The sequence below is a fragment of the Mercenaria mercenaria genome, chromosome 3, assembly GCF_021730395.1.
Source record: "Mercenaria mercenaria strain notata chromosome 3, MADL_Memer_1, whole genome shotgun sequence".
Lineage (NCBI taxonomy): Eukaryota > Metazoa > Mollusca > Bivalvia > Venerida > Veneridae > Mercenaria > Mercenaria mercenaria.
The window spans coordinates 42,166,200-42,225,452 of record NC_069363.1 but is presented as its reverse complement, the minus strand read 5'-3'; the positions used below and the strand labels follow the sequence as shown (position 1 = coordinate 42,225,452).

At 33.9% G+C, this 59,253-nt stretch overlaps 3 protein-coding genes and 1 long non-coding RNA gene across 4 annotated transcripts; 2 read left to right on the top strand and 2 right to left on the bottom strand.

Moving 5' to 3' along the window:
- The first annotated feature begins 1,718 nt into the window (after positions 1 to 1,718).
- LOC128556023 (uncharacterized) lies at positions 1,719 to 5,149 on the top strand. Its single transcript, XR_008370398.1, has 3 exons — positions 1,719 to 1,799; positions 3,409 to 3,695; positions 3,990 to 5,149. It is a non-coding gene; the product is annotated as an uncharacterized LOC128556023 (long non-coding RNA).
- A 9,801-nt stretch (positions 5,150 to 14,950) lies between these two features.
- LOC123523543 (uncharacterized) lies at positions 14,951 to 17,092 on the top strand. The gene is made up of 3 exons (XM_045301207.2): positions 14,951 to 15,095; positions 15,582 to 16,023; positions 16,831 to 17,092. The coding sequence occupies exons 2-3, from the start codon at positions 15,588 to 15,590 to the stop codon at positions 16,842 to 16,844; spliced, it is 450 nt and encodes a 149-aa protein (XP_045157142.2). The 5' UTR covers positions 14,951 to 15,095; positions 15,582 to 15,587; the 3' UTR covers positions 16,845 to 17,092.
- Positions 17,093 to 37,557: 20,465 nt separating this feature from the next.
- On the bottom strand, positions 37,558 to 41,418 carry LOC123523545 (neuropeptide Y receptor type 6-like). The gene has a single exon (XM_045301208.2). It carries the CDS (start codon positions 41,380 to 41,382, stop codon positions 40,138 to 40,140), a length of 1,245 nt encoding a protein of 414 aa, XP_045157143.1. The 5' UTR covers positions 41,383 to 41,418; the 3' UTR covers positions 37,558 to 40,137.
- Positions 41,419 to 44,869: 3,451 nt separating this feature from the next.
- LOC123524976 (cysteinyl leukotriene receptor 2-like) lies at positions 44,870 to 52,364 on the bottom strand. Its single transcript, XM_045303631.2, has one exon. It carries the CDS (start codon positions 52,144 to 52,146, stop codon positions 50,764 to 50,766), a length of 1,383 nt encoding a protein of 460 aa, XP_045159566.2. The 5' UTR covers positions 52,147 to 52,364; the 3' UTR covers positions 44,870 to 50,763.
- Between the last annotated feature and the right edge of the window lie 6,889 nt (positions 52,365 to 59,253).

Genomic DNA, 59,253 nt, shown 5'->3' with positions numbered 1-59,253 from the left:
CGTTGTGGCAGACGTGGTCTTCCTCCACCATCAAAAAACTGAAAAGTCGACATGATTGTTACCTTTTTTGTCTGTGTGCCAAAACCCAAAAAACACATTTGCATAACACTCTCCAGAGTGCTTAACAACAGACAAGAATACAAATCTAAAGATTCAGACATAAAGCCATGCATAACAAATGGGTTTAAATATAATAGACAAGATTAATCGCTCAGTTTGCGTAGCGTTGAATTTAACATGAACATGAAACAAATAGCATATTTGCCACGGAGACACTTTTATATTTAAACATTTGCCGTTTCATTAAGACAAATCTATAGATTACCTTTTAAAAAGATCGTTTTTACACATAAAAGATACAGAATAAAGGGGACGCCAATATGATACAAATTTACATAAACAGAAGCAAAAACACAACTTCACACTGTACGATAAAGAATTTTGAAATATGGACACCGATTTAAATGGGGTGACAGGTTGGGCGAATATACTAGCGATCCAAACACGTTGAATTTCTCTGAATACACCATGAAAGTTTCTTGTTTATGCCAGCATTTCCTGTATGGAGTCATTCTTTCATGAAACATTATTTTTTATCTCATTAATATACGAGACATTAATTACAGAGACATGCACACTTTTCTGCCTGAAATGCAGCTTTTATTTCATAATCGAATACAAAAGAAAAAGTGGACACGCCACAAGTCGCCCTAAAGGACAAAAATGGAAATATTGGGGGCTCGGTTTGATCGAGCCTGTCCATGGACGGAAGTGGAAAAACATGCTAAAATTCCATTTTAGCACTTTGTAGAAGCATATAACCAAGGTGTCCAGTGTGATCTGCAATGATGCATTCGATTCTCGTGCATTTGAAATTATTATTGCATCAGCTTTTTTAAAGATAAAGTACAATTTTATATGTGGCCATACGTCTGACGTTATATGAGATATCAAAACATAAAAAAAAAAAAAAAAAAAAAAAATAACCGACGCCTATCAAATAAATCTGGACAAAAACATCACACAAAACTCTGTCACATAAAAGGCTCAATCAAGTAAAAGTTTTTATTTAAGGTAGCATATAACACGTGATGAAATTGGTTCCTTAATGTATTCAATATCATATCAAAAAGGTGTATAATCTTGTGTATGTTTGGAAAGGGCTGTTTTATGTCTTGAAATTAAACTGAATATAGCCTTTTTGACTACCATAAGAAATAGGCAACTACAGAAAATAAAATGATTTATCAATCAACGGTTGGAGAAGGCTTATGACTAGGGATGACTCCTTGAACCCAACAGTTTTGTTGCATTTTACAAAGTATTCTCTACTTGAGGGAATGGTGTCATAGCTCTTGATGTTTTCTTTAAATTAAGTCAATACCATTCTTTGTGCAGTGACAGAGGCTAATACCCAATTAGAAATACTAAAATGTTACTAAAATTGAAAGACATTATTTTGGTATGGTTCTCTCAAGCAGGAATCATTTCATAAAATATGGGAAACGTTCCTAAAGTACAAGAACTCATCACTGGCAACTGTAAGCTTTGTTCGAACATTGTAGTGAACCCTGAGGCAAAAGGAAGTGAACTGATAAAGATGCAGTTCGTAATTAAAACGTAAATTGTGTTACGTTAATAATAGTACGTCATTCGATAAAACGCTCTGTTTCATTTTTAATTGCTTCACGATTCTCACGTTTTCAAGCCTCCGCTTAGTATATATACAGGTGAAAGTATGAAGATGTTATCCCAGCAAATAGAAATTCGTCTGTTTTTACAAAACGTCGCCTTTACAGGTAAGCAAGCTGTTTTACAATTTCTAAAACTCGCATTTAAATTTATTGTATATAAGTAAATCTTTTCTTTTCCTTAAGATTGAAAAATTCCCCAATGTTATTATTTATCTATAGGTGTATTTGATATAATTGAAACTGTTTTCTCCCTCTCTATATAATGATTTTTATCGCACTCTTTGTATACCTACTTTCAACAGCGCTAATATTGTTTGTACATTTCTGAGAGACCGTAACATATTTCATTGTAATAAAATTATTTCTTTTACAATCTGACATATTTATTGCTAAAATGTATCATTTGTATCAGATTTTAAAATATAACACTGATCTCCAAATCGTATGACAACAAAAAAGAGAAAACATTTAGATACCCGAAAATTACTGCTATATTTTTTAGAAGGTTTAGAACTTAGTTACTGACAGATTATATTTTATTGAAACAAATAAGAATTAGTTGTTTTTACTATTTTTTCCATTCAAAATTGAAAAGCTTTTGTAACTTTTATGAGCTTTACATTTAACGAACATTAAGGACGTATTCCTTCGCGGTGTATTGATCAAAAACGCAGGATTTTTTTATAGCCGCGCGGCCAGGGTTCGATTCCCGACTCGGGTGTGTTTTTGATCCTGATTTGGGATTTTTAAAATACTGTAGTTTAGAATCTAATGTTCATAATGTGACCAAACTTCAATTTTAAAGAAAGATCATTTTAGCCAAAATCTGTTTAAACACGTCAAACGAAATTAATCGTGGATCTTATGACTGCAAGACCTATAAGTCACTAAAGTGAATACATCCTCTACCCAGTCATCAATTTTTGAGTAAAGCAAACAAGAGTAAGACTTACACCTAAAATATTTACTACATTATATACTGTATTCCCTCCTTGAGTAAAAAGTAAACGGTGTCACAATTTCTAAATATGTTCAAATTATATGTGCAGCAACAGGGGGTTTGCCACTTCAATATAAAACTGTCATAAAACTTTTTGGTAAGGTTCCCGTCAGCAAGTAGTAGTGTATAAAATGCAGTAAAATTATTTTGGTACTAGGAGCTGCTCCTAGCAGGGTTACTTAATTACAAGAATTGATGACTTGTAAGGCATTTTATTTCCTTAAATGACTTACATTTTTTTGTAGTCATAAGCTACCATTATCAATTTTGTTGATTTAAAAGACCGTTCCAAAACTGTATAGGTTTATAGGTTAGTGGAACAAGGGCTAGTGGTATGCCAGTGCTTCAGCGTTTCATTTAAATAAAAAATGAGTTTGACAGTCCATCATACATGAACATTATGCCTGTCAGTCTGTAAGCAAGAGATTTACATGTTCCGAAACAAACTACTTCCTGATCTTTTATTTTCTATTAATGCTTTGGAATGAACAGGGTGGTTTATAAATAAAAGTATCAAAACAAAATTCTTGGTAGGCGTAGATTTGTTATAAAGAATCAGTCATCATGAAAATAAATATGCCGAGCACTGGTTCCATTGGTGTAAATTATCTAAATATAAGTATAAAAACACAAACCTTTGCAGACTTCAGTTTTACGCCATCTTGAAAACATTGTTTCTAAACTTGGGAGTTACAAATACTCTCTTCGTTTCAGACTCAACATGAAAACATTCATTGCCTTTGTCGCCCTGTCAGTAGTATGCAGTGTATACTCTCAGACATACAGTGTATCAAGTTATGATCCTTACGAAAGTTATGGCGGGATAGGATTACTTACTGGAGCAAGACGACTTGTAGGCTCTAGACGTTTAACAGGAGGTTCTTTGCTGGGAGGAACTCGTGGGCTGTCCAGACTAAGTCGTAGAAGAGTGTATAGACCAAGCAGCACACGATATATAGATACAAGGCAAAGTTACATTCCAAGAAGGAGACAAGTTTATCGTAAGTTACACGGTTTTCGCTCGACTTACTTCGGCTTTCACAATTAGTTCACAGATTGTTTGAATTGTAATAAACGTTATGTTATATTTGATCATAATTTTATTTTTATCTTTTGATTTAATACACTTAATATTCCCATTATGACCAAACATATTTTTTTAATTAAGAAGCGAATGCATGTGGATGTGACATTCAGTCCATTCAGGCCATAATAAATGGAATGTCAAACTTTTGTGGTGGCACTTCCTTAAATACCGTTCCTAAAATTGTAACAAACCTCTTTTTCTATTTCAGCTACAACATATTAGACGTTATGAAATCCATTACCATGGAAACATTCTTTCCAGAGACAGAATCGTGCCAAAAAAATCTCATGTATACATGTTGACAGATATAACGTATTTAGTTGCTTCTTCATTTCATTTCACTTTTGTGAAGATAGACATTCATTTGATAGAAAAAAATAAATCTTTTATTTTTCATAATTACTTATGAAGTACAGCAAACCTACCTATATGTTAGGAACTCGTAATAGACCAACACTATGTTTTACCAAATATGAAATGAAAAACGTAGCGTAAACACGTGAAAAAATGTATCCTAAGGAAATGAATGATGAAAAAGGTTTAATAAAATGCACTTACACTACTTATATTTGAAAATGAAACAGAGTCGGTAATGCATGCAAAAAGGATCTTCTTAACATACATGCATCAACTGACAAGGCAAATATTTGATAATGTGAAGTGAATAGTGTTGATAATAAAATTTTTTATTGTGAAATAATATAGAAGACAACTATTTTTATTTAGATGATTTTGACAGTTTTTGTTGTTGACTTATGCCCTATGGTTCCAAATTTATAGATCACCATTGATTGTTGACCGAACATTTTTGAAATTCAGAATTTAAACTCACTTTCGATTTTTTAACGCTTTGATTGTAGTGCTACTGTGAAAAGTTCTGGTCCCATAAAAAGTGCAAGCTTACATCAGAATTTTGCTTGCTTACTATGTATTACATGGCGGTACATGAATCGCTATAAATTCTAACCGTTGTAGTAAATTGTTACTTTTGAATATAATCTAATTTAATATTAAAACATCAATTTATCCAAACTAATTAATGTTGTCTGACCTCTACCCTTGGCGTAGCTTCCGTTAGCATTTCTGTAACAAAGAGATGGCAGTACCGGCTGAACTAGCTATTTATTATTTTCCATAAGGTTTCAGATTTCTCTTGTTTGTAATAAATGTATTTTTTTTCTGAGAAAAAATCAAAAAGATTAATGTATATAATAGTTAAATTTTCAAGGGAATGACTGTTTACTAATATTAGGATAACTTGTGGATCGTTCCTACTGCTATTATGGTATTGACCGTTGATATATGTTTGTACTCTAGTTATATAACAGTTACTACATTTATTGTATGCAATAAAATATGTTTAAACTATTTGTTTCGTCCACGTTTTACTTACTCTTTCATTTTCGTGAAAGTTTTGACACAAACTGATACATGTTTGTTTAATATTTTTTTTCATCTATTCTGCACTTGAGTTTTAGAAAATATATTGATACTTCCTTTTCAAGAACTTTATATATTCACATATGCGCATACATATAACCTGTTGTCCATCCGTCTTGTAAAAGACTGAAACGCAATGTATGTTATTGACCTTAGCAAGTCACTGCGGTTTTCAATCCGCAAACAATGTTATCTGCCGAAAAAATTCAACTGGTAACACTTTCTGTACACTGTATAACCTTACCAAGGTATGTAGTCTCTTATATGCAATCTGAATCGTTTTCCTTTATTTTGAAGACCTTTCTATGCTTATCTACAGTACTCCAAAGTTGAACTTCAGTAAATATACTTTAAACTTTTCAAGAAAAGCAAACATAATAAGAACCTTTCGTTAAAGATTCTTTTCGTACAAAAGTTTGTTCAGTTTTAATAGTCATATATTATTGTATACATGCACACATACTAATTGCTTGGGCCAAAAGATATTACAACATTACCTAGGGACCTCCACAGAACGGAGATAATACTCGTATAAATTGCTCAACAGCAATAATGGAATTAAACAGTAACAGAAACAGACTCATGAACAAATGAACCATTGTTTAGTTGCCACAAGAACTGACACCACCATCACCATACCCACGTTTTCGTTAAAGTGACATCATAAATACAGCAACGGAATATTATTTTGATTTAACTATTAATATCTGTTATAGTTCTTGATATAAGTATTGCATCTTTGAATAATATTTCATTTTAAGATGTTATTAAAATATTAAAACGAAATAAGTTTCTTTGCGCAAGTATTTATAAAAACTGTCCGCCTCCGAAGATCTTATCTTTTAGTATTTAACATTTTCAGTCTCGGCTCCACATTGTTAGGAAACGCTCGGCTCAAAATGATCATTACATGAATGCAAATCAGAATTAAGACTGTTGCCTTTTTACTTAGGACAATCTTACGTTGAAAGTATCTGTAGTAAACTCATTTCAACTCATGGATGATAAAATGTTTAACAACTACTTTGAACTTGATAACATTTAGTGTAATTCTAACTGGTATTAATGAGTTGTTACAAATTCGGCATTGTTGAATATTAGTGTTGATTGATTAGAACAATTACGTGCATGTGGCAGGTCATTCACAATAGCTTCAAGAATAACAATGGTATCAATGTTTACTGTTTTTGTTTTATGTTGATATTGACGTTAATATTACGTTTAGAACTACAACAGTCTTAAAAGCCTTCCTTCTAGCATATGTTAAATTCAAATATTATGTCCCAAAGACAATCATGCAGCAATTAAACGTTTATAGCTAGATTCGATTATCAGTTAGTTAGTTAATCAGCTAGCTAGTTTGTTAGTTAGTTCGTCCGATCGTTCTATAATTTGATAATTGTTCGTAAACAAAATGTACCGCAAAACAAGGTACGTCGAATATAAGGGTAAGGTATGTACATTCAAGGTCAAGACCAAGGGCAAGAACACTTATAGTGTTCCGAACTTACAGTCGGTTATTTATGTCTGGTCAGTTGGGATCATAAAATCCATTCAATGTTCAAGTATAAAAGAGGTCCACTTATGTCGGTGCTAGCGCGCGTGAGATTCCATTACTTCTTTCGAACAGATTTATTTAAACAGTATTCTGCATGTATTAGTTTGCTTTGATGTTTTTTAAGCTTCTAATGGACCTTCTTAAATATCATATGTATAGTATTTATTTCTGTCTCAGTTCATTTTTTTGATTTACAAAAATGGACTCCAGTGGAATAATTAATAACACATTGATTAATGTACGACACCCCACAAACTTTATTGATATATTTTCAGATATGCGAGTCCCCTAAAAATGTAAATCTCAAAGCAAAATTTAACAACATCGTCGTAATAATAATCCCTATGTCAGATGCTCCATTTCAGGGAAATGAATGCTTCTCAAATGAATTGTAGTTAAATAAGTAATTCTAAGGAATGTCATCGTTTTTAAACATCATTTGGTGTTAGTGGTTGAAATAAAAAGAAATTATATATTTGGTGAATAACATTTATTTATAAACGTATCAGAGAGTAAGTAGTATTTCGTAAAAAGAATATTGTCTCATTAATCAATAAACCTCACAATAGGTTGTCATCCTCAATTTCACTTTGTATAATTAGTGATAATATTTAAATACATCTAAATAACAGAATTAAATTTATATGAAATTCCAAAACTGAAATTTCATTACTTGGATTTTTTCATCACAGTTTGACGTATTCTTTTAAAAGAATCTTTGCCTGCCACCTGTTTACTTTTCTAAAGAGCTATATTTTAACAAACAAAATGATAGGTCATTTACTTCTTTGACCTGTTGTTCTAAGTTATCTCAAGCTGAAATGTGCTATTGTCTTGTCCAGCCTGTGACACTTGTGTGTATTGATTTGTGTATTGATTCTGTAGATTGTGAAAAAAATGTCTGAAGCTTTCAATGAGGCCTTCCAAGAGGAGTTAAACCGCTAACAAGCCACTATTGAGAACGAGGAGCGAACAAAATGGCATTTGCTGGAAGTTACTAGGGAAATTGCAATGCTGGAATGTTCCCTGGTAAAACGCGGGACAAAAGACAAGAACAGCAGAAGGTGTTTAGTCAAGACATCAGGGTTAGACGTATTCAAGAGTTTGAAAGTATTGAAGAAACATGCTGGTGACAAAACAAATATCACAAAAGAGTAACCTGGTATTCTAACTGCCGCCGTTAACTGCTATTTTGGAGACTGTTTAAATTGTCGGCTTCATTCATACGTCTGTGCACAAGGTGTTACAGGCTCTGGGTGGAACCGTTTAATGTTTCTGGCTAGTCTTAATATCCCCAATTAAACCTTTGTATGACAGAAAATGAAAGACATTTAATACATTTAAATTATCAAAATGAAGCTAAACATCGCAACTGTAAAACAGATGAAACTACGTACCGGCTCCAAATATGTGAAGGTGTTGACTGTTCAATCGGTGTCTCTATGCCAAAGAACGTAAATTTCTCAAGGAATGTACACGGCCTGTTTGCATCAACAATTAGGCGTTTTAACAATAGCATCACAGGTAGAGCTGAAAAGAATATTAAACAATTTAGTGTACACCTGCCAGTCGGTACTCAGCACTCTCTCCGGCAATAGCAGGTGGAGGAAGAATACCAGAAAAAGTACGCAAAGCACAGACTACCTTGCATCATCAAGGGAAGAAACTGATGACCACAGCTATTCAAAGTGATACTTATACTTAGCTCCCTTTGTTATGCAAACTGAGTATTAGCATACAGATTATGTAAGACATGAACTTCATTAATCAACGTTGTCTAATGATGTTGACCTTATTTCCTTCCATCCAAACATTCGCTATTTATACATGTTATGGCCATTATTTATAGTCGTACCACAACTATGACGTAATTTTAAGAACGTAAAAACAGGCTATAACTATAAATGGTTTCTACACTTTAAACGATTGAGCTAAAAATAACTTGTTGCGGACTCCTTGCGAAGTAAGCATGTGCGTTTCATGTAATTTCATTGCTGCACCAACTTAAATCCAAGCAGATAATTTAGAGCGGGAAACAATATCCCTTATTCATAAACGTATCTTATAAACAATCGTAAATAACAGCGTATCTTAAGGGTTCCTTGAAAATTTTCGGAAAGTATAAAAATGGTGCAATCTGACGTAAATTCAAAACAGGTAAGCACGAGCATTTAATACCTTGTCATCTTTTAAATTTCTATCTTTTTAGCCGAAGATTTTGTCTAAAGTGTGCCACAATATTAGGACTTCAAAATATATGCTCGAAGGATTTTAGGGAACTCTGAGAAGTTTGTGAGGGGCGGGGAAGTTTGCAAGCTGCGATTCCACTTGGATCCCTCTATCGAGCAGTAGTACAGACGATGTTCACTTCACAAGGCGATAAGCTGAATAATAACTAGCAAACTGCGTGAGATATGAACATTCTTTCTATATTGAATGTAAAACAAAAAACAATAACAAAGTTTTACAACAATGAATATTTAGGACTTCCATAGTTGCGTCCCGTTGCCGGAAGTCACATTCAGTTGAACTATAATCTCTTTTGATCTGATTACATAAAAGTCATTACACGCTTAAACAAGTACGAAAATATTAGTTACATGACACAACCTATAAGGTTATGAGGTTAATCCAACAAAAACAAAAACAAGACCAACAACAACAAAAAATAAATAAATAAAAACTATTATACAAGGAAGTCACTGTGATTTAGCAGTTAAGTCATCTATATTTAGCATCTTATGATATATCAGTTTGTTCACAAACACGTTTGTACTGTAAAATTTCACTTGTTACGATACCGTGACTTCAAGGCATAAACATGTCCGCCGCTTTAGCAGGTTGTTTGTGCCGTGTGGCGGCGGCCGTAAATCATCTCCCCCTACTTTCAATTAGAGCTGTTATATTTCGATCTTTTATAGATCGTTTAGTACGACATTTATGTCGGGCTATTGGTACTTTTTAGTTTTTCAGCCTGAACAATTCGTTTTGGGGAGGCTGCGTTTTTTGGAACGTAACATTCCCTGTTTGATATTTGAGCTGCACCATGAGAAAACCAACATAGTGCGTTTGCGACCAGCATGGATCCAGACCAGCCTATTACAATTAGAGAAACTGTTAGCAAACAGCATGGAATATGACCAGACTGCGCGGATGCGCAGGCTTGTCTGGAGCCATGCCGGTCGCAAATGCATTATGTTGGTTTTCTCATGGTGTGGCTCATTTATCCTTGTTTTGGTAGTTCTAATACTCCGCTTTCATAATTTTGGGAACTGTATGACCACCGCTTGGATATGGTGACTGCCTTTTAAATTTGTCTTTTGGCAGTTTCTGTGATATGCAGGCTCCGTAAGCTCATACCCCCTCTCTAAATTCCAGTTTGTTTGGTTCTGCCCATTGTCTTCTCGTTTATTTTTAAATGGGAAACATACGTCACTCTACATGGAATTACACATAAGTATTTCATTGAAGGCCGTATGAACACATCTGCGGATGTCTCTAACATGCTTTTGATACTTGTAACATGTGTAAAATGTTGAGTTCTACTCAACTTGTGGCTAGAGAGCCCGGACGGTAGGATGCATTTCCACCAAAGTCCTTGAACAGGTTCAGTCAAACCGAGCATGCATCATTTTCATTTGTGTCATGTTGAGCGACCTGTGGAGTTTCCACTTTTTCTATTTTATAAAACAAATAAGACCAAATAATCGGCTTGGTATTACCAATCAGATTTTTCTCTATTTCTTCCTCCGATCGGCCGTATTACACGCTTGTCAAAATTTTGTTTCTTGGCGCTGAGCAACATTCATCCATGTAAAAAAATCTTACGTTTTGCTGTTAAATTGTATAATATTGATGGATGAGTGTACATGTATACAAAATAAATTTCACGGATTCACACTTCTGTTAAAAATCATTTCAAATTGTTTTTTGTTTAATGTGTTTGTCATGATAAATATTTGTATATATTTTTGCTACTATTTACTCTTATTGTTGTAAATACTGTGCATTTACATTTACATAGAAGACCATACTAGTATTGGAAATAACTTGTATGTATACAATGTGCTCTTAATTTGTCACCTTCTTGTAATAAAGTTATTATTATATTATTATTATTATGTTAATGACTTAAATGAAAGTTTCCGAAGTATTTTGGCGTAGTAAACACGTTTCACAGTAAAAAACGTTTAAATGATTACGTCAAAACATTGGTTTGACGAGGAAAATGTGAGAATTTATTTTGAATGCGAAATTTTAAAGATAAGACAAAACATTAAACATTAGGGTTATTTAAAGTCATCATATTAAGCAGTCTGGCCGCTTCTATATATATATATATTCATACGATTTCGGAATGAAACATGTCATAAAGCACGTCAGTGTTTAACTGCATAAATTCGTGATGTACCTTTGGCTCGCGGCATAATTTATCTATCAATTATCATTGCGTACTGCATCTTCTTGCGCCTTTAAATCTTATTCAGTTATTCAGCTTACGCTCTGAATAATAAACGTTTATAGAGACAAGAATAGCAATACCTTTTGATCTATATGAACAGTTACAACATTTGCTAATATGCATCATGAAACAGCAAAAATGATTTTGATGAAAACAGCAAAAAACAGCCGCTAACATTCTCACTTAAAGAGGGATACTCTGTAAAACCTCTGGTTCATTTCGTCTTTTTTTAAGGTTCGTTTACATTGCAGACGAGCGATCGAAACATTCTGTTGAAAGCGGATCCACTTTCATCCCTAAACATAGATGAAATACCTTCCGGTGGTCATTCCTTATGCGCATGCACTCGATTTAGCGGTAAAAATCCTTTGTACAAACAATACATAAAGCATTGATAAACTGAGATACAAGAGCAGATGCAGCGGTCCAGTGGTAACACTGTCTGACTGCGAAACCAGGGGTCGTGAGTTCGAGCCCCCGCTCCTCCAACTAAAAATTGCTAACACTGGGATAAGAGTCCCGTGTATTGATGATTTACACCTGGCATGCTATAGAACCAGGGAAGCTCCTGGAATTGGAGCGTCTTCTGTATCTTGCACTATCTTCCGAATAACATTACTAACAGTCTTTTGGAGGAGTCGCCCATATGGTTTATTGGTGGCGACTATATATAAGTTTACATACAAACAAACTGAGACATATTCTTTTGTGTGTAACCTTTAGACTACCAACTTTTCATATCTAACCAAACGTTTTGCGTGGCACAGGGTAATTCTATACAGAGTAACTTTTTACTGACATGAAGTAACATAACACAGGGTTAAAAGGCAATAGCTAATTTAAATTATTCCTTTATTAAATTATCAAAACTGTAGGCATTAGAAAATTATGAAAATGTCAGACTATTTTCTGGAATTATTATTTACAATCTTAAGTAAGTTTATATCAAAATGGCAGACAGAAAATTAATATTTAGTTCTGCTAATGTATAGGTAGGTTAGTAGGTAGGTAGACAGATAGATAGATAGTTAGGTAGTTAGTTAGGTAGGGTAGGGTAGAGTGGTAGGTAGGTAGATAGATAGATAGATAGATAGATAGATAGATTTGGTACGAAGTGCAAATCATTTTGCATTATTTAAAAAAAATTAAATACACAGACATGAGTAATGAACCATATCATGCATATCAGTAGCAAGTATAACACAGAAAAGAGGGAAAAAAACCTTATTTCCATTGTGGTCCTTGTTACTGATGGCATGGTATAGAGAAACATGAAATATGAATTATCACAGGTAGAGATTCTGAAAAGTAATACCGACACTGAACTGGATAAGAAGTTTGCATGACAGTTAAATATGTCATAGCTGACTAGGTAAAAAAGAGACAAAAGTAGATTTGAACAAAAAAGATTGTAATATGTTTATTGTTGATATAGAAAATTTAATATCCCTGTATATTCACAGATTTTGCAGTGGAAAAACAAATACTTATACAGTTTAATTTAATCTATCACTATACGTTCCTAGTATGTAAAATAGTGACAACTACTATACTCACTACTTGTTCCATAGCTTAAAACAAATAGAATAAACACTATATTTACTGTTTGAATTACCGTATTTAAGATTAAATACTTAGTCTTCCTCTGTACACTTTAAGTCAGGTTTGGGAATTCAGTTTTCAAACGAAAGATAGGTATTCCCATGGGAACAAATTGTGCACCCCTTGTTGCAGATTTGTTTTACCTTGTTATGAAATAAATTATGTTGGGCCTTTTTCTAGACAAGCAGACAAACATTTTACTTACTGCAATATTTTTTTACTATGGATAATCCCTTTTTGCTCAGTTGGTTGGTACCATTTATCCCCGGGAGCTACAGTTAAATGGTAGCGTGCAGTCTTGTTTAGGATTTCAATCAACGTAATCAATATGTTACAAATAAGCGTCTTCAGCCTGGCTACCGTTATTATATATTTTTTAAAAGTATTATGCTCAATTTTACTATCGTAATTTAGGTTTTGATTTAAAATTTAATAGAAATTTAAAGACAATTCTGCGAGCAGGTACAATGTATATCAAAACCCGATTTTTATGGGGATGTGGTTTTCAATCTGTGTAAGACTTTGGGACATGACAATTTTTCTAAATGTGTTTGTAATAAAGTTATAAAACGTTTATTACGAGGTTATTACCAAATGTTTTGAGACATAATGTATAGTATTCTTCTACAGTTGGTTCAACCATTTTAAAGTTGGACGATACGCTTTCCTGCTTCATTGTGTTTGACGAAATAGGTAGAGGACTCTAACAGGTAGTTATTAAATCCGAACGGGACTTAGCTATTTTGATATCTGTCTTCTGGCCTGATTCGTCGGGTACCCTTAAGGGTGTCTCCCTTGGTGTTCAGTCTTCTGCAAAGGGATTGAGTACGTGCGTTTTTGCTACATAACTTGCTTATTGTTGACACTGCGTTTGTTAGGAATTCACCTATTATTTACACTGTCATGTGACTTGGGAACATGGTGGGGATAAGAGTGAGATTAGGTGCAACATAAATCTTCCCAATGGTGTTTTTGCCACTGACTGTTCAAAGACCGTGCCGCACTGCGTTTCTAAATTTGTTCGTTTTGCCCCTGTGTGTTTGCTTTGGGTATGTGAGTTTTTGTCTGCTTGCTGTGAGTTGCTGTTTTGGGGAAGGCTGCGTTTTTGGAACATGGCTTACCTTGTTGGATATTTATCCCTTTTTTTATGTTGCAAAGGCTACGTCCCATACGACAAACTTTCTGTGTCCAATCTTTCCGTAAGAATGTAGGTGTATTATGGTCGCTTTAGGCTAAATGGCACGTGTAGAATGTAGAGAGAGAATTACATTACCTCTTGTGAACAGACTCGAACCAACTGATTAGATTGCGTTGTATACTTCCACAGGGTCTAATCACACTTTAAGACATGCATTTGTCGTAAAAATGTAGCCATGGGCATAAGAAACATTATTATCGTCTATGATTCGATTCGTTATGAAGACCTCTCAATAAGACATTTTGGTGTCGATAGATCATACGGACCTAATTATTACTCCATATAAAATGGACACAGAACCAAATCCATTTCAGAGTATAAATTCTTACCACATTTTAAAGAATGGCCTTAAAACATTCAATGAAGAGAAAGTAAGGATCATCTATCTTCTAAGAGAGATTTTTCCTGTCACATTTGGAAAATATCACATCAAAATCACACTGCAGTGACCTTGAATTGCTATTCATACTAAAACTTCAAATACGATCTTACCAGCCTATTTTTCCTAGCAAAATATCAAAAATGAAATTTAAAAAAATAGCTTTAATTTACACCTCAGTGCCAAACCAAAGTGAAAAATTAATGTTCAATCGTCTGTCCGCCATTTTACGCGGTTTCATCAGATGGCCTTTAGTACTTACATTTGACGATGCATTGAAAAAGGTACGTTTATATTTTTAGGTTATTGTTTCACCATTCACATTATCTCATCAGCAAATTTTTTAATATGATTAAAGAGGAACAGAAGTTAATAAAAAGAAGCTTTTAAAATATATCTTTTTGAGGGTAAACATTCAAGTTGAGAACCATGTGTTCTATCTCCATTTGACGGAGGAAGGAAACTAATCACTAATCAGTCAAAATGCCGTACGTCACAACTTAAATCTACATAAATGAGTTCATGTAAGATTGATTATCACGGATAGGACATTGACATTTTGAATAATGTATATAAGACCTGCATATTCCTCTCGGAACCAATCTTAGTGCCGCAGATTTAATACAGATAACTACCGGTGTACAAGGCGTTTTATTCTAAACGACCAAGTTACAAGTAAGTTTAGTTTAACTATGATCGTTTACAAAGTATCTGTTACAATAGACATATGGAACCAATGTTTTGTTTTCATGTATTCTCGATGAAATGAACTTTTATTTTATGAATTTCAACGGTCGTGTCGAAAAAATTTTTAAGTCCGTCGCGTGATAAACGTTGCGTTGAGATTAAGTCTTATTTGTATGACTGTAGATTTGTACTCGGCTCAAGTATATTTTTGCACATTGTATATGTGTTAGAACGTGTTAATGACTGCGTTCCTCCTCATATTTTTAGTAACTTTATTTGTTGTACATCTTTAGCTTTGTTGTTGAGCTGCTTAAAATATAATGGAGAAACTGCTTATGTCTAATTATGATAATTATAGGAGATGATAGGAGATGATACATGAGCAGATAGTGTGACGTAATTGACGTATGTTACATTTAAAATGCCGTTGTTATAAAACCATTAGTCACCTAAGATATTTTCTTTTCTTTTCAGCATAAAATGAACATATTTATTGCCTTTGTCGCTATATCCGTGATATGTTGTGTCTTCGCCCAGACTGGTTACGCCCCCTATGAGAGCACATACGGCGATAACAGAGGTACACTCCGGAGAGGAACCGGTAGACTATCAAGACTAGGTCGTGGTGAAGATTATAGACGAAGAGGATCACGATATATAGATGGGGATAATTATATTCCTAGGAGACAAAGAGCACGATACGTAGATGCAGGGGACAATTATATTCCTAGGAGTCAAAGGGCACAATACATAGATGCAGGGGACAGTTATATCCCTAGCAGACAAAGGGAACAATACATTGATACCGGGGATAGTTATACTCGTGGGAGACAAACAGGACGGAACCGTGATAGAAGTTATATTCCGCGAAGACAAACCGCACGATATGTAGGAACAGGCTCAAGTTATATTCCCAGTAAGTATAATAATAAAACTATTTCCTTTGTTTAGTTTTTATACAAATTCACTCTAGAGTCAGCTTTGTGGATAAACTAATACTGATGTCATATTTGGAGTGACACCCTAACCTCTAGGCCACTGCTCCTTTGACTTAGTATTCTGTTAAAAATGATTAAGTATTTACACGTGAACAGCAAATTATTTTGCAGAATGCGTAAGCAGTGCAAAACAATGTAGGTAACTGTTGTTGGAATGTTATCTAAAAAATAAACAATAAAATCAACACTTTCTTTTGTAGTATACTTATGTAACCTTCAAATCCTCATTTAAAATAGCTGATTTAGTTTTACAGTTTAATTGGAATATCTTTATGCATAAAATTCATAACAATAGAAAAACGATTATTAAAGATATCCAATGATCATCATTCACTAAAATATTTAATCTTTATTGTTTGTTTGTTTTGGGTTTAACGCCGTTTTTCAACAGTATTTCAGTCATGTAACGGCGGGCAGTTAACCTAACCAGTGTTCCTGGATTCTGTACCAGTACAAACCTGTTCTCCGCAAGTAACTGCCAACTTCCCCACATGAATCAGAGGTGGAGGACTAATGATTTCAGACACAATGTCGTTTATCAAATAGTCACGGAGAACATACGCCCCGTCCAAGGATCGAACTCGCGACCCAGAGATTCGTAGACCAACGCTCTTACCTACTGAGCTAAGCGGAAATCCTCACCAAATGTATTTAAATTTACTAAATATATAAATTAAGTTTTGAGCTACATTCATAATTAAATGTCAATTGTTTTTTTATTTCAGCTAGCACATACTAGAAACAAAATTCAAGTAGTAAGCTCGTCTGCGTTATGCAAAGGAAAATTATGTTCATTACATTGATAAAGGAATCCAGGGACTTCCATCTACTTGAAAAATATTACATTATATACTTTGAGCCTTATGTTTATTGAATTCATTTAAAACTGTGAATATTATTTTGGGTAATCTACCACGTTTAAAAATATTTTATGTGCATATTTATACATATTGATCTTTAATTGTAATAAATTTTGTTAAAAATAAATTTACTTTCTTGCCTATATTTTACTCGAAGACCCTCCTATGAATACATGCTTTTCATAGTCAGTCCAGTTAAAACAACAAACCAAGTACATACACAACAATGCCGTAGTTTTTTGCTGAGTTCCCGATGTTATCTGATTGTGTACAAAACCAAGAGGCCCAAAATGAGCCTAAGTGGCTCCTCTGAAAAAAAAAACCCGTGACATTTTAACCTTGTTGAAAGTGTTCCAAAATATACAATGCACAATACGAAACCTGGTGTGAACATCCATTTAAAGGGAATTCCGATAGTTTTTTATGCGCATCTTTCTGCGCAGCCGACACTTTCTATGGAAAACTGAACTGAAGTCAACATTTGTCGAAACATGTTAAAGACAGTCTTAAATATGAGGAATCTTGAATGAAATAACATATTTGATAAGTTTTATTAGTAATCAAATCTTGATACTCGTTTATGTTGTATTGACAAGTATCATGCCTGACAGGTATCTTGTTATTTTTGTGGTTGCGTTTTCACATCGCATTTAAGTACAAAGACAGTGTTGTTCATATAATGTAAGATAATTGACTTAGTACTGATAAGACAATACCACCTTTTAGATTATTTAGTATTCAATTATAGAAAGAATTCAGAATTTTTAAAACTTTTTTTAACTTCTAGCAGACATACATGTAATCAATTTGGCCAGGTTTGCGTCATTTTCCGTCTGAACAGGTGTTGTATTCTAGCGGTCTTAACATAAAATTTAGCCTGGTGACCCATACTTTTTTAGCCATTTTTATGCTCACGATACAATTATCTATACACAAGAAAAACAGGAAAAAATTCTATGAAAGAGTTTTTTTCAAAATTAAAAAAAATATTCTTCACTATGGGTATTTTTCACTGAAAAAAGTTCACAAAATTAAATATGAAACAAATTTTTTTTTCATTTGTACCCATTATTGTAAGGATAGAGTATTACAAATATGACTATGATATAAAATAAGTACATAATAAAATCTGTAAGAAGAAAAAAAAACTTATTGTGCTCTCTTGATGTATATTTTGGTTTGTATTTATAAAGAAGCAGAAAATTATGAAAATGTAGAAAACTCGCTAGCAGTTTCAGCAACAGTGGGTGTGTTCAAAACAATTTTTCACAAAAACAAGCCTGGTGACCTATTGTTTTTATTTGTTCATTGTTTTCAGCACAAATTTTCCTATCATATATGTGAATTAAAAAAAAATCTATGAAAGGAAAAAAAACTATAGGAATTCTCTTTAAATGAGTATATATGTTCTTTTGTTCTTAATGTATGAAATCTACCCAGGGATGTGAGAAGACTTAGGGAACGTACAATCAACATTTACATGGCTTTATACTTAAAATGTACACTGAAATTAAGCCACTTTCCTATGACAGGTTCTTGAAATTAAACCTATCAATTATACAATTACCAATATAGCCTGTTGTTAAAAAACTCGATATTTAATAAAGACAAAACATTTTTAATAGAAAATGTTGCCTGAATGAGTAATTATAATTTTTTCTGTCTGTACAGAAGGCCAGGAACGTTCGTATTGTAAACATAATGAAAAACAAAATGTTTGGGAGGTCAACTTCAGGTCAAGGGTATACTACATTGGCATTTTACTGATTTAACTCTACCTAAAATGTCAGATCTGATAGCCCCTTGAATCAGTCAAGCAGAACCACTGAACAAATATGAGAGAGGACCTTACAAGGGTGCTTCATTAAAATTTGGAGAAGATCCACCTTGCGATTCATGAGAAATTAAAACAGCAAACTCCGATCCAACAGTGTCGGATAATTTGATAATAGACAGTTTTGTTGATAGAACGATAGGGTTGAAACATGATACATTGTATCAGCAACATATCAATGTAATTCAACCATATTTCATTCCACCACCCATATTTTTTTCTTTAAAACCTTTGTTTTTCTTTTCCTGCCACACACATCAGAGAATTGCGAGATTTGTTCTAAAAACATATGTGTCATGGTACTGTAGCAAGGCATTGTTAAAACTCTCTACATAAAAGGTATCCATGCTTTTGCATTTCTGTAAACTAGTGTTCTAGGGTCCGTGACTGTTGTTTTTTTTTACATTCGTAATGTTCATCAGTTTTGCATCTTGAATCGCCATTACAATTTTCATGATTATCTTTATAATGTTCTGTTATTTTTAAGATGTTTGATCTTAGTATGTCAGCATTCTGGTTGCAGTTTTTCATGTTCCAGTATATATAGGTCTTGATACCGGCAACATTATCCTATAGCTGCTGCCTATGCCGCGTAGTTCCTTCTTTGCATTTTGGACCAGAACAAACCGACTTTTGTTACATTTTCCAAAACATCAGGATTGTCTTTTTGATTTTTCCTTTTCTGGCAGTTAAAACTATTAAAATATTATATCGATGTTCTCACAAAGCGTTCCTATATGAACAACAATCATAACTGACAAAATTTGGACTAGCTTATTTTTTGTCTGTGGAGATTATTTTCCATCAGTACTTGATTTAAAACTACCCTATTAAATATATGAGAATAAAATTTGCCTGTGTTAAATACTCTAATTGATCATTATTGTTGTTTATCAAAATTATTAAAACAATGTGAAATGTAATTTTGCCTGATCTCCCCTCACCATGTGTAACTAGTGAAGAACAATCTTGGATGGGGAAAGGCTCGAACCAGAGTCCTAAAAACAGAATCTCTAGACGAATACGTTAAAAAAAATTGGACCATGTTGGAACGACGCAATGCCTGGAGAAAACGAAAATATATGAAGAAAAAGACCAGACTAATTGCAAAAGACGGAAAAACAGTATCCCTTGTTCGTATACAATGAGAAGTTATATCAGATTGTGTTGTAAATCTAATAAGAACTAAGTACCACTGTTGGTAAACATTTAACTGGAGTTTAAACAGTGTTCAATTACAAAGTTGTATGTTCTGTCTTTGTGATTTCATTAATCAAACATACTGAATATATACAATTAATTACTATATAAATTATATTTTTTTTATTTAAACAAATTTGTAAACAAAATTTGATTCTAAAGAGATGGATCTATAGTGACAGATGTATAATTTGGAATTATTTTCATCATTTACAAGGTAGGGATTCTAAAAAGTAACCCATGTAACATCCATTCATTTAGCGTGTGCATGAATAAATCATTGTTCATAAACAGAAAGTCATGTGATCTCATACATGTATAGCTCCTACTATAAATTCAAATAGGAAAATATTTTCAAACATTTTTCTGAATAATCATATCCCCAAAGTAATAGCAATTTATACATAATAGGCATCTATAAACATAAAAATTCCAAAGTCATTCTGATAGGTATTTTCTTCAAAGTTTTTAATTTTCTGTCCCAAACATGATAATTTCAAAAATACAAAGAGAGACAACCCACTCCGACGTTACCTCCCTTTTATACCCAAGATGGGTCTTTAAAGATTTTTTATATATTTTTAGTTCTAACGGCTCCTAAAATCAGTCAAGCGGAACAATTTGAACAAAACGTAGAAAAGACCTTACAAGAACGCTACATACAAAGTTTGATGATGATGCATCCAGTGGTTCATGTAAACTCGTTTAAAGATTTTCAGCTCTGGCAACCCTTAAAAATTAGTCAAGCGAAAGCATTTTAACAAATTTGAGAAACGACCTTACAAGAATTCTCCAGACCAAGTTTGGTGATGATCAGTCTAGCAGTTCATGTGAAGAAATTTGTTTAAGGATGACAAGCTAACGCCTGACGATGGATGACAGGCGATGGACACAGGCCCATCACAGTAGCTCACCCTGAACCTCTGGTTCAGGTGGGCTAAAACTATGGTTAAAACAGATTCTGATTGACAGAAGTAACTTTTACCCGAGTATGAAGAATAAATGGTTTGCCTTAACGTGTATAAAACATCTCTTAAACTTGTCAGAAGTTTATATTTTATAAGTTCCCTGCAACATTTAAGTAAACTTCCCAAACATAAAAACAGTTTGACGATACAAAATCGTACTTGCAAATTATCAAGCACTGTGTGAATGATTGTCTTAAACATACTAAAATGACCATTGCCGTGGCCAGTCTATGCTTTGATTACACACTGGCATAATCTTTGCAATTATGATCTGATGTAAAAGACTTTAAGCGTCATGAAAGACTTGACAATGACTTTCTGAAAAACAAACTTATTGATCCGCATGTGTTGCCCTTGAAATGATGAAACAAAGCCCATTGATAAAAGAACATTATCTCCTCATTTGCTACAATTATCAGCAATAAATCCGTCTGTCAAATATGCTCATATGCAACAAAATCCATTCGCCTGAAAAAGAAGCATAAGGGGCAAAGTTTAAAAATAATCATATCTTTTTACTGACCTTGAAAATTACTGTTTTTTTTTTGTTTCTAAAACTTAGATATATATTTAACAAAGCAATCTCATAATTATATATTTGAAATAACACATGCTACTGGAACAAAATAAGAGAAGCGCGAAAACGCAATCACACAACACGATGCAGACATGAAGGAAATAAAATATTGGAAACATCACCCAGATAGAACACAAGTATAAGAAAAGTACGAGCAGCAATGGATTGAAACATTATGCAAAACAAACGCAACCAAAGCAAAACAAAATACAGGCACCCACAAATAGGCGCTATAGAACGATATACCAGACGACATGCTTCAAATAAAATACATAAACACAATGTAAAACAGCTAGTGATAGATTCAGATGGGACAATGGAGTACAGATTGTAACATCAGCAAAACATTAAACGGTACAAACAATACAACACAATCTGACACCACATCGGGACGGTATCTTACAAATTTGAGGATTTAAACCTGTTTGGGGGCATGCCAACATCTCACGCCAAAATTTAACTGGTTAGACGAGGCAGTGTAGGCAAAATGATCTTAACGAAGTTTAACACACAGATAGCTTTCCCCCTAAAATTCTGAAGAACAACAGTTTGAGAAGAATATACGTATATAATATTTTTTATGCGAACATTCTACGCCTGAGAAACAACAGAGCTACCTCTTTCAGCCGCTCTGTTGTAAATTCCGAGCTAGTACATTTCACGAGAAAAAACGGCAACAAAGGTAGTGTTGGCATTTTATAAGCATTGTATCGAATATCAAACAGGCGATATATATTTGATTTAACTTAAAGACAACTTGGCAAATAAACTCTTGAGTTGTGGTCGTGGCGATATTTACCAGCAAGCTGATTTAGCGGCGAACTGGAGCATCTCGTCAGCACTTTCATTGTCACATGTTTGCCTTATATCTTATATCAAGAAGCTAACCGAGTAGGCTTAAAATAGCCATAAGGTATACAATACATTTAGAATTAAAATTTGCATGCATCAAAGAGCGTTTGGGAGTAGAAATATTGACTTTTTGTGAGAGATAGCTCTGTCGTGAAGGAGACTGTCGTGTCGCCAGAGATTGTTCTGTTTTTACAGGATTGAATCATACACTAACACTGGCTAAAATCCCATTTCTGTAATATTGATAAATGCACGTTTGGTGGTCCTCTTTTGAAATAACAAAATTTGTAGATTCATTGTTTATTGACTTGGCAAGTATTGATATAGCAGTTTCATTAGGCTATATTGCTTAATTTTGAAAAGTTATACTTTTTGTTTATTTACTTAATTATAATTATTATTCATTCCAAATAGGTGTATTTAAAGGGAAGAATTCAGACTTCATGATGTTTTTAATTGTTCTAATGGCGGATTACCTCACAACCTGTTTGAAAATAAATTCGTATTTTTCGTATTTTAAGATACCATACTCCTTAGACATCAATTATAATTTTAATTTATTCCAAATAGGTGTATTTAAAGGAAGATTCAGACTTCATGATTTTTTATTGTTCTAATGCGGATTACTGCACAACCGTTTGAAAAATAAATTCTATTTTGCGTAATTTAAGATACATACTCCGATCATTCAACGCGAAAATAGCTTTTACATGTAAGTATTATCTATTCTTTTTATTAAGACAAAGGTTAAGTCATGTACTAACACGACATTTGCAGCATACGATTGGTTTAAACTTTAGATATAACAAAGTTTGTCGATCAATCTTAGTGTGATTTAAGGTATCGATCAACAAAGAGTAAAGTATAGAACTTTTTGTCATGTAATTTATATTTTTTTATTCGGCAGACAATACACTTTCAAATGATACCAAATTATACGAGATCACGGGGCATCAATGTTTGATATATTTTAATAGCACTGTTATATAGTCTTAGAACTTGCATATTTGTGGACCGGATACCTTAAGACGTATTTTCGTAAAAAGGGGCCCTTAGCCATTAGATCAAGATATAGGGAAAAGATCATTTTTTAAAATATTTTCTGTAAAAACATTCCTATAGGTATGAATGTTGAGTTTTGGATGAGTGACTTTAAGTGTAGCGGATAGCTGACCCTGTGTTATTTTCTATTTTTCCCTGGTAGCGGACAAATCATCTTTTTTAGTTTGGTTATGTTGTATTTTATGAAAACGTAAAATGTACTGTGAAATGTAGTGCATGAGCAATGTCTATTTTATCCCTTGGAAAATAGAAGCTTACTTTTTCACGAGTGTAATTAACAAAAGACAAAACTACGACTGACTCGCCCTTGAGAATGAACTGGCATCGTAAACCATATTGCAATTAGTCAGTTATGTCTTACTACACAAAAATATAACAAAAAGCTTAAAATAACCTTCTATAACGATTGTTTATGACACATGGTCTTTTCAAATATCAAATGCTAATTTCTAAGTCGAAAGTGCCTCTCAGATCTTAAGCGGGAAGAAAATGTATATAAACACTTTTCTCAAGACATGTGCTACAGGCTTTATGTTCTCTAAAATTCAGTTTGATTAAAAAGCGGGTCGGGGATGCATAAACAAAAAAATAAAACGTATCCAGGTGTGTTCAAGTGCTGACATAACTTTTGCTCTACTAAACATGATCAGCTAACGTTTGTTGCCGTTGTACGCCCTTTAAAACACGACTGTCCTCTAGAAAGCATCGTGATATTTTATATTTGACAGATCATACAAATGTTGTCCAATAATCCAGCATGAGGAAATAAACATTAAATATGAATAAGAAAGTTTGAGAGAAGAATAACAAGATTTAAACTGTTCGACAGGTTTATGCAATTATTATCTTAAGATTGATTATTTAAACGCTTTGACGGTCTTTGTATTCTGACTAGAAAATTTATGCAGGATACATAGGTTTTGCTTCAGAGATGTCTACTTCATATATTTTTTATATAATTAAAATGCAAATTGGCAAGTGAGCGAAGGAAACTAATTATTGATCTAATATCATGCAATGTGCATCTTTGACTTTCACTTAAATCCAAGTGTAAGGTAAAGGATATCACTTGGTTAATGTCTTATAAAGGTGAGAATAGTTTTATAGAAATCTGTATATTTTATATTTTTTCTTCTAATCCAGTTTTCATAATATTTGATGTGATTATAAAATAATGTCTGCAGGAAGATAAATGAATTGCACTAGAAAGTAATGTTTTTTCATTGACATCAGTTGCATGCAAGAATATTCAATTTTTACACCATAAGGATGTAGAATACTCTATATTTGAATATACGAATGTCAAACCGAAGCAGATATTGAGAACTGACGGCTATATTCGTTATTCTTGACTGTAATGTCAAACTGTCTGCGATTCAATACTACATGTACGTGGTTATACTAAGCTTCAATAATAAATAATTTACCACAGGAACGCTACAAAACAGAAATGTGTTAAAATCACGTCAAAAACGTCTTTCTTTTTAAGTCAGCGCTCAAATTTTTTATGCAGATTATTACCTTAAAAGTATTCTTAATCCAGTAAAAAGTGATACATCGAACTAAATTAATGTTACCATGAAATCAAACCATGCGACCTATTTCAAGAAAACTGTTCCGTTCCTGGTTTTCAACTGTATCTCAAAATGGTTCATAAGAACGATATTTGCAAGCACTATTGATGTTTCCATATAAAAGCCAGATGAGAAATGCTGCTGTAAGTATTTAAGAATTGATATTTGTTTATATAACAAGTATTATTTAAAATGAAGAAGTTTGAAAGCTACCTATATATGAAACAGGAAAAATAAAATCAGTTGATATTTTTATACCAAATTAATTGAAAAAAAAATGTAAAAAGATATACAGCTGTCTTTAGTGGGACAAGCATCTTGCTTTTATGAACACTTTTGAAATCAACAATACAATCAACAGTCAAGACATTTTAGAATTTAAACATGCGTCGTCTGCCATATAGTCTGTGGCAAATTGTAATCCTGTGATTTGTTTCCCTATATTTTGAAAAGTTATGTTTTTATGAAAGCTTATGTGATACTTTTTAAGAATTCCATTGGTAACATTTTTTTCGGCCATCAGTGCGGCGGCCATCTTGAATTTCAAAATGGCTGCAATATTTCAGTTAGTATGCCCTTATATATTCAATCTAGCTTTCAAATAAACCTGTTCTTCTAATTAAGAAATGGAAATTTATATTTCGTAATAGTAAAGGATTGTATTTATAAGGTTTCTTTAAAGGTTTAATCAAATATTGATTTTATATACATGAAAAACATAATTTTCAAATGAAATTATAGGTAGAAAATCGTCTTTTTTATACATCTAATTTTTAAATGGTAAAATGTGGTATTTCTGCAAACGAAATAGTATATTCATCCAAATACATGTTTAAGACATTCATCTTAAACATAGTATCAATTATTTAAAGACATTGTATTTATAAATCTGAATTGACAGGATGTAAAAAGGTCCCTGCTGCAATGAATACCTATTGTAGTGTAAGAAAACATAAATATGGATAATGGTGATGAAATTAGTGCTGTTATCTGATTTTCTTTTCATTTAAACATCATTGTCACCAGAAATATGACAAATTCTATCCAACCCCTTTCCCTCACACACTCGCTGTATCTGATAACTCTTTCATTGTAACTGTAACTATTATAGTCCCAGACATCTACAAAATGTATATGAATTAGAAATCCATTGTTGTGCTATGGAAGGTATCAGTCAAACTGTGAATAAATACATGCAGTTTAACTACAAAATGATATAGTTTTCACACACAGAAACATTTGATATGTGTTCTTTCGGGATCTGATGAGTTCAGTCTTATTTAATCCAATATCTTCTGACAACTGAGTATTAACAGTTGCAAAAAGGGAACTTAAGTATTACAATCACCCAATGAATGAGTCCTTAAAAAGGCATTATTATAACATTTTTTGAAGAAAATGGCATTTTTTAGCGCTACCAGTTACAATTAAATACATGTAAACATTTGTTCAACAAAGCAAGCTTAATAGCTTGCCAACTGTAGATATGGCAATAACATTGTTGGACCTTAGTAAGCTTCTAGGGGAATTAATCTTCAAATCTACTTCCTTTCTATATTGTATTTACCAGTTTGGTTTAACTATTACTTGAAATGTCGACTATCTATTGAGACTAGAAAGAAAATGCCGCAGAACAAAACTGAAGTGCCTTTACTTCCTTGACCTCATGTGGTATTAAGAAATGGTAAGCAACCACATCTAAAAGGTGTCTTTAGTATTGTATGAAATTCCTGAGATGAGGAAAAGTTTTACTACACATGCTAATATGTATAAATATTTTCATTTCTAGTTAAGATTGACTCTGGCTGAGCATCACCGAGTTTTACATTGGTACTTCACTTTATTCTTCCAAATTAAACGCTTTTAGTCCTCTTTTGTAATTATATATCATTCATCTTGGTTCAGTTAATGTTGAACTTTTTCTACATTTAAAAGGATATTATTGACATACAAATTGAATACCCAGTTATATGTAAATAATTTACTACATGTATTAAAAACTGGAAACCATTAATGCAAGAAAAGAAAGGAAACATCTTTCTACTTATGTAGAACCTTATTTGTTTTTAAATAATCATAATTAACTCATTGAATAATACATTACATTTTACAGAAATGTAAATAATGTTTTATTTTTGACAATCTAACTGGTCGTCTAGTACAGTTAGCAAGGTACCTCTGTAGCCAAGTGGTGAAGGATGTCGGTATCAAATCACTAGACCATAGTCTCTGAGGGTTCGAGCCCTGCTTCTGTCATCATATGAGTCATCCAGCCTGCTAGCAGAAGGTCAGCGGTTCAACCAGGTGCCCACATATGCCCGACATAATGCCAAGAAGGGCACATACATTTAAGTCTTCCTCAACAATTACAGATAGAAAGTTGCTATTTATCCTGCACTGTGTCAAAGTGATGTAAAACTTTAAACATATATAATTATGTACAACATAAGAGTTGTCTTCAAGAAGTGGGCCATGAAGTTTTGTTTAATTTTAGGGTTTATGTCCCATCAAAACAATTTAGGAATATGGCAATTTTTCATCTCTGAATGGTAAAGGAAGGCCCAGGTACCTGCCATTATAGGCATGAGTAGATGCCCGGATAAAACCAGTAATCTTCGGTAAATAGCTGCATTGCTAACTTAACTGAAAGAATTTTACGTCACCTGAAGGATTTTGAACAACCCAACGTAAGTGGTGGCAAAGTGATTTGAAAGTCAATGTCCAGCTTTGAAAGGTAAAGGAAGGCCATTTAAGCACTCAGTCATGCATTGCTCTGAGACAGCCGCCATTTAATAAAAGTATTACACCACAAAATGGTTTGATATTAATAACAACAATTTATCTTAAAATTACTTCCCGGTATTTCCTACTTATTTCATTCAAGTTAAAAGTTTTATAATAAAGCATTGTATAGCATAAATGAAGTCCCAAAATAGAGAAAAAGAACAGTGTGAATGTTCATTCTAAAATATCTGGATATATTCCTCACATTTTGTAATTATCTCCCTTTTAATTCAACCAAAAAGATAAATACTGGTAACAACACACAAAGTTAACCTTGACTTTTTAAATGTAATAAATACAGTCGCTTTGCTGATAATTGAATAATTTCAATAATATAGGAGGCCAAGAAGAAAATACACATTATTGTTTTTACCTCCCTTTACTTTGTCTTTATTGTGTTATCGCTATGCTCTAAATTGTAAAGATTAACTTAAAAGCGATACAGTATGGTTGATTTAAACATATTTTGTATAAAGAAATGTATTTTGTTCATGTCATATCTGTATTTTGAAGATATTGCAAATTATACTAAATTTATAACATTACAGGCGAATTATCTCCCTTTAAACACCAATTACTCCACTTTAAAAACACACTATTGTTTAATACACTCTAGCATTAATGTAACATACTAAGTGCATAGAGTACATTTTAGAGAAATTTAAGTGGTAAGAAAATGGAAAATAGCATAATTTGAGGCGGCCATTTTGAAATCAAGATGGCCGCCAAAATAATGATGATAAAAGATGTTACCAATGGATTTTGAGAGGTTGGGTGTTTAAACTTTCAAAAAAAAATTTCGTAAAATATAGGAAAATTGTATCATAGCTCGGTGTGTTTTCTTAACAAATTTGGTGCAGGTAATTCGTATACACTGAGTACAGGGTACGGTAACTAAAAGTGTGCAGGAATTTAATACCCGCACGCTAGTTACCGCACTGTTGGATAGAAAAGTATGCCAGGTGTCTGGAACAGTAGACAGTGAAGTGTATTTTATTGATTTTCTGCTCTAGCATTGGTTTATTTTACCTGGGCTTTACACATTTGTAAAGCAAGGATTTTAAGTACCCACTGAACTGCTGTATATGGCAATGTGGAACGCCTAAAACTACCATATATGGATGGCTATGATACAAAACAGAAAGAACATTAAAACTCTCGGGTAAACAATTTATACTCGGGGGCTACGCCCCCTCGTACAAATCGTTTACCCTCGAGTTTCCATGCTCTTTCTATTACAAAACCCTCTTATTTTCAGACAATTCGACACAGACTAATACATGTATTTTATAACTTGGCTCAAATTTAGATATTCGTTGGCTTCATCTAATTATAAAAAGAAAAATTGAAATGAATGAAGTGATTTATAGGCAAAATGAAAACATGGTGACAGAGTTTGAAAACATTAAAAATATGTAAGAAGATTATTTATAAGTATAGAACGCAAACAAGGAAAAACGCTAGCAGACGCAGTTTATTTTAGTCTGTTCGTGAGAGGTAATGGAATGTACACCATCTCCCGCGCCCCCTAGCACCAGATTATACCGAAGTCTGTTGTAGTAAAATTTAATTGACTCCATAACTCAAAGGCCAAGAAATTAAAACAACACTGAACCTTAGTACGAGGAGAAACATTTTTTTTTGATATTTCAGGCGGACTTTGTCACAATTACATCTAGCAACCAGCTTCAATTCGTCTCTCAATAGGACTGTATACAATCATGAAGTTATCTGTTTTCATCATTACACTGTTGACTGCTGTCAACATAGTGGAAAGTTTCAGCCATTACCGAGACACTTTCTACACAGACTTTGATGGTAATTTTGGTGGTCCAAGAATACTTCCGCTACGAGGTACGCCACGCTTAGCGCGACAGAGCCTATTCCCCCATCGTCTTGGATTATACAGACCAGGGTTTGATCCAAGCGCCTATTCTCTCCTTGACTTAGACAGAATCTTGCCGTTCCGTAAGTTGCTTTAATTTTGGCAAAACACTGCTTTGAATATGAAGTGATATAAATCCTTTTTGACTATCACAAAAAACAAAATGTTTAAGTAATGATTTGAGAATTTCATTTATTTGAAATCTGATTTTTGCGTATTATAGGGACACTTTTTTTGTCAGAAAAGTTTAATACCCATATTGAGCTATATCATTTTCATGCCAGATATGAATTATGTATTTTGTTTGATTTAAAGACAGTTCGTACATCTCTGGGAACACATTGTTTAACTATTTATTTGGTTTTGCGTTGGTTTATTTGTGTCAAAGTATTTCAATATGTTCTAATTTAGTGTCTAACATTGTTTGAAAAACATGACTTCATCTCATTTCAGCACCACCGTATTAGAAGTCGTGGAACTTACGGGAGGATATGTTAAAGGCTTATCAGCATTCAGATTTTATATTCCTGAATCGTTTTTGTTTCTTGACATCAAAAATCAAATTTAGTTTAAGTAGCTTGAGTCCTACATTAAATTGTATCTTAAAATGAACAAACACTCTGTAAGTACGAGGAACAAAATAAACAAAAATAAGACAGAAAAGTCTTAATATCGTTACAACTTAACAAATCATGCTTTTATGGTCAAATGTGAATAAAACATGCAACAGCCAGTATTGTGTTTGCTTTTTGACCTGGTGATAATCAGCTGGTTGTAATTTTTACTTATAGCGGTATTCTCTAGATCAGCTTCACTTCTAGCGAGTTGGTTACCATAAAAGCCACTATTATTCTCAAATTATGTAAACTTCGTTAAAAAACAGCAGCAAAAATGTCCCCCTAAAAACAAACAACGAAAAGCGTGTAACACATATTTCTGAATTGCAGCAGTTCTCATTAAAAACCCAAGCAGTATTTATATAGAATTGCAACTAGAATAACAATACTAAATGCATGCCCCCTTGTTTGAACAGGGTGCAGCCAGATATTAGCGTGTATAATAAGACTATGATAAATAGCATACTAATTAAGTAATGTGATACACTAATGTTAATGTTAGCTTTATATTGTCTGTTCTGAAATGAAAGATATGATAACAGAATTTGAAAATAGTTCCAAATAGTTAAATGGTCTGCATATATTAGTCGCTTGGGGTGGGGATGGGGAAGGAAGGAGGGGTAGGGGGTTGTAGAATCTGACGAAGTTTGCTTTGCAGCATAAACCGGATTTATATCTCTAATTGTTTGTTTGCCACTGACCGTTTCATGACTGTTCCCAATGCTATTCTCTCTCTCTCTCTCTCTCTCTATCTCTCTATCTCTCTGCGTGTTTGTGTGTGGGTCTGTGCGCGCGCGCACACATGCGTGCACCTAGTTTCAGGAGACAGTGTTCTTGTATCCTTCTTTATTTCATAACATTTTGGAGTGCTTGGGGTTCGAATTATGAATAATATTAAACTTAAAGTAATGTATGTTTTAAAAATAGATACGGTGTATTTTATTGTTAAAATTGAATCGCATTACGACCCATTATTCAGTTCTAAATCTGTGTATAATGTCAATTGGATATTCATAGATATATTGAATATGCAAGTTATATGAGATCACTATGAAGTCCGTTTTAAGAGAAATAATTTTTATATGATTAAATATATTTCATGTATAGGTTTCTATAAAGTCTGTTTCAATGCGATTATACACCATTTAGCAAAGTCATATTACAAAAACATTCTTTCATCTGCTGTTTATTCTATTTTGAAATTAACCAAATCTAAAAATTTGGAAAATAATGGATTTTAAAATCGTATACATTTGTTTCTTTAGTGATTTAAAGATTTGAAACATTTTCATCAATAATCAGCTAAGGAAATCGTGACTGCAATAATTGTATGGGTTCACTAATTAAAATGATTGATTTATGAATTTGAACAATCATTCAAATCAATTAAAACTCTAATATATTTATGTTTTTGTAATATGGTACACGGTATTACTTCTTTTCGAATTAAATCTTAGCATGTGAACATTTGGCCTATAGCCTAGCATACACAAGTAGGGCGTAGTTAACGTATAATGCACTGATGATCTTTTTTTGAAAGAAAGAACTTTATATTTCGGTATAAATAGCATCAACTGTAACACTGCTTTTTTCCCTCGGTAAAGCCCGATCTTACAACAGATTCAAATTCATTTCATGAAAACAATTCCTAACCAGTACATTTACAAATAGTAACAGGTGGAAAATTGATCACAGAACGTCAATAAAATGTTTGAAAACTTCTATATTATACTATCTGTATAATATTATATTGAGTACTATTTGTGATATTCAGAAACTGTGAAATTTTACGCGATTTGAGGGCGAAGACTTATTCAAACAAATGCACCAACATATACTTAATACATATCCGATGTCGGGTATTTCGTCACGTCAAAAATTTAGTGCCCTTGTTTTTATTTGGTGATATATCTATTTAAATACACGTCAGGCATTGATTGTACTTGCAGGTCTGTCTTTTATAGTTTCAATTGGAGGACGTAACTGGATTTAAAGTTTATAGCATTGCCTATCCCAGCATGTGACTCCAAAAAAGTATTTAAGAATACTCGGTTTGATTGTGTGCTCATGAGTAGTAATGAAATACGCAACACTTTTCACGTTTCTTGTAAAACAGAGTAAAAAGAAACAAGAAATATCTTTAAAAATGATGGTCGGCGAATTGTAATAAGGAAAGAAGTTTATGAATTTTTCATCTAACATTCATCTTTCATCTAACATTTTTCAAATTGCAAAACTAAACACCGCACTTTAACAATTTAAATGGTTCTCTTTTAATTTTTCGCAAAGGTTTCGTAGGGTTGCAATTTTGTTTCGTTTATCCTTAGACGAATAATTACAGCAGTAGTTTGATGAAGATTCATGAAGCGGTTCATGAGAAGAGGTCATTAAACGTGTTTATATTTTTAGCTAAATTGGTCCCTATCCCCATTTGTAACAAAATAGCAGGAGACCTTACGATATTGTTACACATCGAGTTTGATAAAAATCCATTACATTTTAGTGGTTAATGCGAAGAAAGGCATATCTACTTTTAGCTACAGTGGTCCCTAATAGGGCCCAAGTTCCTATATAAATAAATTTGGAAGAGGACCTTATAATGATGCTCCAGACCAAGTATGACAAAGATCCACCAAACTGTTCATGAGACGCTGTATAAAGGCATTTCTAGTTTTAGCTCTAGCAGTCCCTAAAAGGGGTCAAATGTCCCAGCTGAACAAAGTTGGCTGCAGGCCTAATAAAGATGCTACAAAACAAGTTTGATTAGAATACATGAGAAAAAATCAATTAAAACATTTTTTTATTTATTATTTTTATTTATTTCTAAAAAAGGCCAACTGATCCCGCTTTAACAAATGCATATTCGCTATTCATGAATCTTTGGACAATGACGTCACACCTATAAAAAGGTGAAGGTCAAGCAAAACATACAATTGTAATTATTTCAATATTTCTGTTTCATAAGCAAAGTTTGACCGTAGTCATATCACATAGATAAACTGTATGCAGCGTACCTTCATTTCAGTGTAATGAGATTCAGACATTATATAGCATATACATAATAAAACAGATTTCAACTGAGTTCAATATTTGCATACCATACTAAAGAAAAATATTCATATATAATAAATCAGTTAAATAATTTATAACAAATGTATCAAAGCAAACAAGTACTCATTTTAATATGCAATCTGAATAAGTCACAAAAGCATTGCTGCAAGAAACCTTTTCATATACAGACGACAATTGTAACAAGGAAAATCTTTTAAAAAGCACTTCTCTACATAAAAGACTCTTATCACACCCTTATTCATGTGATACGCAGACCGTATTCAGCTCTTTCTTTAATTTGATATATGTTGGTATTTGAACAGGTTTTTATCATATTTATTAAACTTACTTATCATTTTGAGATATATCAATATTCTTGCTAAATATACTGAGCCAAAGTTAGCTTTAAAACTGTAAACAGCGTCGTTTAGGATAAACGCTTTGTCTACATTTCACTCAGAGTAGCACAGTCAACAGAGTGAAAGAAATTGACACTCTCGTCCAATCAGGCAGAGTATTGCATAAATCTGCCATTTTGATAAATTATCTATAATGCGTTATCAAGTAATTTGATTTGCAAACTGAAGTCACGTGGCATAGGTAACGAATTCGTTCTTAGACGGCGTTCGCCGAAAAAGTAGTTTAACATATTACAACGACATGTGCTATTGAAAGATCCAATAAATTATTAAGTTTGACAGGAAAAGCAATACCACAACCTAACGCATATTGCGATGTCAGCTTAGCTGTTTTAGTGTCTTAAAACCAGACCACATGTTTAAAGAAAAGACGGGAAACAATGATTTCACAAAAATTATCATCCATTAAGTTTTAACAGATAAAGCTATTCATGAATTATTGAAATTTAATCAGCGCATTTAAATAAGACGGCCATAATGGCACTTGACCGCCTGTAGTTCACTTGAACAATACTGGTACAGGGTTACGAAAGGAAATATCTGTGAAACTATTTTTAATCGCACTAATTTTCTCCGAAACACTAAATACGTACAGGAAAAGCGACGAAAACTACTGATTATCAACTTTGACAAGTTGTAATATTGTGAACAAACTTGATATAGATTTATATGAAACTATTTCAAAATCAGAACTTTTGTTTACAAGACAATGATGTGATGTTAAATACCTTTTTCTATTTTTAGTCCTGGTAGCTATTTTTCACGCATTAAAATAGTTACAACAACCTTGGACGATGGTTCCCGTGCCTTCTGTTGCAATATTAACCTAGCGGGGATTACTGTTATTTACACTGTCATGTGATTTGTGCCTTTGGAACATTGTAGATCTAATAGTGAGGTTAGGTCCACACCATAAACCGGTTTAAACTCCCAAGTGTTTGTTTTGCAACTGACCGTTTCAAGGCGGTGCCCAACTTTGTTTTTTTTGTTCCTTGTTTTTGGTCAAGCAAGTGTTTATATTTGTGCGCATCTGGTACTATGGATTGCCCCCTTTGAAAGGCTGCGTTTTTGGGACATGGCTTTACCTGTTGGACCTGAGCTAAAGTTCTTAACCTGTCCCGAAAAGTGTCCCATTAGACATTTCTGTTATTGGGAGGTTCTTACAGTTGGAGGACAGTTTTTCTAATCCTGTTTTGGTGAAGTTCTTAAAACGATTCATGACACATTCCTGAATACACCCCAAACAGTTTTTAATAGTTCATAGCCAGCTAAAGAACAGTTTAGGAAGTGGTCAGGTCTTGAACTTTCTCGAACATTTCACTATCTGCAGTTCTGAATCTTTTCCTAAAAGGTTACTGTCCTGTCGAAAATTTCATGAACTGTTCATAAATCATGAATAAATTCATAAACTGTTCATGAAAATGTCATGAACTGAAAATGGGACTATAAATGTTTTCATGATCTAATTCCTGAACTGCTCATGAAAACATTTAAGATTTTTTCATGAACTGTTCATGAACAAATTCTTAAAGAATGTTTCTCATTGCAAAGTTGGTGCAGCCGTTCTGCGCAGGCGCGGAATTATTATCCATTGGAGCACACGGCAAAATTACTCATTTTTTTTGCATGTCCGCACGCATTTAGTGTATCAAATGTATAATATACTGACTAGAGGTTAGGGTTAGTATCACCATGGTTACAAAATATATACATTTAAGATATTTTCTTTCAAATTTAGTTAATCCGGTATATACCGGAGTCTGTAATATATCACAGGTGCACCAACTCTGTATCTAGTCACAGCCATTCTTAAAATGTGTTTATGAACAATTCTTGAATTAAATCAAGAATTGGATATAGTCCCATTTTCACTTCATGAATAATTCATGAGCATTTCGTGAACAGCTGATGAAATTTTCTACAGGGAGAAGACATCAGATCTTGGCAGAATAGATTCAACCACTAGTGGCAGATGCAGATGGATGCTCTCAGTTAACGGTTTAAGCGGTTAACTCGTCATAGCCTCATTGCCGCCTAAAGAATGAACGAATGGACGGACGGACAACGCACAGTGAGTAGTAACAATAAAATGGCGGATACTTAAATTTTATTTACTGTAACAGTAATTAACAGCCTAAAATGGTCTAGTGAATTGTTTTCGAATTAGAAATATCAATAGTTATAATGATAGAAATAAAACATTAAATGATTAAACGTTTATTTACTAATAAAAACATTTCTGCACTGAACTTTAAAACTTTTTTTTAATACAACGGAGCTAATTAGAACAAGAGGGTCTACCATAACTGTTCAAGCAACTATGAATCTCATATGACCAATCTAGGATCATCATGACCCTCTTGTTAAGTCAAATTAGTTTTGGGTAAAATACAACATTCAGCAAAATGTCCAAGGAACTTCTAAACCAGGCATGGTATATTTCCTAATACTTTGTGCAAGTTTACCTCATAATGAAGGCTACTAAAACTGCTTTGATTCACCTTATTCAGTATAGTGAGTGATGTATATTCGATGTTGTACAATACGCAAAACACTGTAAAACCAATGATACATTTGTAATACTTTATTATAGTAATTGAATTTCACGTCTACAGAGCACAGTCTCCTAAAACCAATGCCCATTTTTATGGTCGTGGACACACACCAATATTAGTGTGATTGCTTATTTTCATTTAACAACTCGTTAAGCTATGTCTACGTGCACATGCTTTTTCTCAAAAAGGTTTAGATGCGTAGATTACGTAAATTATTGCGAATTTTAATCTACGTGCCTTCTACCTTACACTAGATTTACAGCAAAGTTTTGTTTGTCCTATGATCGTTTGTTGATGTGATCAATGCTTTCAGGGATTCTATATATAGTGTTCTAAAGCATCATGCCTTAGTTGAACAATCAACAATTCGTTATCTTATGAGCACATTACAATTACATTAATGGCTGAAATAAAGATTGCATCTGTAGTAATTATCTCGGCATCAACTTTCTGAAGCACTGTAGTAATTATTTATTGTTTCTGCTATTAAGGTTTTCTATTGTTTTCTAAAACAATAGTTCATAGAAAGATAATCAAACTGTCAATTCATTAATTTAACATTCTGTATGGTAAATTCCGGGTATAATCTCCCTCCAAAATCAGTATGTACTAAAAGGACGAAATGGAACATTATCTCTTAACTTATAATGGCATCTCAGATGGAAACGGGTTGTAATTTGTGTATTTTTTTATGATTTTCAACTTCATTTTGTATTATACATATCGCTTTCTAATTTTCCAGTCATGTTCGTAAATAGTAACTGATAGCTTCCTTTCCTGCTTAGGGTATAATATTGATTTGAGAAACTGCAGTCTTAACACTCTTTCGGCCGTTCGAGTTTTCAAGTCGGGTAAAATCAGGATTTGGGCTTTTGTTTTAACAAATCGTTATGATTACGAAATCTAAAATTTCAACAAAACATTTCACACTTATTTATTACTAACTCCGGTGTTTTTGAAAGCATCATTTGTTTTTGAATTGTTTAAGCAACCGTTTGGATGAAAACCTTCCGCGTCACTTTTAGAGTACATTAAACCATATAAGGAGAAAAACAAAGGTCTTTGTATTTTCAACCAACGTTTTATTTTGAATATAATCATGCAATATCAATATACAAAACTTAAAAACAATCTGATCTATACGTAACGTTCCCGGAACACAAGGATAGCATTCTGAAAACAAATGTATGCTATCACGAATTAGTTACCTGAAAGAAGCGGGAAGCGGACATTTTAATTTTAACCTTTCCCGGTATGAAAACAAGGATCAAAGACAAAGACGCAGTAAGTATAACTACGTTTTAAGAACCTAGCATCCCAGACCATTTTTATAGCGGTGTATATCCATATATCGTTTTGTACGAAGCAAACACCACAAGAATTTGGGCACATATATCTAAATTAATACAGTATATATAAGAGCAATGAAATACAAATACAAGTCCTACACACTTTTAAGTTATGGACCTACCGGACAAAGAAAGGTCAAAACAAATGTTTGTTTAGGAAATATAAAACAATTATACAATTGTTGATGAAATGCCTGTATTTGGAGCAAAAAAAAAAATGTGTAATTTACCTTTGACTCTTCAAGACATCCTTCCAAAATACTATGTATTCCCTTTTTACATTTACAGATTCTAGCATTTGGTGATCTGTTACAGCTGAACCAATATGGTAATAGAGCCATCTTCAAACCTTTACCCTATGTCGACTGTATGACTTACAAATAATTATACTACAAAAAGTGATCCGCATTTCGCATAGTCTTTCAAGAATACGAACACTGGTAAGTTTACTTAGAGTTTAATAGAGCTAGAAACCACTGACACTACAAACAAAATGTTCGACATCATGCATATATACATAAACACGTGAACACTTACAATGAAGGTAATGTCCCAAAACACTTCATGCTAGTGACTGAAGAAGAGTTGAGAACACACACACGGTATTGCCTAGTTGTTTTCTCAGCTCCAAAGTTTTAACTCTATCAGGATAACATGATTAGCAAAAAAACAACAACAACAACATTTCCATTTAAAACATTGCATGATTATGGAAAACATATTGTAAAAATTGTTCATGGGTCAGAACTGAACACAAAGTTAAATATATTTTGGCCATAAAATCAAGATAATTTCAGATACCCTAAAGTCCTAAAATGTTGGACTACCACTCTAGGGACCATTGGAATAATGTCTCACTTGCACATTGATCTTGCAAAATAAAGCAACCATCCGCACACACAAAAAACATGAAACCTTTAAACAGATTAAAAGCAAGAATTATAACCAGTTGTTTGTGAAATGTTTTTTAAAGGATCTTGCGTGATTAAGGTAGTTCTGCCCGTTTGGATCAAATTTTACTTGTTGAAACCATAATTGTTCAACTCTTCAGAATATCCTTAGAACATTTGGAAAATGTAAAAATATAGGGTCGCATTCTTAATTTTTTGCTAGACTTATTCGAAAAATTTGAGCCTCACGCAAGTTTTAACAATGGAAATTGTGAAAAAAAATCATAATTTTGATATGTTTTTCGCGAACAGAAATTTTTCTGCATAATCGTTAATAAACATACATGTATGGTCTACAATATAATCTTTGGAATAAAACGTGTAGATTCGTGTGCTTGTTTGATTTAGATATTTGCACATTATTAACGAGATACGTACATTTCAATACCATTTTAAGACATAATTAGTACTTATTTAACATGTCTAACGTTTTTATTCTCCTACCGGTGGAACATCGGAGGGGACTATAGGAGTGCCTTCCGACCTTCTGTCCGTCCGTAAATCTGGATTCTGTGATTACTCAAAAAGTGTTCAAGTTAGGTCCATAAAACTTGGTATGTGAATAGAGGGCAATATGTAGATTACACAGTACATGTTTTATGCTTGTAAGTCAAAGGTCAAGGTCACGATGGAAGGTGTCCGCTCCATAATTTTTATATGCTTTGATGGATTATCTTAGTGCTACACACAAATGTTCCCCGTGATAAGACAATGTGTAAACATATGATCCATGCGTGTCGGTTAAAGGTCATGGTCACTGTTTAAGTTCAAGTGAAAATTTATTTCCACTCCATAACATTTAATTGCATTGAAGGAATTTTTATTACTACTACGAAATGTTCCCATGACTATGTGTCGCGCACATGACTCATGGTTGTCGGTCATAGGTCAATGTCACTTTTGAGTTTTCCACCGGTAGGGGACTTCTGTATTGCCACTGCGTCACTTGTTTAATATAAGATTTCATCTTTAAAGGGACAGTAAAGTTGCCGTTTTAATAAAGTTACTCATGGCTTGCATGTTATTCATAAAATGATATTTATTTCCATATTCCGACTCAATGCTTTACTCTATGTTATCCGGATAAATGACGATATGTGATTACTTCCGGTTTATCGAACATGCAGAACTACCTTCAAGTCATTCATTGCGCTGGTGGAATGACTTTTAAAACTTTGTGCTCAATATTTTTCCTACATGTATATGATGAGAAACGTACATGAATTGGTTTTTGCCCGCTGTACATGTATGTAAGTTATTCATTATTTATACGCGTTAATATGGTCGTTATATATCGTTTTTAATACTTAAATAAGTTTTGAGCTATCGATATCTCTTCAGGGATGTGCGGTCTTGGTTTTGCTGAAGGTTGCATCTTTAAGTCTGGCATGTCTATCAGTCTGAACAGTGTTGTTAAATTCCAGCTTTGGGTGTTGATGTTCATTCTATCTTTATACACATCTTACATTACTATAGTTTTATATTACGTAATGTCTTATATATGGTTAGCACTACCAAGGGGAGGACACTCGCATTCTCCTTTTTGGTCTCCATCTCCTTCCATTCCTACGTCTGTTTGTGATTTTCCCCTGTACGCTCGAACAGTTGATACGGACGAGTAAATTGTTCTACGCTGAGAACTAGAGGAGCTGCCTCCGAACACTCCTGCTTTTGCAGAAGGTCGACACAGCAGCAAAGCTTTTATTTCTGAGCGATATTTTGATCCACTGATGATATAAAGAACAAAATTGAATGAAGCGTTAACATAGCCCAGCAAATTTGTAATCACAAACACGAAATGAGTGATCTCTGACAGCCTTATATATTCATATACATTGATACAAAGCCATTGGAAATTGTCTTCTGCCCAGTATGGTAAATAAATGAAATAAATTGAAACTGGTGTCAGGCATAAAAAGAAAACAATGCTCAGTAATACCAACATTATTGTCACCATTTTAGTTTCCGTAGTATTCGATCTGTCACTCATCCTTTCCCTTTCGGCATTTGTTTTCCTTAGATAGTAAACGATGACGGAATTTGCGACTGCTAGTATACCAAAGGGTACAGCATAAACTACTGTAAAGTCGATCCAAGCATACGTTTTAGTCCAAAACGTACGATAACCCTCATAGATAGGTTCACAAAAGCCTTGTCCAATGTACACTGGTAATGATGATTGCCCGAAGCCATAGAAAATGTGCGTGTTAAGTCCAAAGACAATCAAAAATATAACTGTTATAAATATGCAAGAGATTCTCGGTGTACAATCTAGCCTGACTCTGTGCGGCCAAACCACACTAACTAATCGTTCAACAGTTACTGCGACCAACGTCCACGATGAAAACTGACTGCTGGTATATGTTAGATATACTGAAAACTTGCAACCGATTTCACTTCGGTGTCTAATATCTTCGTTCCATACAGCTATAATCCATCTTCTCAATGGCGCATTGAAGAGGAACAAATTATCAGAGAATGCCAAAGCCAAAAGGAACATTGCTGTAGAAGACAGTTTTCTCATTTGCCGAAATAAAACAATTACTGTTAATGTATTTCCAAACGTACCAACTAAAATGATAATAGGCGGAATTATTTTCATCAAAGAATTTGCAGCATTTGCGTAAACTCCTGGAGGCGGGGGTCCTGTCCAGCCCGGCGGGGGACCACATGGCACATTCGATTCTTGTTCGGGCACGGTTATATTGCCTTCGGAACCAAATGTCGTGTTATTAGACATTTTCAAATAGAATGGTTTATCCAGTTAACTATCCGATTTTTACGTGCACACAGCGAATGCAACTAAGCCAATGGCTTCGACAAAAGCGCGATATATTTATACTATAGATGAGAAAATAAAACAACCAATCGTCAGTTTTGTAATTAATATTTTGAGTTTTCCCTGAAACACTCCTAGTAGATTAATGTCATTTAGATTACATTATCATTATTCAAATGATTAATGGAAGAAACAGTTTGTTCATTATCAAGCATTAATCACTTGAAACTGGTATTTGCAATTACATTTGTAGCGTGATTGATCAGGATAAAGATCAGTTAATATGTTATATTGGAACAGTAAGTGATTTTCAAAAGTCATTTTTTGACAGACATATGAATAGTATTATATATTTATCTATTACCGCGAATTTATTTGTGCAACTATCCTTTTTAAATCACAGGCAAGGAGCCTCCATTGCCAAGTGGTTAAGATTCTTGACTTTAAATACTTAGGTGTCTTGCGTATTTTAGTGAGTCCGAACACTGTTTGGTCATCATATCTGGAAGCAGAAGATTGGTTGTTATATCAAGGTGACTTTCCACATTGTGCCTGGAGAGGCACCTGACTCTATAGTCACTATATAAAATGAGCTTTGTCGGTGTGAATTACAATCAAACAAAACAAACCGACGATTCCGAAACACAATAAATGTTAAAGGAACTGGCCTCCAGATCGTACGACAACAGAAAAGGAGATTATTTTAAGGTATCAGAAAATTATAGCTGTGTTTCTGAAGAAAGTTTTAAAACTTAATTATAGACAGACTATATGTTATGGAAACACATGAGAATTAGTTGTTTTTACTATTTTTACATTGAAAATTGAAAACCGTTTATAACGCTTTACTCGAGGTAAATTGCCTTATTTATAAATATCTATATAATTATAACGGTCGTTAAATACATAATCCTCTGTGGTGTATTGGTAAAGACAATGGGATTTTTTTATTCCCACGGCGGCCTGTGTTCGGTTTCCAACGCGAGCATCTTTATTTTCTTGATTTGGCACTTTAAAATAGTTTAGAAATAAAATCACATATTCTAATATGACCAAACTTCAATATTAAAGAAAAATAATTTAAGTCGAAATCTGGAGGTTAGTGCCTTTAAACACAACATTAATATTTTTACCCGTGTCAGTAATACTACTCGTAGAATGCTGTAAATTTGAAATTTTCAATGTACATGCGAAACCTCGTTTGTTTTAAATAACTATATTACTGTTATAGATTTACTTTTTGCTTGGTCACCTCCTCTTAGGTGAATTTTTATTTTGTTATTTCATACTTGTAAAGACCATTAGTTCTCAGAATATGTAACAAAAAGGACAAGGTTCACTTAAGGCATATATGGTATACGGAATTTGGAAGACAGACAGCTGCGCCTATCTTGAAAATTTCAGATTTAAAGATGACAGGCTTCAAGTACCCGTAATGTTAAAAGTGTTTTTTACTTGCGTCAGATATTTTCTCCAGTATTAATGCATAAGTTGCAAGCTTTTGTATGCAGTTTGAAAAACAATAGTTCTTGATGAAAGGAAACCTGGAAATTTAATGCATTAGGGGCTCTCATGTTTCAGGCCAAATTTTGGCAAATCGACCCTTCTCCTTTGGCCATTTATAACGTGTTCCACAAAAAGTGCATTACTGACAATACTGAATTACAATTACAGAACCAAAGCTATAGAGAATCTGGATTAGTATATGTCCCGATAAGTGTCCTTAATTGCCTCCAGTTGTTAAAAGGGCGAAAAAATGAAAGTGAAAACAAAATTAAATTCACTTTTTGACAACTCCTGGAAAAGATGAATGATAAACAAACTCATTTAACTTGCCTGACTTTGGAGGTTGAAAAGATTCTTTCCGAGGAAGGGTCACATATTATTAATTATTATCTTATTTTGTCTGTTTTCAGCTTATTTATGCTGAAATAGGAAGTACCAGAAATGTGGCAACTAACGATTATTCAAACAGGATTTTCGCTACTTTCAAATAAGTACCTGTAACAAGATTATCGTTTTTTTCCGAGAGTTTGGGGGTAGATTTCGCCAAAGCCAACATCTACCACTTATTGTCAGTATTCTTGGTACTTTGGATAACTAGAAATGAAAAACGTGTATCTCATGCGAAATATAATAGAACCTTTATGCGAAACCAATGTTTCGACTTGAGACCAACAAGGGTCCACATCAATGCACGTCTTCGTTTATCCCATATCCATACGTTTATCAATTTCAGTACTTCTATACAACAGTTAAGCGAATAGATCAGATTCTACGGGGGTGCAGGCTGATACCGATCGTAAAGTCCTCAAAATGGTTTTTACACAGCGGCTCCTAAATTGTCACAGCCATAGATACAAAGTAAATGGTGGGAGTGGGTGGGGGGCGCTATATTGGAGTCATGCATACTCTTCTCATCGTCTTTCCGTCTGTCCGTATACGTATCCGCTCCATATGCTCCTAACCATTAGGAAAAGTTTGTTTCATGATACTTGCCTCAGTTATTTATCTTATCAAGACGACGTGCAAAGCGCACAACAAAGGTCACAAGGACCAAGGTCAAGGTCACAAAATTTGTGTCCATTCCATATTTTCTTAACCATCGGAAGGGTTTTCATAAAATTATCATAAATTCTTAATCTCGTTAACGGTTAAGACGATATGCAAAGCGCACAAATCAATTCACTAGGTCCACTGTCAGGGTCGCAAATAGAGATCAATGATCAGGCTGGTAAAATGTGTGTCCATGCCATATTTTCTAAACCACTGAAGTGAATTTCATAAACCTAGCATCAACTCTTAACTTAATCAAAATATGCACAACCCATGTCACTAGTTAGGAAATGGGTAGTATGTATTTTGAAGCTAGAATTGTGCATCTGTTACTTTTTCTTGCGGGAGCTTTTCATATTTTTCTCGTGCTACAAACCTATGTACCAGTCACACGGTTTAGATATTCTGACTGGTTAATGCGAAAAGGTGTGTCAAATGTTGTTTGAACTACACGTCTGCGCTAAAATTGTATATGCAACATGAATGTGCTAAGTGCAGTTTTAAAAAAGCAGAAAAGTAGAGTACTGTGTAAGAACATTTTGACTACAAGTTGACTTTAATTTCGTTATATTATACTGTGAAGCTTTTCTCCTGCTTCAGATATTTGCAAATACTGATATCGTCTAGTATTCAGAGTACATTTTGATGAACATACACTCTGTAAGAACAATACCGCACATGCAAGTGGTCAACATCTATACGGTACTTACTGCTGTAGCGTATAGTTTGAAGTAAACAATTTTATTTATGAGAAATATGGTGTGCTTCGAGGTAATGTTATTTATCTTTCTAATCTCATATCTTGAAAGCTATTTCAGAAATAAGAGAAGCATATGTGTAAACAACTAATGGACGATTAAGTTTTAATCGCACTTAGAAAAGTTATATATGTTCAATACCACTTGATATTTATTTATTCAATCTAATCTTTGCACAATTACAAATAAAATGTTATCATCCAAGATAAAAGACACATTGTACATAGTCATTCTTAATATAGAATTATTAGAGGCTATACATATTTTAAGAGAAACAAAACTTACAGTATATATATATATACCACTAAAGTAAAGGTTGAAAGGCTACTCATATCACTGTATACTAAAAATATTAAATAAAAGCACAGAACAGTAAAATATAGTTAAAACAGACAAGGTGTAATATTATATTAGTTAAATACAATTAAATATTACAAGAAAGATATATTTCACCTCTTATTTGGATAGAAGTGTACAGATTAACAGGTTTCACCTGTTACATAATAGAAGAAGCCAATACAGGCTGACAATTTAAATATTACAATAGAACCCTTAAAATAATAATACTTAGCTAAAATAGTACAAAGCTTGTTTCAGCAACAGAGTAATACCAAGCTAAAAACAAAAAAGACTATGCTGCATTAATGTTTCTACTGTACAAAGTGTTATTTCGGATTTTCAGTATATTTCAGCAGGTTTTTGCTAAAATTCTTTTCATAAACGTCTGAGATATCCTGAAATTATTATCTAGAGAAAAGGCTTTTTCAAAACGTAAATTTCTATCAACAGAATAAGTTTAGCAGTTAAGCAGAACATGAAATTCATTTTCAACAATGGTTTTGCCGGAAGGACAAGTTGTCTTGTGTTCTGGCAATCCCTCATATCGCCAAGTTTCAAACTGCAAGGGTGCAACACCACACCTGAACTTTACCAAAGCAGATCTATGGGAATATGGTAGCTGTATTTTGTAATATGGTTCGACCTCATATCTAGTTTTAAAGAGTCTGTAAGTTCTTAGTTTATTACGACAAACGCCACTAATGCTTGAAACTCTATCGAGTTCAGCTCTCCACTGCAGAATATGGGTGTCTATGAGAACAGTTGATATAGCATTTAATATTTTTACGTTTAAAATGTAATTGTATATATGCATTTAATTAAACCAAGTGAAACTAGCTTATTCTGTACAAGAAATGGTCAGTTTTACATCTGTTGCTTCCTTTTCTTATTGCTTCTGGTATTATCATAGTTAAGTCAACGATTTCAGTGATAACATACTGCTTTCCATTGTTCGAAAATAAATTGCTGCACTGGGGGTATATTTGCCCGTGCCAAGAAAAAATCTCATTGCTCTGTGATGAACAGCAGACATACAGGAAAAAGATTCTATGCCCCAAATAGCAGCACCATATGAAATAACATGGAACCGCATATGAATTATACAATTTAGTTTAAAGATAGTAATGCAGACCACCATAACTTTTTTCTTTGGCAATGAGCAGCCCCAAGGCATGCCCCGCACTCTGTGCTACCATATTTTGCAGTAATTTTATACTCAAGATGTTCTGTTAGCAAAATGGCAAGATACAAATATTTTTTTTGCATAATCTATGACTAACTGACCACATTTAAAGTTAAAAGTTTGAATGCTATATTGAATTTGGTCTAAAATGCACAACAATACTTTTTTCTGCATTGACAGACATTCTTCACGATGTTAACATGTTCTGTAGTTCAATTTCATTCTCAGATACTAACACAATATCATCTGCATATAATACTTGTAGTATACAAACACTTTCATTTCCAATAGCTAGACTTGGGAATTGGATTAATTATACCTTTCGAAAACAATGTGGGGATTATTTCTGTTTGAAAGCAGACATTAAACAAAGTATGCAAAACAAACAGTGAAGTACATGTATCATTCTTTAACACATCAGATGGATAAAGTCTATACCAGCAGCTTTACCAATTTTAGCCTTTTCAACTGCTTTAACAATTTCTAAAATATCTATATCTAAGTCTAAATTAGCATCTAAAATCTTTCCAACAGAATCAGTATTTTCAGCAATATCTACATCATTGTTGCTTTAAGCACTAAAGTCTGCTTACGTTTTGTCAACACCGTCTCGACATCATTCAAGATATCACCAAGCCCGCTCGCTTAGCTCAGTAGGGAGAGCGTCGGTCTACGGATTGCGGGGTTGCGAGTTCGATCCCCGGGCGGGGCGTATGTTCTCCGTGACGATTTGATAAAATTCATAAAAATAATTTGTCCTCCAACTCTGATAATTCATGTGGGGAAATTGGCAGTTACTTGCGGGGAACAGGTTTATACTGGTACAGAATCCAGGAACACTGGTTAGGTAAACTGCCCGCCGTTACATAACTGAAATAATGTTGAAAAACGGCGTTAAACCTAAAACAAACAAACAAGATATCACCATTGTCTAATTCAACCTGCATTGGTATGTCTTTATTACGTTCATTAAAAATTCCAACCGTGCCAATATTTTTTTCAAAACTGATTATTTTCTAAATTAAACAACATCTCATTTTTTTTATCTTATACCTGTAAGCACGTTTACAACGTTGTATTTCTTTATCCAGTTTCTTTCTAACTACAACATATACATGTTTAAGCTCTACTTCGTTTGCTCTATTTGTTCATTTAACCCAGCTAAGCTCTGCAATGTAGACTTCACTCCACATTTCAGAGAGCTTCTGATTCCACGGAAGTTTACATTTCTTGTTCAAATTTAAAGAGGATTTGCCTTTGCATTGATTAATGGTTTAAATAGGTAGCTTATTATACATTTCGGATTTTACAATATCGCACCAGCCATTATAGGCTACATCAAGGTCAGCCTGCACTCTCGTCCCATGCTCAAGTATTTCAATAACAGCCTTAATTTCAATCAGTGTATCATCATCTAGCAAAAAGTCACTTGGAACATTCTCAAGATTGACTTTGTCAAAACTAGGTGGTGGTTCGCATTTATCGACGACATAAAATTGCAGACCATTATTGATTTCAATAGTCCATGAAATTACAGAGTGATCAGGTATATATGAGGGTACAATATTTCCAATAACAAAATTATTAATTTCATCGGTGACGTACGTGACCTTAAAATCGGTAAAAAGATGCAAATTTTCATGACTTACTTAACAATAGTCAACAACACAGCATCCTTTACTTGAAACAGATGTAAAACCATTACGTACATAGTAACGGCCATTTAGCATACAATCAGAAACTGGAAACTGATCACCATTAGCATTTGATTTAAAAGCAACAATGTTACGCTGTTCAATTAAGTCCACCCCTGCGGTGAAATCACCAGAACTGCCATAACGGTTTAAATCAGCGTATATGTAAATAAGTCGCTGTTTTTGATATCAATATATGTTTTGCAGAAGATTATCGTAAAAGAGGTTAACATCTGAGTACACGACGAATTTTCAGGAGGCAAATAGTATACACATGGATAAATACAAAAGCTCTGCATACACCGTTTATACATTACGGATGAGGATTTTCAAGCGGAAAGAAAAGGCAAATCCCTCCTAGCGACTAAATAGGGCATTTTCGTCTTAATTGTTCAGTTCCATTTAAGTCAAGAACATCATGGAAGGCAAATGCTAAAACGTTAACAAAAATGGTATTCGGCTTATAACAGGAAACCTTCTCTTAAATTGTCATTTAAATCATGTAAGCATTATCAGACCTAAATGTGTCATAAACCTCTCTGCCCGAAAGATTTATGCTTTTGACTAGTATACTTTTACAAGCTACCTTTGGAAAATTTTGATAGCTTTGATGAACAAACTAAAATGTCTTCATTTTTACTAAACAATAATAAAAATTATTATAACAAATAGACCCATGCATAAGAAAACCAAGTAGTGGCTACCTTAACATCTGATTTTTTGTAAGTTTTCATGATAAGCCTCTAATCAATTCATGTAACTGGGCTATTTATCGCTGTATATGTTTTAACACACTTTTTATTTGACAATTGCATTTTGTTTCCATTTTGATACCATATCTATTAGATGTTTATTTCCTTTCGTTAAAAAAATCAAGTTTAAAAGCACGACCATCGCAACAAATTATGGTCTTGTTTCCGTTTTAGTGAATAAAAAAAGAGGAATAATGACTCGATTTCATCATACTCGTATTACATTTTAAAGTATCTAAAACCCTATAAAAAGATTGTGAGTAATATTAAAAACGAAATAGTCATTATACACGAATCGTGTATTGCCTTGATTTAGTGACTTTCATAACAAGTGGTCGTAATGATATATGAACTATACTGGAATTTAGCTCGGTATCTACATATATCCTTTCAATACTACATCTACAACAAACATATATATTCTAAAAGTTTAAACATTGCTTGTTATGGATGGGATAACTTAATAGCAGTATGCATAAGGTTTAAAATATACACACAGCAAGCGGCAACCCGTTATAGTCACTATAACATTAACCTTTAACTTACTAATCACAAAAGCAATAATGACCATTTACTGACCACACGCATTTATCCAATGGAATTTGATGACAGTGGGGCAAAGCATTCTGTACTTATTCAGTGCAAACCGTTTTCAGTCTCGAGGTCACTTTGACCTTGACCTTTGACCGTCTGACCCCTTAAACAACAAGGGGTCATTTACTGACCGTAGGCAATCAGCCTATGAATTTTGACTGTTGTGAAACGAAGCATTCTTTAGGTATTGATCAGAAACCAAATGGCCTATTGACAGAACGACAGGCAGACTAAACCTACTCTCCTTCGAATGAGGTTTGTGTTTTCTCCGAAGCATGTCATTGGTAGTTACTTTGTTTCTACAAATACCTCAACAAAATATAGTAGGAAGCACCTAGTTGGTCCAAACAATTTGGTTTAAATATAGATATAAGCATAAATGATCGATGTAGTCTAATATTTGAAAATTGAAATGGTACTTGAGATAGCTACTATTATAGCGCTTATGTTAATATTGTTTCAATAAATTTATATCTATTTATTAGCTATGAATATGTACAATAAGAATCCAAACAAAAAAAAAAAGAAGTTTGGTAAATACGTATACTACTGAAGTGGTGTTTATATTCTCGAAAAGAAAATATATTTTAATGACAAATGTGGAACGCGCGACAGTTAACTTTGCTAGAATTAAGAAATTAACTTCCTTATTGGCTAAAATACTTTTTAAATAGTTAAGTGAGTATTCAACAGTTCTTCGAAGCTTTCACTGACGTCCAAAATGGTATCATACTGATTTTTCTTTTGCTAAAATTCATAGCTAAGTATTTGATACAGTTTAGACATTTTTCATTACTCTACAGAATTAAGCAAGAGCGTCTCTGTTGGCGAGTTGTAACGTCACTGTCTTTAAATAACTTTCCCTGGACTTTCTCCGGCTACCAATCGAATCCCTCATTTTCATATCCATGATACTGGCATCAGGTAAATATTTGACAATTATGTGATACATGTATACTTTTCGATTTAATATTTATTTTTGTTGTGCTGCTTTTGGAAACACATTTTTCATTTGATTTACAGGAAGGTACGACATAAATTTTAATCAAGCTTACACTTGTCTCTACAACCATCTATCGTAAAAAGTGTGCTCAAATATTATACAATGCACCCCTAAACAAGACACTATAGTACGTTTGTCAGGACTTAATAGTTCATTAATGTTTCAAATATTTACATTTTTAAGATCATAGATTTTTTTTTATTCAGTTGTCTGAGGTTAAGACTACATATTTATAACTTGCGATCAAATCATTGGTTTCATTAGATATCAGTCCAATAATATTTACTGATCCAAGGATATCATCACTGATCTACAGATATTGTCCGCCGGGAAGTCAATTTCTTGTTTACCAAATGAAATTTTGTGTTTTATAAAACTGATAACTGGACAAATCTGAACGTTAAAGACATTATTTAACAGTAAAAGTATTATAACAGTATAGCTTACTGCTGGTTTTCATCCCTTATAGTCTTACACTTTCGGTATTGGTATTGTTATCAAGTTCCTCACTGTAGTCCAGACGCAGAGGTTTCTTATTGAGCATATTTTCATCTCTATCATAAGCATCACCAACACTTGCTTTGATGCTGTTTTGTTTTGTCTGCCAAGCAGGATCAAGATTCACTACATTTGCCCCATTGCTGTCAGTACTCTTCGTCGAAGATTGCCTGCTTATTGACGCTAAAGTTGATGTTGTTCCTTGACGCCGGACTCCTGAACCACTGCTTCCAAATAAGCCCTCCTTTCCTCCAGGTCGACACAGAAGAAATGCTTTCAGTTCAGCGCGATATTTTGATCCACTTATTGTATAAAGAACAAAATTAAAAGCTGAGTTGATATAACCAATAAGGTTAGTAACCGTGGAAACGAACTCTTGCAGTTCGTTCAATCGTATGTATTCGTATATATCAATGCACTGCCATTTTTCAATTGACTCGAGCCAGTAAGGTCTATATATGTAATAGATGGACACCGGTGTAAGAGATATGAAAAATACAACACTCAAACATATCAGCATTATTGTAACAGTCCTTGTGTCGCTCGCCTTATTCTTATGCCCTGCGCTCTTGATTATGCTTAGTTTTCTCCTTTGGTTCTGGGATTTACGTAGTTTATAGATGATGGCTGTATTTGCAACAAGTAGGACCACAAAAGGCACAAGAAAAACGACTGCAAAGTCAATCCATGTATACATTTTCGACCAAAATGTGTGGTAACCTTCGTAAAGTGGCTCACATAGACCTTGGTTGTTAAATATAGGTAAATCGGACCTTCCAAATCCATAGAAAATATGCGCGTTTGATCCGAAAATGATAAGAATTAGAACTGCCACAACACCTGTTGCAGACTTTCGAGTACATCCCAATCTCACTCTGTGCGGCCACACGACGCAGATAAATCGCTCCACAGTTACTGCAACTAGAATCCAAGAGGATAATTGAAGACTCGAGTATGTAAGGTATACAGAAAACTTACATCCTAATTCACTAATATATCTTACATCTTTATCCCATATTACAATTATCCATCTTCTTAAAGGAGCATTTAATAGGAACAATGTGTCCGAAATCGCCAACGTTAAAAGAAACACTGCAGTTGATGAGATTTTTCTCATATATCGCAGTAAAATGATTACAGTCAATATGTTACCAACTGTTCCAATTGAAATGATAATTGGAGGCACTATTTTCCATAATCGCTCCGCAGCAATGATATAAGTCCCTGGTGGCGGAGGTCCTGTAAACCCAGGAGGTGGCATACAAGGTGGTCCATCAGGCTGGCCAACTGGTGGTCCTTCCTCCTCGTCGAACATACCACCTCTGTCCATTGTCATATTAGCAGACATAGTTATAAAATCTACGTCCTTCACTGGGTTATATATGCTATATCCACCGAATTGTCTTAACAAACGTTACATAAATGAAATGTTCCTACCCAACATAAGGATTTGAAGTGAAAAATGAACCAGCGATTTTATTATATATTTAATGAAAACGTATTAAGTGTATCGAGTATATGTTCCACTTGAATAATATTGTCATATATTTGCGTCATATAATTATCCTCCAGTCAGCTACCAAGTCTGAATCATAAGTGTTTAAAGATACAATCTTTATCATGAATTACCCGGATACAACATCTTTTTTTATTACTTGTCAAACATTATATATAGAGGATGAATTTCGCGCTCTGTGTGGCTGTGTTTGCGCTACGTAAAACGCCTTCGAACGTGTTTATCATGAAAAGGGCGCTATATAAATCTGGTATAATAATTATAATAATATATGTGCTATTAATATATGTTTTTTCTACATGTCACATTATGCGGTCTTTTTTTTCTCATTAAAATTTCTCAAGTTGATAGGGTAGATAACAGGGCTGATTGATCTATTCTGTATCATACTCCGGAAGAGCGATATGCCATGCTAATGATAAATGCTAAATACATAGTACTTAAGACTTAATGCCAAGTATTTAACACTAAATACAAGTACGTAATGACAATTGCTAAAATACCAAATGCTATATGCCATATACTTAATGTCAAATGTTTCATCCTTTGTCAAATGACAAATGCTTACTGCAAAATTAATGAACTTTGTCTATATCTCACACACCAGTAAATGTATCTTTCAATTATTAGAAAGCACCTGATTTTCTAACTGTTAGATTAGAAGCAAAAGCAAGTCCTATCGATCATGCAAACGCCGGACCTACACTGTGTCTGAGAAAATAATAAGATACTTCTTAAAGAGACAAATTTATATTGCAAAAAGGACAACGACTGAAGTGTATTATGTATGCAGCTTTTTATTTAAACAAGAGCTCGTGGAATACGAAATGCCCCCATTGATGCATTCAGTAATTGCACAAGGAACAGAAATTATATGCTCACTGTAAAAAAGTTCTACCGTTCTGGTTCAATCTGACCTTGACCTTTAACCTATTAACCTAAAAAGAGACCACAGAGTGATCTTGGCGCCCACTACTGGGCCATTTTTGAATGTTCCAAATTTCAAGACTAGCTCAAGGTCAAAATCAAGGTCAAATTTCATCTCGGTACAAAACACTGTGCATGTGGTCCAAATTTGAAAGCTGTTGCTTGAGAAAAGTGAAAGTAGGTAACAGGTAAAATTCAATGTCAAATTTCAAGTCAGAAATATGCATGCGGTCAAAATTTGAAGCTGTAGCTTCAGAAATGTGAAAGTAGGTCACTAAGTCAATCTCAAAATCAAAGTTCATTTCGGTACACAAAACTATGCATGGGGTTCAAATTTGAAGGCTGTAGCTTGAGAAACGTGAAAGTAGGTCACTAGGTCAAAATCAAGGTCAAATTATATTTCGAAACACACAACTGGGCGCGTGGTCCAAATTTGAAGCCTGTGCCTTCAGAAATGTGAAAGTTGGTCACTAGGTCAATCTCAAGATCAAAGTTCATTTCGGTACACAAAACTATGCTTGTGGTTCAAATTTGAAGGCTGTAGCATCAAAAATGTGAAAGTAGGTCACTAGGTCAATAAAAAAGGTGAAAGTTTGTTTCGGTACACAAACCTATGCATGTGGTCTAAATTTGAAGGCTGTAGCTACAGAAATGTGAAAGTAGGTCACTAGATCAAGATCAAGGTTATATTTTATTTTGGAACACAAAACTAAGCATGTGGTCCAGATTCGAAGTCTGTAGCTTCAAAAATGTGAAAGTAGGTCACTAGATCAATAAAAAGGTCAAAATTTGTTTCGGTACACAAACCTATGCATGTGGTCCAAATTTGAAGGATGTAGCTACAGAAATGTGAAAGTAGGTCACTAGGTCAAGATCAAGATCAACTCATGTCAAGCTTCATCTTGCCACTCAAAACTATACATGTGGTCCAAATTTGAATGATGTAGGTTATGGACATGAAGATTCTAAGTTTTTTCCTATACAAGTCTTTATGAACCATGTGACCCCCTGGGCGGGGCCATATTTGGGGACCCTAGAGGGATAATTTGAACAAACTTGGTAGAGAACCACTAGATGATGCTACATTACAAATATCAAAGCCCTATTCTTTGTGGTTTGGTCAGGAAGATTTTCAAAGTTTTTCCCTATATAAGTCTATATAAACCATGTGACCCCCAGGGCGGGGTCATATTTGACCTTAGGGGAATAATTTAAACAATTTTAGTAGAGGACCACTAGATGACGTCATATACGAAATATCAAAGCCCTAGGACCTGTGGTTTTGGACAAGAGGTTTTTCAAAGTTTTTTCCTATATAATTCTATATAAACCATGTGACCCCCGGAGTGGGGCCGTATTTGACCTTAGGGAAATAATCTGAACAATCTTGGTAGAGGACCACTAGATTTTGCTACATACCAAATATCAAAGCCCTAGGCCCTGTGGTTTTGGACAAAAAGATCAGAAACCGTTTAACTGTTCCTGGCCGGTGTGACCTTGACCTTTGACCTAATGACTTCAAAATCAATAGGAGTCATTTGCTGGTCATGACCAACCTCACTATCAATTTTCCTGATACTAGGCCCAAGCGTTCTTGAGTTATTGCCCGGAAACCATTTTCCTGTTCCTGGTCACTGTATCCTTGACCTTTGATATACTGACCTCAAAATCAATAGGAGACATCTGCTAGTCATCAGCAACCTCCTTGTAACCTTTCATGACCCCAGGCCTAAGTGTTCTTGAATTATCATCTGGAAACCGTTTAACTGTTCAGGGTCACTGTGACCTTGACCTTTAACATACTGACCTCAAGATCAATAGGGGTCATCTGCTGGTCATGACCAACCTCTCTATCAACTTTCATGATCCTAAGCCCAAGTGTTATTGAGTTATCATCCGGAAACAGTTTAACTATTCAGGGTCACTGCGACCTTGACCTTTGACATACAGACCTCAAAATTAATAGGGGTCATCTGCTCGTGATGACCAACCTCCCTATCAACTTTCATGATCCTAGGCCAAAGCGTTCTTGAGCTATCATCCGGAAACGGATTGGTCTACATTCCGACCGGCCGACCGACCGACCGACCATCTGCAAAACAATATACACCCCCCCCACCCCTCTTCGAAGGGGGCCATAATAACTATTTAGAAATAAGCAGTTCGCATGCATTGTTCTGCATTTCGCAAAAAACAATTAGACTTTATCATGTTACAATTAACAATTAAATTTGACAGTTTTTTTTATATCCGTGTCTGGAATCGACATGGAGTAATATACACCTAGACTTTTAGCATTTGACATAAGTATTTTGCATTTCGACATTTAATATTTTACAATCGTCAGGGCGCACAGGCATTCCATATATATCAGGAGTTTTGTCAAGTTCATTTTCAATGATAGGCAAAAATATTTATAACACTTATCATTCGAAAGGACCCGGTTGAAGTAAATTGGCATCTTTAATTTTCAAAATACATGTATACAGATTATTTTTTGAAATAATGAAAAATTTATTTTATTTGAGAATACCATCCTAATTTTGTTGAACATCATTTTTGTAATATTTTGATTTGCCTTTTTGCCTGTTAAAAAAACTTTCAGGATATGGGCTGAAACTTTGCACTAAAACGGTTATAGATAAATTTGATTTAAATGCATGTACCAGGATGTCGAAACTACTATCCACATAGACCTGCAAAATGAATCATGCTCCCAAAATTATACACATAATTTCGGAAAACACATTTTTGACGAACTAGTACAACAAACAGATACCACATGACTTTGCGTTTTAATTTAAAAGAAACCCACAACTTTTTAAGGCCTATCTAAGTAGCTGTAAATAAAATGCAGATTAAATAAACTTCTTCATGCCGCATATTAGTATACAATGTTAAGTTCATATGAAAGAAGAATACCAGGTGTTCATGCCCGTGAATAGAACGGTATATGTCTGAAATATAATGAACTTATTAAGTATGAGTCTCGGCTGCACGGATTTGTACGTGAACAAAAACTGACTCCAGCTTTCATTTCTTGTTTTATAAGTTTTTTTTTTACAGATACTAAACATATTTTAAATCAAAAATATTCATGCAAGTATAAAGGCTGCTCTTTAATTGAAAACTTTAACTGTTCCATCGGAAAAGTTCATTGAGAGTGTTAACTTGTATTCTACTTCTTAACCACAACAACAAAAAAATAATAAGACGAGTTTGTACTGTGAAATGCGTGGTTAAACAGCTCGCTTTAGTTTTTTTTTTTCAATAACATTACCACGATTAAGTGTAAAATTTTTAATGTCATCTTCTTAATTAGTTTAAAAGGACGGATTATTGCTTAACAAAATACCCGCGCATATCCCGATGCCTCAAACTTTGCTAATACATGTAGACAAATTTACAACGAAGTTGGTTGCCTTGTTGTTCAACTGGATGTTTTGAGTTTAAAGCGAATGCACTTTTGTGTTTGTGGCAAAAAGGCCGCTTTACAATAAGTAAACCTACATAAAATCATCATTATATTACGAATTTTACTACAACACTATAATAGGCCTTAATTAAAGATTGATATGTTATTAATTATATCTTACCTGAGACTCCGGTTTTTACTTAACTTTAACTTTGTTACGTCCACAAGCATTGTCAAGTCTAGATCAACGCACAAGGCAAACATAAAACTTGTTTCTTAAATTTGAAAAAAAGTCACATTTTCTTTCATTTTATCTGGCACTGGAGATTTTTTCTTCAAATACCTGTAGTATATATTCTTCTCTGACTTTAATTGCTGTTGTTAGTAATATACTGGAAGTCATTATGTAATTATTACACAACTGGCATGGTAAAAATAGGTCACCTTAGTGATCAAGACCATAACATTAGACTTGTTTGTGATTTCGAGGATAACAGCTAATGAAGTCAATGAATCAGTTTCAGGTAGTTTGAACAAATTCCAGTTAAAACACAGTGGACTAACCATACACGATAGACGGAAGTCCCGGTCAATAAAAGGCACTTAGACGACAGTAAAGTAGAAAAAGTGGAAACTCCACAGGTCGCTCAACACGACAAAAACGAAAATGTTGCAGGCTCGGTTTGATTGAGCCTGTTCATGGACGGTAGTGGAAATGCATGCTACCGTCCACGCCCTCTAGCCCCGGGTTGAGCAGAACTCAACATTTACACATGCCACAAGTACAAAAATCAATTTAGAAACATCCGCAGATGTATTCATACGGCACTTCAACAGGAAGTCTATACCTAGGTAAAAACATCATATGGATGCTATTACGAAGGATGGCCGAAGACGGACAATCATATGTTGTAAACTGGAATACCTTTCATGAAACTGCTTTTGAAAACATCCGAAATAAGACAACAATTGGATTCGGTCCTATGTACCCACAGTCGCCAAACAAACCTGGATGTTGTAAAGTCTTCTATTGAATACTTTCTACACGTTTCATATGCTCTTAGACAAGACACTACAGTTGTCACATGCGACCAAGCTATCTATGATATTGTCAAAGTAAGTCATGTATTTAATAACTTATGTAAAGCATCACTAGTATTTGATCAAATCACAAATTCAGCTTATATCACCTGTCATCACTTCTAAAGTATCTGTTTCTATAATCAGTATTTAATTTACAAACTGGACATTCACTGACTGAGTATTTAATGGCAATAACAATAGTTTAAGCCTATGTTCAATCTGTTTTGATATACTGTTTACTTTTGTAACTTTCGTTGCGTGTTCCGTCCAATTAACATTTCCGACTTTATTTGTATTTAGCATGTTGACGTTCTTTAGTGTTGAGTACGTATTCCCGAGGGCTTAGTCTGTGTATTTTGTAGTTTTATATTTATGATGACTATTGGCTATTTATACTTTCATTTTTCTTTCCGTATATCATTTAGGTTTTCAAGTGAAGCATCCAGAGCGTTATGGTTCACTGGTAGTGCGTTTAGGAGGATTACACATATCAGTAAACTTCATGACAGCCATTCGAAAAATAATGCAGGGTGGGGTATTGTAAGAGCTTTTAGTGGAGTGCGGGGTGTTCAAACAAGGGACGGTCAAAAGAGTAATAAATGGCGGAGATTATTACAAAATAGTTCGTTGCAACACCATTTGGTGAAGCATTCTTCGGCTTGTTTTGTAATTCATTTGAACAGTGGTGTTACGACCAGGATGAAGAAGTAGAGCAGTTGGGCAGAGTAAACGACGTCACCTCAACGCAAGAAGTGGATAACTGCACTGACTTAAAGAAGGACTTATTCACTTTTTGCGCTAAGGTGACGACGAGGACCTTTCAAGAGTCTACGAAGCGCTAACAAACAGAAATATTGGGGACATTCAAACTTACCTAGATGCATCAATGGAGTCTTAACAGACGCTGGAATAGTACATTGAGCAGTTATACTCATGCTAGGACCAACAGGGGAAGTATTGGCTGATGTAAATCCGTATGGTTTTGGTACTATTACCATACAAATATGCTGAAAAAACAGATGAATGGGACTGTCTTCTAAGACCAGTTGAGAACATGCTTCTTTATCTTGTTTCAGCAGGCCACATGAAATACAGTAGCTGTAGTCCTCTCTATCTGAATGATGTGAGGAATCTGCAAGAACGACATCCAGAAGTGCATGAATCGTTCCAACGAGATAAAATTTGTATCCGGCAAACAGACGGAAAAAATTCAATGGAGTTTGGACTAACCTAGCCCTCGGGCAAACGTACAACAAGGATGGAAAAACAACCTTATTCAAAGAAATTGCGGGCGATGAAGCAGAATCTACGATAGAAAAGTACATTACAGCAGCCCCAAAAACGTAACAATGTTTCAGAGACAGTGCGGAAAATGACACGACTGGGTCGTTGTGACGAAAAGTATCATTCCTCCGGAATAAAGAAGGGATTTAGCTCGAGAAATCGAAATGACAGTGAGAGATAAAATGATTGATCCTTTTCAAGCTCAAAATACGTCTCTAATCAATATTGTA

Excerpts from the sequence above, each read along its gene's own strand:
- LOC123523543 (XM_045301207.2), top strand. The coding sequence starts at position 15,588 with ATGAACATATTTATTGCCTTTGTCGCTATATCCGTGATATGTTGTGTC.
- LOC123523545 (XM_045301208.2), bottom strand. The coding sequence starts at position 41,382 with ATGTCTAATAACACGACATTTGGTTCCGAAGGCAATATAACCGTGCCC.
- LOC123524976 (XM_045303631.2), bottom strand. The coding sequence starts at position 52,146 with ATGTCTGCTAATATGACAATGGACAGAGGTGGTATGTTCGACGAGGAG.